Below are 72089 nucleotides of genomic sequence, written 5' to 3' on the forward strand. Positions count from 1 at the left end.
TTTTCTGTTTCAGAGTAAATAGTACATACCAGCACTATTTTAAAATAACAAACACTTGATAGAAGAATAAAAACTACATTTAAACACCAAAAAACTCTTAACCATCTCCGTGGAGATGTTGCCTGTGCAACGGCAAAGAGAATGACTGGGGTGGGCGGAGCCTAGGAGGGATCATGTGACCAGCTTTGCTGGGACTCTTTGCCATTTCCTGTTGGGGAAGAGAATATCCCACAAGTAAGGATGACGCCGTGGACCGGACACACCAATGTTGGAGAAACGAATCCTGGTTATTTAAGCAAAATAACAATGAGCTGCAACAATGATGCTCAATTCAATTTCAAAGTTTTAGGATTGGTGTAAAACGGCAATCCTGCGCAGGTTATAGCCGTGGAGAAACAGTACCTTAATTTGTTCAGGAGCTCCAAGTGTTTTTGTAATCCAGTGTAGCTGTTATACCGCCAGCATGAAACAGCTCTGGGAACCCTCTGTGTGTGATGGGAAGAAAGCTGCAGAGCTCCTCTCCCCTACACACTCTGGAATTCCACCCTCAGCTGTGTGATGTCCGTTTGTTGCTTCAGTGTTTCCTGGAGTACGGTGTCCTTAGTGAGCCACACTGAGCCGGAACTACTTTCTTCACACTATTGTGGCTCACTAAGGACACCGTACTCCAGGAAACACTGAAGCAACAAATATTTTCGTTGAATTTAGATTAATCCTTTCATATTCTGATATTACATTGCATTTAATTAGAATTCAGTAGTGATTAATTTATTGTAACAATATTTATATTTCCTTATCCCACTTTAATATAAATATATTTATATTAATATAAATTAATATTTGAAGTCATTCCTTAATAAAGTATAGGAGTATATAAAACTATATGAAAATTAGTTACAAGTCATTTCATATGAAATTTTGTCTTCTATATGCTTGCATCGATTCTGAGCTAGAAAACCTTTCCAGGCGTATATGTGGATTCAGACCTTCAAAAGTATTGTTAGTCCCATCATTTGTATATCATACAAGTGATAATTACTTACTTTCCTGAAGATTCTAATCTGAGCATATCTGAACTAAAGTACAGAATTGTTTCTCTGTCACCCCAGAGAGGTAACATGGTTATCTTGTTTGTAGAGATCTAATCTCATTAAGCGATGAAGTAAAGAATCTTTTGAAGATTAAACTTTAACAAATGTTCCCTTTGTATATTTTTTAGATATCCTGCCTGGGAGCTGTATTGGAGCATATTATTTATATATAATTGATGTTACATTTCATAAAAATATATTTCATATCTGAGTACATGACTTTAATACAGTTTGAGTGCATGAAATCATATACAGTTGTATGCAAAAGTTTAGGCACCCCTGACAATTTCCATGATTTTCAGTTATAAATAAATGGCTGTTTGGATCAGTAATTTCATTTTGATCTATCAAATAAATGAAGGACACAGTAAAAATTCAGTAGTGAAATGAGGTTTATTGGATTAACAGAAAATGTGCAATATGCATCAAAACAAAATTAGACAGGTGCATACATTTGGGCACCCTTGTTATATTGTTGATTTGAATGCCTGTAACTACCTAGCACTGATTAATTGGAAGACAAAATTGGTTTGGTGAGCCCGTTAAGCCTTAAACTTCATAGACAGGTGTATCCAATCATGAAAAAAGGTTTTAAGGTGGCCAATTGCAAGTTGTTCTCTATGACTCTCCTCTGAAGAGTGGCAACATGGGGGGCCTCAAAACAACTCTCAAATGACCTAAAAACAAAGATTGTTCAACATCATGGTTTAGAGGAAGGCTACAAAAAGCTATTGCAATTGCATAGATTTAAGATGTCTGTGTCTACTGTGAGGAACATAGTGAGCAATGCATGGTGAGGATATGGAAGACCACAGGCACAGTTCTTGTTAAGGCCAGAAGTGGCAGGCCAAGTAAAATATCGGAGAGGGCCAAAGGCAAAGGATGGTGAGAACGGTCAAAAACAGCCCACAAACCACCTCCAAAGACCTGTACTGGGAATCTTGTTGAGGGTCTCATGGATTCCACTCAATATCAGCAGATACTTGAGAATAATGTTGACTAATCAGTCACAAACTTCAGTTGAAGTTACCCCAGGGGCTGGATATTTCAAGAAGACGATGACCAAAAACACTGCTGGTTCAAATGGGTGGGGCCATTTGAGTGGCGTGACTTTTGCAAAGGGGTGTGGCTTTTTAAAATGGGTGTGGCTTTTTAAAAGGGGCGTGGTTTTTCCAAAGGGGCATGGTTTTTTAAAAGGGGAATGGCTTTCTAATAGGGGCGGGGTCTTGTGCACCCCATCCTAAAAATTCACCAGCCGCCACTGTGCATAGGTTCAAAAAGAGGAACCTGCAAAACTTTCAACACCAAGTCAAGGCTCCATGGGGGAGAAATTGGCTTAATTACAGGTTTAGTACAGGCCAAAGCCTGAACAAAACCATGAATATCAGGAAGGTTAGCAATCTTTTAGGACTGCAACTAACGATTAATTTCATAATCGATTAATCAGACGATTATTTTTCTGATTAATTGGATACAAAAATAATATTTTGTTCCTGTATTTAAAATAAAATCCACATACTGAGTATTACAAATATAAAACTTCAGACTAAAATTTTACATTAACACAACAGTTTGTCCAGTTTTTAAGTAGCAGAGCACATTTTTATAATGAAGCAAAAAAGAGGTAGAACTACAAAGAGGTAGACTGTCACTGTTTAAAACATTCTGTTATTCATTCTTTCAGAAACATTTAAATGCAAACATGACAACATGTCTGCATGCTCCTGGCTGATGCTGGCACTCTTTTTGCAAGCTATTTTGCTTGCAGTAGAGAAGAGGCGCTCAGATGGTGTTGAGGTGCCTGAGATGCTGTAACATATGCCTGCCTGATATCACTGTCCATTTAAGACTGCCTTCCCTGCTATTGACAATCATACTATTTGGGGAGTATCTGCATTCAACTTACCTGCCTAATTAATTAATTAATTAATCATTCATGCACCTGATTCCCTCAGCCTCTTTTTAAACCAGCTCAGGCCTAATGTGCATTGCATTAGCTTTAAAGTTTTGTTCCTGAACAATAGAGGTCTGTGACTGTTCCTGCATGGATTATACCAGCATATTCAAACTACAGCCTTTCCTTTTAGCTATGCTTAAAATCATCTAATCGCAAGTATCCATATAATTTCATTTTGTTTCCTGGACACTGCTACTTAACAAACTCTGAACTTTATTCTAAATTACAAGTATGCATTTGGTTGTAATCACTCTCTAATTACTACAGCAGCATCTTACTCAGAACTATATAACTATTCTCTGCTACTGTCCCGAATTTGGACACTTATATTTCTAACCATAATGAGGGCATACCAGTCTTCAAGACTCTTGTCCATGAACAAAGCCTTGACGTTGGCACACCTGTCCTCAGTTCTTCTGTCCTTAAACCTTGCCCTGGAGTGGGCATTCCTGTACCTGATCCTACTAAGGATATCCCCGAACCTTGCCCTAATATGGGTATTCCTGAATCTTGCCCTTGCATGGGCATTCCTTTACCTGATCCTACTGAAGATATTCCTGAACCTTGCCCTGATGCGGGTATTCATATACCTGATCCTAGTGATGACACTCTTGATTCTGAATCCAGTAAGGACACATTTGATATTGTACCAGAAGATGGCAAGAACTGGTCAAATCTTGCACTCTACACTCCTATCTCCTACTTTGAAGTAAGCCCTGATATTGGGTTAGAAGTGGCTATAGCTTTTTTTTAGAGTATATTTAATCTTCAGCCAAGAGGTTAAATCTGAGGGTACTCAAATCTCTGATCCAAAAGTGGATAATCTGGTTTACAATCAAGAATGCTGCATCCCTATTTCTGAAGCCTATTCATATGTCTAGGACTGGGTTCCTTTTCATTGGCTTTGTACATGGTCATCTGTCAAGAAGTACATTCGCCTATCAACCCTCAGGATGATTCCGTGGTTGGATGCTCATTGTATGTTATGTTCAAGCATTCTCATGATGACTACAAGAAAGATTACTTCAAGTTTTGCTCTCATCATTTTCGAGATCTTTTGATACCTGAAATCCATGGCCTTCACATTGTCATTTTGCTTTTTCAAGAGATCTCCAACCCTCCTTTCTTGATTTCGGATTGGACTCACTACCTCCATGCAGCTACTACCGGCTCTCCATGTCATTGTTGTTCTCTCTCCATTTGGATTGCATTGGGTGCCCGGAGGTCGCCTTTAAGGAGGGGGTTCTGTAACATATGCCTGCCTTATATCACTGTCCCTTTAAGACTGCATTCCTTGCTACTGACAATCATACTGTTTGGGGAGTATCTGCATTCAACTTACCTGCCTAATTAATTAATCATTCATGCACCTGATTCCCTCAGCCTCTTTTTAAACCATCTCAGACCTAATGTGCATTGCATTAGCTTTTAAGTTTTGTTCCTGAACAACAAAGGTCTGTGACGGTTCCTGCATGGATTTTACCAGCATATTCAAACTTCAGCCTTTCCTTTTAGCTATGCTTAAATTCATCTAATCGCAAGTATCCATATAATTCCATTTTGTTTCCTGGACACTGCTACTTAACAAACTCTGAACTTTATTCTAAATTACAAGTATGCATTTGGTTATAATCACTCTCTAATTACTACAACAGCATCTTACTCAGAACTTTATAACTATTCTCTGCTATAAGCTGTTATAGCTGAAATATCCTCCTCCAAATATGTTAATATATTCAGAACTCTGCATCTACTGTATTTATTCAGTTAAACAGCTTTCCTGTGATTCTCCAATATATGCTCAAACAGTATTTAATGCCTTAAACATGCAACTTGTCTATCACCTGTGCTGCTCTGCTTATTAATGACTTACAGCTATATATAATATTATATACTGTGAACCTGCAACAAACCTTTGCATCTACGAGTTAATCTTCTACTAGTTTGCTCTGAAGCCTGAACATCTTACATTGCTATATTTTTCACTATTGAATCCTTATTAACTATAAGTCCAAGTATCAATTTATGTTTCCATTGAATATCATCTATCCACGTCCAGAATACTCTTCCCCGGGTCAGGGGTCGGTATCTCCAATTCCCTACCACTGCCCCGAGGGTCTGTGTCCTGAGCGCATATACATCAGAACATGACAGATGCATAAGTAGGGTTTTGCCAAATTGGGATATTTATCTTTGTTATCTCCACCAATGCAAAGTGTTTTTCTCCTTGGCAAGGGGCCTCTCAATAAAGTAAGCCTGTACTTTATTCTAATATAAAAAAATCTTAAAATTCTACATGCAATGGTAAATAACCAGCTATAAGGTTAGGGAAAAATATCTTGTCTACTCCTAAAATAACAAATATTTACTGTACGTATAGAGGTTCAATCTTGTACAAATCAAAACTTATTAATAATGTAAAAAAAAAATTTTTAAAAGTCAAAAGTGCTTAGTACTATATATCAATAACAGGACAAAGCCTTACACATTTATCTATACAGTACATATAATCAGCAATAGCAAGCGATCTGCTAATAATTGTGCTAACAGATAATAGTGCACATCAATTCAAATAACTCCCATCAATCTAGGGCTAAGTGTAAATAATAAGCTTGGCTATGTCATGCAAAGCATAGTACTAAATCACCAGATTTTAATATAAACAATCCAAATAATTACACATATTATTTCTGGGTTGCACATAAGCCAGAAGTAGTTGTAAACTTAAAAATAAACTTACGCACATAGAGGGGCTTCCGGCAGGGGAGGAGCTAGCAGAGATCACGCTAGCTTCATGCTCTAGGAAAAAGAGCAGCTTTTCATCGACCCCAGGCGTTTTGGATTCCTTGATCCGAAAAATTTCGGATTTGGAGTATAGCTATTGCCCCCTAGAAGCTCAATATTCTGCCTAGAGGCTCTATCGGCAAGGGCACAGCATTGGATTCAATTAAGGATTTATCTCTCTGTAGCTACTCTAAGAGAGCCGGCAACGATTCAAGACCGGAACAAGAAATACCTACCCCGCATAAGCCTGTCAAGAGCAGATGTATGGATCGGATGTAACGGCTTAGCGTATGATCCAGAAGTCGGTAGATATCGACTGTTAAGCAATTTGTGGAGACCGGGAAGAAGCGGAGAGCAAGAGGTGGTGGAGCCGCGTCGAAAACAACAGAGGCGCTAGCAGCCGGCACACAACATAGCCGTGGCAAGCCCACCGGAGGAGCGTCGCTAGGAGCTGTAGGAGCCGCTTCCCGACAAAGACATATACTATCCCTGTTGGATGCAGCATACTGGCCGCTACACAAAGAGGCGACATATGGTGAAACGGCAGCCGAGAAAAGGGTGGGCGCTGACCCACTGCAGTTATCAGCTTTGAGGCTACACAGGAGCGGGCAGTGAGTAATATGACATTGGCTATACTGGAAGCTACAGGTAAGGCCAATATTACGGAGAGTGCACATAACTGCCTTATTTAATATAACTCTGCAAGCTCGAGGAGTCCTGTCTGTCATTCCAGTGAATATAGAGTGGCAGTGAATCGGACTAGTAGCGGGACTGATAAGTGCCCAGGGCTGCCTACTAAAGGTGTTATCAGTTTTCTTTTTCAAGGCTGGAGAATAACAAGTCGCACAAACAACCTGAATAAGCAGGCTGTATAAGCAGGCGAACAACTCTCCATAAAAACAAGGAAAAGAAAGCTCACTTTTGGACAGGTAACCACAAGACAAGTGAGTTATCCATATGTTTCAAGCCTTTGTGCGATACTAAGAGCACACAAAATCTGCGGAGTATAGAGGGGGGCTGCAGTTGAAATTTCCTGCCAGCTAGACTGTTGGGCTTTATTTCCTAGCAGGGTCTTTTGAGGGACTCCCCCCATAATATATCGGAATACGCCAGGTTGGCAAGGGCTGGACAAGTCTTAGCAGGAGCTGGGAATTCCACCTCTGACTGTGGAGCGCTGGAAGACACAGGCCCCATTCAAGTCAGCCAGGAGTAGGGATACTGGCTCATCCTGGCATACCTAGCCAATAAGTGAAGCTACATTGGACTTAGAGTCTGACTATTTCTTTACCAGTGGGCCAATATCTGGTCAGGCCCAGGCACCAAACCCTGTGGGTCTGGGCTGACTAGACAGACTTTATGGGATATTGTCTTTACTTGGACCGATTGTCACTTAATTATACATACTATACCTATATTAATTGTCAAACATTACAGAAGATATGATAAGGAGCTAGTGTGAATACAATTTAACCTTTTATAGGCTTTGCAGATGTGGAATATTTGTACTTGGTTGATTTCAGTATGTATCTACTTAGAGGTTTGAATACGTAATCCAGGTTCAAATAGGTACTGATAAAGCCCCCTCTACTGGTTGAATACTCACTGCACTTAAAAGGAGAAGAAGAGAGAAAAATCTATCTGTATTTAATGCCAGTGAATGGTATAGTTAAAGGTTAATTGGCCATAAGCTTCATAACTGATTTTAAGTTCTCAGTCGACTGTCACTTAGGATAAGTGCTTAGAAGTTGTAATATTACGGCCCGGTGGACACAGTATAACGTAATTCCCTAAGAGCTGCTTTTTTTTTTTTTTTTGCTGACTGTCAAAACTCAACAGTTAATTGAGGCTGCAGATAAAACTGTTGGGGGTTTAGAATAACGACGTCAGGTGGTCTTGAAATTATAGGTCCAGATTTTGGGTGGTGACGTGATAAAAAGCACTCACTAGAAGGTATTTTATTTGGGTTGATTACGTGGGGGTCTACTTGTATTTCTCTCCCCCTCTTCTCGAGTTTTGTTATCTCTCTTCACCTCTTTCCTCACTATTTACACACTCTATTCACTCTTTATATATCCTATACTATCACAGATTCACTTTTAGACACAATCGGTCTTACTTTTCATCACAGTGCACTGGATTTCAATTCTTCCCATTTTCTCACCCATGGACAAATATATGTCTCACTCTAAATCTAATTCACCAGCGATGCCACCCAGACAGAAGGACAAAAGGACCAAGCATAGTGAGCCGGAAGTATGTAGCGATATAAGTCTTAGTAGCATTGACACCGCAACACTACTTCACCAAATATCTGAATTATTAATGCCCCAGTTTGATGTCCTGAAACAAGAAATTAGTAATCTATCGACAGAAGTTAAGCAATTCTCCCCTAGACTTCTGGAGCTAGAATCGAGAGTCTCTGATGTGGAGGATAAACTCTCCACTCAGGAACAGAGAAATGAAAGACAAGACAAGATCTTACGTACACTACAAGCCAAGATTGAAGACCTGGAAGATAGGTCGCGGAGCAATAACCTTAGGGTTATTGGGCTTCCTGAAACTGCTGAATATTCTGACCTCCTAAAATTCGCCTCTACTATGCTCCCACAAATGGTTGGCAGCCATATAGAAAATCTAGTGATCCCAGTAGAAAGAGCACACAGATTAGGACCAGCCCGTGATAAATCTGACCCTGTCTATAAACCTAGACCAGTAATAATAAGGTTCTTAAACTTCCAAGATAAGTTTCATATCTTGCGATTGTACCGTAAGAATAATGGAATCAAGATAGGTCAAATGAGACTACTATTGTTCCAGGACTTCTCGATAGAAACGCAATCAAAGCGAAGAGAAATGGCGCCATACTGCTCCAGACTGATTAATGCCAATTTGAAGGCTAGACTAGTATATCCAGCAAAAATAGTGCTGGAGAAGGATGGCACCATACTCACATTTTTGAAGGTTGAGGAAATTAAAGCTTATTGTCAAAAGAATGGGTTACAGTAAGATCACTAGGTATCTAAAACAGAGATCTGTTTTCACTGGAAAGATGTTATTTTCAATATTGAGAATGTCGTTCCTTTTATGTTTACGGGTATTTATGTTTTTTTTTGTTTTTTTTTCTTCTCTCATTTTTTTGTTTATGGTCTTTGCTAGGCTGATAATTGGGCAGAGGCTACTCAGCAGGGTTAAAGAATGGGGTTTAGTGATGTTATTAGGCGCCTTAGGCGAGACTATGTAAAAATTGGATTGATGCCAGCTCTAATGATGAGAATGCTGTTTCTTTTAAGTTCATGGTGTTTTATTGTTTATTTTGCTTCTATACTTTCCTTGATTACCTTGCTTATCTTTTTTTTTTATATGCTGAACCAAATATCGAAATATGTTAACCGTTACTTTGATGGCCGGCCAGGACCCGAGGATCCCCGTTAGGAACAAGTCTATTTTTCCCTCCCCCCCCCCTTTTTTTTTTTTTTCTCTTCTTCCCCCCTTTCTCGCCACAACCTAACGAATGATCTGATAAATAAACAAAAATGAATAAACTTAATATATTATCCTGGAATATAGGAGGGATTTCCTCACCTATTAAACGGAAATTAATGATAAAACTCCTGGGCTCCCATAAACCAGATTTAGCTTTTATTCAAGAAACCCATCTCCCCCCGGTAGAGGCCGCCAAATTACAATCTAAATAGGTAGGAGAGGTTTTATTTACATCATACAGTCAAAGGAAAAGAGGATTAGCTATACTGCTCAAAAAGAATTTAGACTATCAAATTATAACAACATATAATGACCCCGATGGAAGGTATCAAATTCTAGAAATTGAAATAAACAAAAATGTATACATTTTTTGCAATCTCTATGGTCCCAATAAAACCGACAGGGATTTTTGGGAAACATTGGGTCTGAAACTTTTTCAGTTTGTGGGTAAAAATATAATAGTAGTGGGTGACTACAACATGACTTTCTCACACATCTTAGACAGGTTCAATAGTAGGTCGACGGATAAAAAGACTAGGGAAGTTAAGATTCTACACAAATTTTGCCAGAAACTAGCACTTAAGGATGTGTGGCGGCTTCAACACCCAGATCAGAGGGGATACACGTGCGAGTCCAGGTCATTCAGATCCTTCTCTCGGATAGACTTTTTTTTAGTTTCCAACCAATTGATGAAGTATGACATAAAATCAGATATTAAAGAAATCTCGGTATCGGACCACGCAATTATCTCACTAGAAATACAACAAAGGGCTCCCACACGGAGTACCAATGCGCGCTTTTATTTCCCACAATACCTTGATCAGAACATTAAATTCAGGTCGTGGCTACAAGAAAGATGGAGGGAGTTTTTTAACCACAACAAAGATTACCTGAACAAGCCTGAAATCCTCTGGGAAACTGCAAAGGCGGTCCTGAGGGGCGAAATAAAATCATACCTAATTAAGATGAAGAAAAAAAGGGATCAGAGAGAGGAACAACTCACTAACACACTTAAAAAAGCATACGCGCATTATATCCAGGACACTACGACACTTAATTGGAACAAGTATAGAAAGATTAGAGGGGAACGCGATCACTTTCTTAAACAAAAGATGGTAGAAGAGGATCAGAAGCAGAAAGCTTTCTTTGGGGGGAATCAAGGTATTTCAGCAAAAATATTAGCTAAAATTACAAAAATCAGACAACAGAAAATTTTTATCTCAACCATTGATTATCAGAACATGAGGCTCAATAAGAGTTCAGAAATTAGAGAAGCCTTCTTAGATTATTATCAAAAGTTATATTCCCCTAGCGTAGTAGACCAGGATGGGAAAGAGAAGTTTTGGCAGAAGATTAAGCTACCTCAGATCTCAAAACAAGACCTACAAATGCTGAACGAACCAATCACATTAAAAGACATATCAGATGCCATAATCAATCTTAAAGGGGGCAAATCTCCAGGTCCGGATGCCCTGCCAGCCGAATTTTACAAACTCTTGCGTGAACCAATCCTACCTCTTTTACAGGTGTTGTTCAATGACTACTTTATTGGAAATAAACCACAATCTCAACTGTTCACAGCATCGAACGTGGTCCTGATTTTAAAGAAGGGAAAGGATCCTAGCTCTCCCGCGTCATACAGACCTATTTCCCTCTTGAATCAGGACTACAAATTGATGACGGCTATTATTTCCAACCGACTCAAAAAGTGTCTTCACTACATTATACACCCAGATCAGTCAGGTTTTATGACAGGACGTAATCCAGTCAAGAATATACGAAGAGTACAGTTGATACTAGACTACTTCGCAAATAAAACTTATAAGACCGCGCATTCTAAACCTGATATGGCAATTCTCACAGTCGATGCCGAAAAGGCATTCGACTCGATTGGGTGGGATCATCTCTTCAGGTCACTAGATGGATTCGGTCTGCTAGGGGCATTCCAGCAGTTTGTACAGAGAATTTACAGTAACCCATTATCAGCTATTATAGTGAATGGCAAAACATCAGAAAGATTTCCCTTGGGGCGAGGGACACGACAGGGCTGCCTGCTCTCCCCACTACTCTTTAACCTGTCCTTAGAACCTTTGGCAATTTATTTAAGACAGGAGCTGAAAGGGATTAGAATAGGTTCACAGGATATGGTGTTATCACTTTTTGCAGATGATCTTTTATTATTCTTAAGTGATACGGTCCGGTCCATACCACAAGTTTTAGCTATACTCAAGTTGTTTGGATCTTTTTCGGGCTTTAAAATTAATAACGGCAAATCAGAATTACTATGGATATATAAACCAGCCCAGGCAATAAGTCATCCGTTCCAGGAAACTTCATGTATCCAATATTTGGGTATAAGCTTAAGTAGAAATCCTAGAGAATGGTATGGACTGAACTTCCCTAAATGTATCAAGGGAATACAAGAAAAAGTTCAAACCTGGTCCAACTTACCACTCAGCATTTCGGCTAGAATTATGCTTATAAAAGTTATTGTATTTCCTAAATTGCTATATTTTCTTCAAAATTTTCAACTGCTCTTATATAACAAAGATATTCTTTTGCTACAGAGGGCATTCAATAATTTTATCTGGCAAGGGAAAAAGCCACGAATAGCATTTGCAACTTTAACACTTCCGAAACTCTGTGGAGGTTTATCATGCCCAAACATTACAATTTATAACTATGCAGCTGTATGCAAGTATGCGTTAGATTGGATCACTGAGAAGGGATTCGTTACACTGTATGACCTGGAGTCGCACCTGGTCTCCCCCTTTGACCTAAAAGCTATTTTACATAACCCAGTGACAGAATTACCTGCTAACATAACACAATATGTTACCATTAAAGATATTGTGAGGACATGGCAGAAAGTGTGCACAGGAACTAAGACTAACTTCCGTAAGTCCGTTTTTCTCCCATTAACAGGAAATCCAAGTTTTTCGCCAGGGCTGAACATGTCGGTCTTTTCGAAGTGGGCGCAAGTGGGTTTACACTCCCTGGGCCAATTATGTCAGGAAAACAAGTTGGTAGTAAGGTCCTTTGAAGAGTTGAAAGGTAAATATAACATAGCAGGGCCATCCTTCTATGCTTACCTGCAAGTAAGTCATTGGATTTCGAATCTAAGAACTGAAACAGGAATGGATCAAGAAAGGGGAGAACTAGGTAAAGTAATTCAACTTTATACAGATGGATTCAACAAAATTTCACAAGTATACAAAACCTTAATTAGCTTACTGGGAAAATGGGGTAAGGTGGTACCATTAGTGGAGAAAGAGCGGATTACCACCAGTGTCAGGTTATCAATGAAAGCAACGATTCTAGTTACCTGGCGGAAATCCCATATTAAATTACTCAATATGGCATACTTTTCCCCCGCTCGAGTATCCAAATGGAGTGGTATTGTAACATCAGGGGAGTGTCCTAAGTGCAGACAAGACAAGGCAGATTTAATTCACTGCTTGTGGAAGTGCCCTAAAGTTAGGCAATTCTGGAATAAAGTTAATTATTGGTGTAATAAGGTTATGGGAGTCCAGGTTGAGTTCTCACAGCTCGAGGTTTTTTTTTTTATTTCAGTATACTAAAACCCGGAATTAACCACAAATTTCTGAATACAATGATATTAGTAGGGAGGAATGTGATTTTTACCAACTGGAAGAATAGGGGTGATCTTAAGTTGTCTGAATTTTGCAGGAAAGCTCAGTATCAAATAATATTGGACCAGCACAATATAAAAGTTAGCAATAACAAACAATTACGACAATTTTTCACTAAATGGAAACTGATGATCCTATCTCTCCCCCTAACTATCCAGAGGCAAATAGTGGCAGCCTTTAAGAAGTCCCAGTGGTTTCTTCAGCAGATACAGGCAGGATGGTTCCCAAGAACATGGTCATCTGAATAAGGTAATGGCGAGTCGGGGTGCTATTGTCCTCCCCTTCTTCTTTTTCCCCCTCTCTTTTTTTTTTTTTTTTTTTTTTTCTTCCCCCGGGTCCTGGCGCCTGAATGATTTGGCAACAATGTGAATATGGACTGAGAGCCAGTGAAGCACGATACACTTCACTGGACTGTACTTTGGTCTTGTAATTTGTAGTATTTTGATGGAATGTTGTTTTTGTGTAGGTAAACCACCTACAGAATGTGGAATCTGTAATTATGGAGATTTTCTTTAAAAATTAATAAAAAAAATAAAAAATAAATAAATAAAAATAAACTTATACTCTCCTGAAAAAGTGAAAAGTAAACATCTGTAGACATACATCTATCAATCTGTAGATATTTAGGCCAAGGACATAACCATTAAACACAATACCATGAGCAGGATTTCATTGGAGTGAAGCAGCTGGTGCTGTGTGCAAACCAACTAATCGCAGACCAACTAATCGATAATGAGATTAATTGTCAACTGTTTTCATTATCGATTATATTGATTAGTTGTTGCAGCTTTACAATCTTCATATGAAACAAAACTGAAAGAGCAAAAATTTGCCCCTTCAGAGAACTGGCAAATAAGCCCTTATCCAAACCATCTTACAAGAACTCCAAAATCCTAGGAATTTTAAAATTGCCAGGAAAAAAACTGATCTATACACCAAGAAATAAAGGCCTTCCAAACCTTATGATAAATCTTCCTAGTTACAGGCTTACAAGCCTGAATTAAGGTTTCAATCACAGAATAAGAGAAACCTCTATGGCTAAGGACTAACCATTCAATTTCCATGTCATCAAGTTCAGAGATTTGATATCCGGATGGAAAAATGGACCTTGAGACAGAAGGCCTGACCGTAGAGGGAGAGACCCAGGAGGGCAACTGGACATCTGAACCAGATCTGCATATCAAATCCTGCAAGGCCAAGCAGGGACAATCAGAATTACTGATAATTTCTCTAAGCTTATCTATCACCCTGGGAAGAAGAACCAGAGGAGGAAACAGATAAGTAAGCTGAAATGACCAAGAAGCTACTAGAGCATCCACAAACTGTGCCTGAGGATCCCTGGACCTCAAAAAGTACCTGGGAAGTTTGTTGTTCAAACAAATAGCCATATTATCTATCTCTGGGAAACCGCAAAGATCAACAATCTGATTGAACACATCCAGGTGATGAGAAGATGGATGTAGAGACTGAAAACTGAGAAAGTCTGCTTCCCAGTTGTTCACTCTTGGAATATGAATCAAAGAAATAATACAGGAACTGATTACTGCACAAGAGAGAATTTGCGCCACTTGTGTGAGTTCCCCCTGATGGTTGACATAAACTGCTGCTGTGACATTGTCTGTTTGGAAACATAGGGGAGACTCCCTTTTCAACAGAGGCCTAGACTGAAAATAGCACAGAGTTCCAGAAAATGTATTGGTAACCTCGCCTTTCCGAGGATCCCAAACTTCCTGTGCTCTCAGAGACCCCCAAACAGCTCCCTAGCCTAAAAGCACTGTATCTGTAGTGATCACAGTCCAGATATGAAGAGCAAAAGAAGCCCACTGATTATCCAGGCACAAAATCAGAGACTAACTTGTACTGTGATCTAGAAAAATCTTTTAAGATAGCTGAGTATTATCCAAGCACCACTGACAAATCATACAAAGCTGAAGAGGTCTCATGTGAAAACAAGCAAAAGGAATTAGATCTGACGCTGCACTCATGAGCCTCAAAACATCAATACAAATAGCAAAAGTTACCCTTGTCTGGGGAACCAAAAAACTCTTTGGTAAATTGATCCTCCAACCTTTGCAGATCCTTCGCATTGCAGCTATCTTTCGTCTGCCTGCCATCTAAGTTAACTTGATTGACAGAAATCTAAGATGTAATTCTCCAATGTCCGTTTCCCCCCCTCCCAACAGCGTCTTATGTCTCACAGGCTTGTTCATGAGACGTGCATGCATATCCCTCTTCCTGTTTGTATATTGGATACATCTCAACAATCATAACGATCGAGTGGACATACGCATGCTATCCACTATCCTCCTCACACTCTCACCTACATTTTTCCAGCACATTTCTCTACCTCTCACTCCATCTACCCAAATATTGAATAATTTAAAAATGATGCAGTATATCTGTAAAAAGCTAACCATAAAATATCACCTTAATATCCCTATTTAAAAAAGGAAGGTATTTTACCTAAAACATTCCTAAGTAGCAACATACCGTTAAAATTGACTTTAAGGGGCCGATTTAACAATGCCTGGCGGACATGATATGGACATGATCGCTGAATGTGGACAGCATGCACTGTCGGCATTCAGCATTGCACAAGCAGTTCTAGTGAACTGCTTGTGCAATGCCGCCCCCTGCAAATTCACGGCCAATTGGCCTCAGAGGCAGCATATGAGTTAAGGCGCAGCGGTCTTAAAGGGGCAATCTAGTCCAAAATAAACTTTCATGATTCATATAGAGAATGTAATTTAAATAATTTTCCAATTTACTTTTATCACCAATTTTGCTTTGTTCTCTTGGTATTCTTAGTTGAAAGCTAAACCTAGGAGGTTCATATGCTAATTTCTAAGCCCTTGAAGGCCGCGTCTTCTCTCAGGGCATTTTGACAGTTTCTCACCACTAGAGGGTGTTAGTTCATGTGTGTCATATAGATAACACTGTGCTCACCACGTGGAGTTCAAGTGAGCCAGCTCTAACTGGCTAAAATGGATGTCTGTCAAAAGAACTGAAATAAGGGGGCAGTTTGCAGAGGCTTAGATACAAGGTAATCAAAGAGGTAAAAATTGTATTTATGTAACAGTGATGGTTGTGCAAAATTAAAAAATAGGTAATAAAGGGATTATCTATCTTTTTATATAATAAAAAGTCTGGTGTATACTGTCCCTTTAAGACCGCTGCTTCTTGACTCCTGTTTCCGGCGTGCCTGAAGGCACACGCGGAAACAAGAGAAATAGGGGCCATTCGGCCCTAAGCATCCAATCAGAATGCTAGTACCAGGACTTGCAAGGAAGCATGCACCTGACATGTAGGAGCTACGGTCTAAATTTTGATAATGGAAGTAACTTGGAAAGTTTTTTTTTTAATTGTATGTTGAATTCTGAAGGTTTTATTTTGACTTGTATATATATTTAAAGTGTTTTCATAATTTAAATAAATGTGTTTTTAACTTTCGGCATGTTCTTTCTTTTTAGGAAGAATATTTTGTGTTCCAGATATTAATGTCCCATAGAAGACAGTAGCCTTGGATTTTTTATTTTACCAAAGTGTTTGTTATTTCACCTTTGCACTATGTAAAACATGTCTTGTTTTTTAAATGACTGCAATTTATATAGCTGCTATAATTGCACTGTACTAAATTTTTATTTCTTATTTATTTAAGTTTTATTTCTAATACTGCGGCTACACCGTAACAAATGTGTTATTAACACAAAACAGTGTTACAGTACGGTCTCAATAGTAGTAGTAAAACAGTGTTACAGTACGGTGAAAACTTACAGCCGCTATACAAATACAATATTTAAATAAAAAAAAACATCAGTTAAAAAATGAATGCTGAAAAAATGCACTTTAGTAAAATATAAAAAAGCCTACTGTCTTCCATGGGATATTAATATCACATTCACAAAACTGTTTTCCGAAACAAAAAAGTTGCACACTTAAAAATTACATTACAAAGTACAGTTACACTCATAAAAACACGGTCTAATAAAAATTACATCAAAAAATTATTACACAAAAAAGTTATATGGGCTCAAAGATTGGAGATCTTGGTTGTTAGATAAAAAAAGGCAGGGAAATTACTTTAACATTGAGACAAATACATATACATTGCTAAAGATGTATTTGTATGTATATATATATATATATATACTGTATATATATGTGTGTGTGTGTATACATATAAAAATATTAATATATATGTACACATATATAGACATATATATATATATATAAGTGCATTATAGCCCTTTGACATTAAGCAGATAAAAACATGATAAAACATATTTATGCAATATTCATATTTAATAAAGATTTTAACTATGTATTTACTGTAAATATTTCACATTAGCTAAGGCGACTATACTATGTTGTTTGCGCGATGGGTGTTTTGTTTTCTTCTCCTTTGACTTCTATGGGGAATGCGAAAATGTGATGGTGTATGCGCAATCTCGGGTGTTTGGTTTTTTTTACTTGTTTTTCTCCATTGATCTCTATGGGGGAATACATGCACACGCATGCAATAACTTAAGTTAGGTTTTTGGCGCTATTCTGGTGAACGCTAGTGCAAAATAAAAACATTTGGAACTTGTAATACCAACGCAACCCGACAAGTGCAAAAATGAAAATCCAAGCGGAGTTTTCACTTACGCAAAAAAAAAATACTGCACTACTTGTACTCTAGCCCATTGTGTACACATGTACAAACAATATACCCACAGCCCCCCAGCTCCTATAGGTTTATTATTCATGTACTAGTTTCACTATTGTATTGTAACAAAAGGGGTTGAGTTTCAGGTTGACGCATGTAAATTTTATTTCCATACAATACTGTGTAAAGGTATAATTTACATTATGTCTTCAATGCAGATGGCAATGCTGCTATTAAAGTTCCGCAAGTGTTGGAGAAGCATCACCTACCACAAGTACAGTAAAATGCCACATGGCAAGACTGCCCATAAACACTGATTTCAGCCCTTTATAAAATTTCACAGGCAATTTTGATTGCAAGATGGATCCCTTTTTAAAATATCACTATTATCAAAATGCTTTTAACAATGAGGCCTTAGAAATAAACATTAATAAGAGACAGCTCCACGCCATTTCTGACTGTCTTTATCTCACTTTTTTTCTGACTGTCCTGATCTCACTTTTCCTGCAGATCCCTTTAGCTGTACAGTATATCAAGTACTCAACACATATATACTGCTGAAGGACTAAGCAATAGCAATGAATAGAGTTTAATGAATCAATATCATGTATGAATTTGCACCACTAATGTGTCATTTGGACACTCCAGCATGCCTTGCACATTATAATATAATAGAATAGAATGTTTCCAACTAGTCTTGGAATACTTGCAAAGATGTCCAAAAGGCCATCTCAGGGCTTTATCTAGTGCCTTTAGGTGTTGAATTTAAAAAGGCAAAATGGACAGATAGGATCGCCCTGATTGTGGGTAGTTGGAATCCTGACAAGCAGCAACAAGCCGAAGAACAAGTCTCAGTAGTTAAACTATGGTCAGTAAGACCAATTTGTTATACCCCGGGACTGAGTGACTATAGCCATTCTAAAACCGGTATCGGGTAAGGAGTCAGTTTGATGCCGAAACAAGGAGTGGGCTCAGTGGCGTAATACCTGCATGATCTATGTTAAAGATTCCCCTTTTACAACAGTATACCTCTTGAGACTGTTCACCTTTATACATTTATTAGAGTCCTGACTACAAACCAGAATATACTTTTTACCCTCTTACTAGTTAATTTTATCTTAATATTACTATTGGGAAATACTTTTGGTTATTCTGAACTACTTGTAGATGCAAATGACTATCCTTATATGTACTACATAGAATTTCATTACGAGGCTGTTACTTTATTCTATGAACTGTTATGGTTAGTACATTTGCTTTTATATATTGTCCCGGTGTATACTGAAGTCATCTTTTCATCATACTATACTATTTATGATGCCATTTTAGTTTGAAGCTATAGATATAGCAAATATGAATGACAGTATGTTTACTTAAATAGCGAAGAGAAAAAACTTGGGTCTCAAATAAAGTTAAAAAATCCAATTCTTTATTATACAAACACGGATAAAATCCATAGACCACCAGAACAGAAAACAGAGAACACGCTAGTCTTACTAGTTTCGTTGTGGTGCAGTAATCATAGACCTCTTTACATCGTATTATTTAGGACCTTGGTTTTGCATACGAGTGTATGAGACCTTTTTCTGGGAATTACGCCATTATTAGTATGTTTACTTAGTTAGAGCTATATTGTACCATCTGCCTCTAAGTCAGTAAGACTGCCTAACACCTAGGTTGAAATGGATGAGACACCTCTATCCCTAACTCTCAAAGATATACACTAAATATAGACGTTGGGGCATATGTATCAAGCTCCGTATGGAGCTTGATGCCCCGTGTTTCTGGCGAGCCTGCAGGCGGACACACATCGCAGGCGGACACACATCGCCACAATACAACCCGATCGAGTACGATCAGGTTGATTGACACCCCCCTGCTGACGGCCCATTGGCCACGAGTCTGCAGGGGGCGGCGTTACACCAGCAGCTCTTGTGAGCTGCTGGTGCAATGCTGAATACGGCGAGCGTATTGCTCGCCGTATTCAGCAAAGTCTGTCGGACCTGATCCACACTGTCGGATCAGGTCCGCCAGACTTTGATAACTAGAGGCCATTGACTGTAATGTTAAAACTAGGTGAAGAGGTAGGCTGATATGTCTTTTACAACCTAGTGTAGGACGTAAGGAAGTACTGCCATAATTCTTGAGGAATTGTCTACCTTAACTGTAGTTCTAGGCTAAATTTTAATTCAGATAGTTGATGTTTTGAACCTAGCAGATAATAGACATATTAGTATGATAGTCATAGAATATAATAAGCCATGTGCTGGAACTTTCAGTCTTTGCCACAGGATATAGGGCCCATGCTCATGTTGCGGCCTTACATTATCCTTAACATCCATATAATGATGCTTAGTTCTGAAGATAAGAAATATGTGACTGGATATAGACTTATTCCGGTTTGGATTCAACATATCCATATTGTGATAGTTTATTATACATTTACTCCCGGTTACTACTTCTTCACTCCTTTAAGAGCTACCTGGTGTTCATAGTAGGAGTCAGGTCAGTTAATTATGAGTTCATGTTCCTTATCTAGATCTTTAAGTGACATTGCAACCTGTGCTATCTCCTCCATCAAGTTGTATATGTATTGTTGTTTCTGATTATATTCATTATATAATTCTTCATACCTATAGTATGATCACTGATATTTTCACATTATAGATATTTTAATTTGTGTTATTATTTGAATTGAGGCTCCAAAGTGAAATGCCTAGATATTTTATGAGTGTATCATTATATATCATTTCCCCCACTAGATGGTAATATTTATCCATTTAAAGGCCCATGAGAGGCCTATAGCTGGAGTGGAGGCTTTATCCACTAGATCTTCTGATGTTAACAGAATATTGAGAGGCTGATATCACATACACATACAAAATAGTAAAAACTGAGGTTCATTAAATGTGACCCATGAGAGTTACCTTTGTACCTAGTTACCCTCTGTTAGGATAATTATTCACTTTGTCACAATGAGGTCCAAAAGTGGCCTCCTATGTATTTTGGAGGGCTTCAACGTTTTCCTTTGCTCCTTTCCTGTTTTGTTGACAGCAATGTATTTCTTTTGCACTTTCTCTAATTAATGTGAAGGATACTAAGTGTATAAAACTACCATGTAACTACATTTAATTGTTATATGCTGTATATGTGCCTTGTTTAAACCTGGTCTGGAAAAGGTTTTGAAAAGTCTATGAGAACTTTTTGGACCCATAATAAAAATAGGGGTTTTATCAGGGAGCCTAAAATGTGATCGTAGGAGCAGGAATACAAGCTATTTTGATCTTGTTGAAACTAAAAGTGTCCATTTTGCCCAGAAAAAGGGTTGAAAAGGCATCATCCAATAGATTGTAATCAACTTCTATAATGATAATCTTTCAAATACGTCATAGAGTTAGTTTTCTTAGAATGCCCCTTTAAGAATAGAGAAAACCAAACAAAAGAAGTTTAACATTAAATAAGAACAAAATATTAATCTGCTTTTATTAAATGTTATGATTGCCAAACCCATTCTGGAGTATTATTCACACATTGACTTTGTAATCTGGAAGTGCTGTTGAGTGCAGGAAAGTGCTTACAAAAAGTCATGTAGAATAAATGAGTAATGTAAATAGGGTATGGAGCCATCCTTTTTTTTATCTATTATATTAAGGAGCCATTATTGTTTGACATCAGTGGGGCTCATTTCTTTAGCTGAATGTACATTAAGGTATTTAATATTAATCATTTGTGCATTTGCTGGCTTCACAATGACCCTTGAGGCTTAGTCATGGAAATGCCGTTAAGTAGTTATTGATTTTGGAAGAGTTATATGAGTATAGGAGGAAAGCATTTTGGTCACCAGAATCACAGTGCAAAAGGTGCTTTGGATGGTGAACAATACAGATCCAATCTCCAACAAAATATGGATAACACATCAGGGAAAAACCGGTGCGGCACAACCCACTTTGATGATGGGTAAGTCTCATGTTTGATACAGTTTTATTACTGCTTGCTTGCTTTTGAATTACATTATGTCAGGTTACTCCATCTGCTACACACTGGGATATATTCACTAGGTTCTCTCTGCAGCCTCTCCTGTTATGTTATGGAATCTTTATCTAAAGAATGGGAAAGTGTTTTAGTGAAAAAGTTCTACAGAAAAAACATAGGGAACACATCTTTAATGTCACTTATTATATTCATTATATATGGTTTGTTGGATAAGGGGACATATAAGTGCATTAGAACAGTTTCTGGTTGCGCCATTGATTGTAATGGGGTTAAAAATATAGTCAGATCCGGTGGGGCAATGCACTTCTGCTCCAGAGCTGAACATATAAAAGACTAACTTGTTCTAACTCTAGCTGAGTACAAATGCATTAGAGAAATGTTACATTTAGCTGTTTTTTTTTGTTGTATCTAGAATTGGCTGTGCTAAAATGTTTTCATAGCATTTAAAAAAATGCATTATATGTAATGTATAACTTTATACAGCTTTACCGTAACCATTTTAATGCAAAAATATTTTAAGATGAATAATCGCTTCCCTTTCATATTTACATTTAATTCCAACTACTCAAACTATTGAAAGTGTTTAAACCACAATCTCTAGGCCACTGATTCTCAACCCGGCTGTCAGACGACCTCAGGGTGTCATGGCCCTCAGCTTAGGGTGACTTAGGGCTGAGGGTTAAAAGCAATTATGCCCCAATATCTTCAGACAACATTGCCCATATTACATCATTTCCACCCAGACTCCCCTACAGATGATATTTTAAACAATTTGAGAGCTATGAAGCAGTATGTCTCAGCTTTCCTTTATGATTACTGCAGTGAGCTACCAGTTTTTAGCTGATGGGTAAATCACAATCCTTTAGAAAAACATATCAAATGATTTATCTAGAATATTCCCCATAGACTTTAATGGTATTTTTCTGTTGATAACAATTTGTTTTTCTAAAGGATTTTAATCAACCCAATGAAAATAAAAAGGGACAGAAAAGTTCCCACATTATATGAATGCATATATTGTCATTAGTAATTCACTGTGTTTAAAGAGGCATTAAACTCAGCAAATGTCTATCATGGTGTGTTGTGCTAGTTGGATCAGTGTCAGTTTCTGCTTGGGAATAGCAGTACTGTGCAGGGCCGGAGCGGTACTTTAACCATGTTTAACCCCTTAGCGGGAGTTAAACACATAGCTTTGTAACATTTCTAATGGTAGCATTACATGCTGTAATAATGTTAGAACATGCCATTTTATCAATATAATACCCCTTAACTTTTTTCCATGCAAAAATAATTGTTAGCGTATTTAAATAGTATTCTTTCACGTGCATGATAGAAATTTGTTGAGTTTAATGCCCCTTTAAACAGAGTTTTACTAATGACAATGAGGCCTATTTATCAAAGGTCTGTCGGACCTGATCGACAGTGCGGATCAGGTCCGACAGACCTCGCTGAATGCGGAGAGCAATAAGCTCTCCGTATTCAGCATTGCACCAGCAGCTCTTGTGAGCTGCTGGTGCAACGCCGCCCCCTGCAGATTTGCGGCCAATCGGCCACCAGCGGGGGGTGTCAATCAACCCGATCGTACTCAATCGGGTTGAATTGTGGCGATCTCTGTCCGCCTGCTCAGAGCAGGCGAACAGGGTTATGGAGCAGCTTCATATCTGCTGTTTCTGGTGAGCCTGCAGGCTCACCAGAAATACAGGCCCTCAAGCTCCATTCGGAGCTCGATAAATGGGCCTCAATTACTTAATCAATATGCAGTTAATGCACCGCTCTATACCTTCACAGTACTGCTATTCCCGAAGGTAAACTGGCGCTTATCCAATCAGCAGTGGTATTTGTACGACCCACCTGTGAGACTAGCACTTCTGATTGGATCAGCAGCAGTTTCCATTTGGGATGTGCAGTGCTCCACCCCTTTACGATGGTTAAACAAATTCTTTCTTTTTAGCATCACTCGTGATAAAATTACATGGTCTAATAAATTAGAGCATTTCATTTTATCACTGTAATTGCCTTTAAAGGGACATTAAACCCAAATTTTTTATTTCATGATTCAGATAGAAAATACTATTTAACACAACTTTCTAAATTACTTCTTTTATCTAATTTTCTTCTTTCTCTTGATATTATTTCCTGAAAAGCATATCTAGATAGGCTCAGTAGCTTCTGATTGATGGCTGCACATATTTGCCTCATGTGATTGGCTCACCCATGTGCTTTGCTATTTCTTTAAAGGGACAGTTTCGTCCAAAATAAACTTTCATGACTTAGATAGAGAATGTAATTTTAAACCATTTTCCAATTTACTTTTATCACCAATTTTGTTTTGTTCTCTTGGTATTCTTAGTTGAAAGCTAAACCTAGGAGGTTCATATGCTACTTTCTAAGCCCTTGAAGGCCGCCTCTTCTCTCAGGGCATTTTGACAGTTTTTCACCACTAGAGGGTGTTAGTTCATGTGTGTCATATAGATAACCCTGTACTCACGCACATGGAGTTCAGGTGAGCCAGCTCTGATTGGCTAAAATTGATGTCTGTAAAAAAAACTGAAATAAGGGGGCAGTTTGCAGAGGCTTAGATACAAGGTAATCACAAAGGTAAAAAATGTATTTATATAACTGTGTTGGCTGTGCAAAGCTAGGGAATGGGTAATTAAGGGATTATCTATCTTTTTAAACAATAAAAATTCTGGTGTAGACAGTCCCTTTAACAAAGGATATCTAAATAATGAAGCCAATTAGATAATAGAAGTAAATTTGAATGCTGTTTAAAATGGTATTCTCTGTCTGAATCATAAAAGAAAAATGTTGGGTTTAATCTCCCTTTAATGTCTACTTTAAAGCTGTCTATCTTCATATTGAAAATAAATAGGAAGTGCATGACTGTACACAGCTGCTCTGAAAACTGAATGACCCAGACAGTTCGGGATTCCATTTGTGTGTCTGGGTTTGAAGCTGAGTCAGATCTGAACATTAAAAAAAGTCTGGGTTTGGTAGGAAACGGACACAGACAAAAAATTATGACATTGTGCATTTGCAACATATTGCACATGCCTACAGTTATTTATCTCTTGCGTGCGAGTGTGTCTGTAAGTGTTTTTGTGTGTTTGTTTGTCAGTGTCTTTCTGTGTGTGAAAAAGTGTGTATTGGTGTGTGTGTGTGAGAGAGAGTGTGTGTGTTAGTGTGTGAGAGAGAGAGTGTGTGTGTGTGTGAAAACGTGTTTATTGGTGTGTGTGTGTGTGAGAGAGAGAGAGTGTGTGTGAGAGCGTAAGTGTCTTTGTGTGTGTGAGAAAGTGTGTGAGTGAGAGCATGTGTGTGTGTTAGTGTGTGAGAGAGTGTGTGTGTTTGTGTGTTAGTGTGTGAGAGAGAGTGTGTGTGTGAGTCTGTTTGGGAAAAAGCACTTATTGGTGTGTGTGTGTGTGTGAGAGAGAGAGAGAGAGAGAGAGAGTGAGAGAAAGAGAGAGAGAGTGTGTGTGTGAAAGAGTTAGTGTCTTTGTGTGTGTGAGAAAGTGTGTGAGTGAGAGCATGTGTGTGTGTGTGTGTATAATAGAAAAATGCTCCTATTCAAATTTGAAATGCATCCATGTGGATTCCAATTTTGGCTAAAATGCCCATTAAATGGCCGTTAAAATAAGTTCTAGGCAAGCAACTTTATAGGGCAGGTTTACCCAGAGTGTTGTGTTTGCTTGTGAGATTTATCAGTGTGACCTGCTTTACCCTAACTGGGGAAGGTACAGAAGAACAGAATCTGCTAATCAGCACTTACAAGTCTACCAGTGGCGCTCCCCTTCTAACATAGCTACCATGGGATATACCAAGAAGGGCATCTCTTAACCATGCGCATAGAACCTGCACCTCACAGGAGCTCAAGTATTTTTGTCAATAACTAATCAATATCAAAATGTGATTTACAAGGTAGTGCTGATAACATTTGTCTTACATGTTACTTTATGATGACTGCGCTTCTGTTTTTATTGCATCTATCAGGCAAGAACTTACGCCGCTGGAGTGCTCAATGATGAATATTATAAAGGTTTTTCATTCTTATGCTGGAGAACGATGCAAACTTACAAAAAAAGATTTGAAAAAAATGATCAACACACAGATGTCTACATTTGTTAAGGTAAATGATGAATGCATGAAATGGCTGCTTTAATCTGTTTATTGCGCGGATGTCCTGGATGAGTGTCCTGGTAATATGACTAAAGTGAAGTTGGGATCTGAAACAGGTATCATGTGTAAGTTCTAAATATGTACATTGTATGTGTTCATTAGCTATATGTACATTGTATGTGTTCATTAGCTATATGTACATTGTATGTGTTTATTAGCTATATGTACATTGTATGTGTTCATTAGCTATATGTACATTGTATGTGTTCATTAGCAATATGTACATTGTATGTGTTTATTAGCTATATGTACATTGTATGTGTTCATTAGCTATATGTACATTGTATGTGTTCATTAGCTATCTGTACATTGTATGTGTTCATTAGCTATATGTACATTGTATGTGTTCATTAGCTATATGTACATTGTATGTGTTCATTAGCTATATGTACATTGTATGTGTTCATTAGCTATATGTACATTGTATGTGTTCATTAGCTATATGTACATAGTATGTGTTCATTAGCTATATGTACATTGTATGTGTTCATTAGCTATATGTACATTGTATGTGTTTATTAGCTATATGTACATTGTATGTGTTCATTAGCTATATGTACATTGTATGTGTTCATTAGCTATCTGTACATTGTATGTGTTCATTAGCTATATGTACATTGTATGTGTTCATTAGCTATATGTACATTGTATGTGTTCATTAGCTATATGTACATTGTATATGTTCATTAGCTATATGTACATTGTATATGTTCATTAGCTATATGTACATTGTATGTGTTCATTAGCTATATGCACATTGTATGTGTTCATTAGCTATATGTACATTGTATGTGTTCATTAGCTATATGCACATTGTATGTGTTCATTAGCTATATGTACATTGTGTGTGTTCATTAGCTATATGTACATTGTATGTGTTCATTAGCTATATGTACATTGTATGTGTTCATTAGCTATATGCACATTGTATGTGTTCATTAGCTATATGTACATTGTGTGTGTTCATTAGCTATATGTACATTGTATGTGTTCATTAGCTATATGTACATAGTATGTGTTCATTAGCTATATGTACATTTTAGGTGTCCATTAGCTACACATTGTATGTGTTCATTAGCTATATGTACATTGAATGTGTTCATTAGCTATATGTACATTGTATGTGTTCATTAGCTATATGTACATAGTATGTGTTCATTAGCTATATGTACATTTTAGGTGTCCATTAGCTACACATTGTATGTGTTCATTAGCTATATGTACATTGAATGTGTTCATTAGCTATATGTACATTGTATGTGTTCATTAGCTATATGTACATTGTATGTGTTCATTAGCTATATGTACATTTTAGGTGTCCATTAGCTACACATTGTATGTGTTCATTAGCTATATGTACATTGTATGTGTTCATTAGCTATATGTACATTGTAAGTGTTCATTAGCTATATGTACATAGTATGTGTTCATTAGCTATATGTACATTGTATGTGTTCATTAGCTATATGTACATAGTATGTGTTCATTAGCTATATGTACATTGTATGTGTTCATTAGCTATATGTACATTGTATATGTTCATTAGCTATATGTACATTGTATGTGTTCATTAGCTATATGTACATTGTATGTGTTCATTAGCTATATGTACATTGTATGTGTTCATTAGCTATATGTACATTGTAAGTGTTCATTAGCTATATGTACATTGTATGTGTTCATTAGCTATATGTACATTGTATATGTTCATTAGCTATATGTACATTGTATGTGTTCATTAGCTATATGTACATTGTATGTGTTCATTAGCTATATGTACATTGTAAGTGTTCATTAGCTATATGTACATTGTATGTGTTCATTAGCTATATGTACATTGTAAGTGTTCATTAGCTATATGTACATTGTATGTGTTCATTAGCTATATGTACATTGTATGTGTTCATTAGCTATATGTACATTGTATGTGTTCATTAGCTATATGTACATTGTAAGTGTTCATTAGCTATATGTACATTGTATGTGTTCATTAGCTATATGTACATTGTATGTGTTCATTAGCTATATGTACATTTTAGGTGTTCATTAGCTATATGTACATTGTATGTGTTCATTAGCTATATGTACATTGTATGTGTTTATTAGCTATATGTACATTGTATGTGTTCATTAGCTATATGTACATTGTATGTGTTCATTAGCTATCTGTACATTGTATGTGTTCATTAGCTATATGTACATTGTATGTGTTCATTAGCTATATGTACATTGTATGTGTTCATTAGCTATATGTACATAGTATGTGTTCATTAGCTATATGTACATTGTATGTGTTTATTAGCTATATGTACATTGTATGTGTTCATTAGCTATATGTACATTGTAAGTGTTCATTAGCTATATGTACATTGTATGTGTTCATTAGCTATATGTACATTGTATGTGTTCATTAGCTATATGTACATTGTATGTGTTCATTAGCTATATGTACATTGTAAGTGTTCATTAGCTATATGTACATTGTATGTGTTCATTAGCTATATGTACATTGTATGTGTTCATTAGCTATATGTACATTGTATGTGTTCATTAGCTATATGTACATTGTATGTGTTCATTAGCTATATGTACATTTTAGGTGTTCATTAGCTATATGTACATTGTAAGTGTTCATTAGCTATATGTACATTTTAGGTGTTCATTAGCTATATGTACATTGTATGTGCTCATTAGCTATATGTACATTGTATGTGTTCATTATCTATATGTACATTGTAAGTGTTCATTAGCTATATGTACACATTGTATATAAACTAGACATTTTCTACTGTCAATGTTATGATTGTATTAGGTGTTTGTACTGAGAACGGCCTGGTGTATGACCAGGGTTGCCAGCTGTTCTCCAGAAAAAGACTGGACAAACTGTAGATGCCTGGGAATAAGTGGCAGATTGGTCACACAATGACCAAAATCCAAAGCTCTACCTTAGGTCCCACCCTTGACCCCAACATATATGCGTTTTACAACTAAGCAGTGAATGTATATCCCTAGATATATGGAAAAGAAAGAAGAAGGCTCCACAATAGTGCAAGATCAATGGCGTTGAAAGATCACACGCACAACAGGTTCTACTTACTAGAAGTAAGGCACTTGAGAAGTGCCTCAGGTGCAGTCTGGACTCTTATAAGCTGCCCAGATAGCTATCCTCTCGCTGCTCCAGTGAGGCCTGTAATTCAGGATCCGATATCAGTGTACAAAGGTAAATTGTCGAACAGTCTTGTACTATTACCCAATTCTCAAATTCTCAAGGAGAGCAGGGTTGAATAAAGATCTTGTGATGATAAAGTTGTAAAAACAACTCCAGTTTATTTAAAAACAAAGTAAAAACACAACGTGTTTCCCGGTTCACAGACCGTTTCATCAGGTGATGCGGGAAACACGTTGTGTCGAGCAAAATAAACATTTTATTTTAAAAAGCCAGCTATTTTTCCTTTCCTGATCGTTGTTTTTTTGTGAAATCACCTGCTGTTTTTTGTGTGTGATATCACCTGTGGAGCTGTTTGCCTGATATCACTTTATACAGACAGAACCCCTTTTTGGGAAGATTGCGAAATCACCTGTGGAGCCGCTTGTCTGATATTACTCTGTGAGTATACTGCACAAATATTTTAAGGTGCTCAGACATACTATGCCAATGTGATATTCTTTGAACACAGATACTGACAGAATTCTTCTGGGAAAATTATGAAACATAGAGAAAAATCTTTTGGAGATCCCTTAGAACCAGCGCCTCTATCTGTCAATATACATTCGCCTAGATTTAGAGTTTTGACGGTAAAGACCCGCGTAGCTAACGGCACTTTTTTTCCAAACGCACCCTTAAGACAATGCTGGTATTTAGATTTGTCTGAGGGGCTGCGTTAGGCTTCAAAAAGGGTGCGTTGAGCCTAATGTACCGCCACTTCAACCCTCAATACCAGCGTTGCTTACGGTAGCGGTAAGCAGCTAAAACGTGCTCGTGCACGATATCCCGATAGGAAACAATGGGGCAGTTTGGGCTGGAAAAAAAACTAACACCTGCAAAAAAAGCAGCATTCAGCTCCCAACGCAGCCCCATTGTTTCCTATGGGCAAACAGTTTCTAAGTCTGCACCTAACACCCTAACATGAACCCCGAGTCTAAAAACCCCTAACCTTACACTTATTAACCCCTAATCTGCCGCCCCCGCTATCGCTGACACCTGCATTATATTATTAACCCCTAATCTGCCACTCCAGACACCGCCGCAACCTACATTATTCCTATGTACCCCTAATCTGCTGCCCCTAACATCGCCGACCCCAATATTATATTTATTAACCCCTAATCTGCCCCCCCACACGTCGCCGTTACCTTACCTACACTTATTAACCCCAAATCTGCTGACCGGACCTCGCCGCTATGCTAATAAATGTATTAACCCCTAAACTGCCGCACTCCCGCCTCGCAAACCCTATAATAAATAGTATTAACCCCTAATCTGCCCTCCCTAGCATCGCTGACACCTAACTTCAAGTATTAACCCCTAATCTGCCGACCGGACCTCGCCGCTACTATAATAAATGTATTAACCCCTAAAGCTAAGTCTAACCCTAACCCTAACACCCCCCTAAATTAAATATAATTTTAATCCAACAAAATAAATTAAATATTATTAACTAAAGTATTCCTATTTAAATCTAAATACTTACCTGTAAAATAAACCCTAATATAGCTACAATATAGCGAATAATTATATTGTAGCTATTTTAGGATTTATATTTATTTTACAGGCAACTTTGTATTTATTTTAACTAGGTACAATAGCTATTAAATAGTTATTTACTATTTAATAGCTACCTAGTTAAAATAATTACAAAATTACCTGTAAAATAAATCCTAACCTAAGTTACAATTAAACCCAACACTACAATATCAATAAATAAATTAAATCAATTAGCTACAAGTACCTACAATTACCTACAATTAAATAAACTAAACTAAATTACAAAAAAAAAAAAACACTAAATTACAAAAAATAAAAAAAGATTGCAAGAATTTTAAGCTAATTACACATACTGTAAGCCCCCTAATAAAATAACAAAGCCCCCCAAAATAAAACATTTCCCTACCCTAATCTAAATTTAAAAAGTTAACAGCTCTATTACCAGCCCTTAAAAGGGCATTTTGCGGGGCATGCCCCAAAGAAATCAGCTCTTTTGCCTGTAAAAAAAAACACAATACCACCCCCAACATTACAACCCACCACCCACATACCCCTACTCTAACCCAAACCCCCCTTAAATAAACCTAACACAACTTCCCCTGAAGATCTCCCTACCTTGATTCGTGTTAACCCAGCCGGGCACCGATGGACCAAAAGAGGACATCCAGAGCAGCAGAAGTCTTCATCCTATCCGGGCAGAAGAGGACATCCGGACCGGTAGACATCTTCATCCAAGCGGCATCTTCTATCTTCATCCATCCGGAGCGGAGCCATCTTCTTCCAGCCGTCGCGGATCCATCCTTCTTCCACGACGCCTACTCGCCGAATGAAGGTTCCTTTAAATGACGTCATCCAAGATGGCGTCCCTCGAATTCCGATTGGCTGATAGGATTCTATCAGCCAATCGGAATTAAGGTAGGAAAAATCTGATTGGCTGATTGAATCAGCCAATCAGATTCAAGTTCAATCGGATTGGCTGATCCAGTCAGCCAATCAGATTGAGCTTGCATTCTATTGGCTGATCGGAACAGCCAATAGAATGCAAGCTCAATCTGATTAGGGGTTAATACTTGAAGTTAGGTGGCGGCAATGTTAGGGAGGGCAGATTAGGAGTTAATACTATTTATTATAGGGTTTGTGAGGCGGGAGTGCGGTGGTTTAGGGGTTAATACATTTATTAGAGTAGCGGCGAGGTCCGGTTGGCAGATTTGGGGTTAATAAGTGTAGGTAAGGTAGCGGCGACGTTGGGGGGGGGGGGCAGATTAGAGATTAATAAATATAATATAGGGATCGGCGATGTTAGGGGCAGCAGATTAGGGGTTCATAGGGATAATGTAGGTGGCGGCGGTGTGCGGTCGGCAGATTAGGGGTTAAAAATATTTACTATAGTGGCGTCGATGTGGGGGGGCCTCGGTTTAGGGGTACATAGGTAGTTTATGGGTGTTAGTGTACTTTATAGCACAGTAGTTAAGAGCTTTATAAACCGGCGTTAGCCCAGAAAGCTCTTAACTACTGACTTTTTTCTGCGGCTGAAGTCTTGTCGGTAGAGGCTCTACCGCTCACTTCAGCCAAGACTCTAAATACCGGCGTTAGGAAGATCCCATTAAAAAGATAGGATACGCAATTCACATAAGGGTATCTGCGGTATGGAAAAGTCGCGGCTTGAAAGTGAGCGTTAGACCCTTTCCTGCCTGACTCTAAATACCAGCGGCCGGCCAAAACCAGCGTTAGGACCCCTTAACGCTGCTTTTGACGGCTAACGCAGAACTCTAAATCTAGGCCATTGTTTGTACAGCTTTGAGAGAGACTGTTTGGAAGGCAGCGGTTCTAACTAAAGGGAAGTAACTATCCTATTGTATACTCTTTTTTTTTTTGGTTCTATTTATCATTGCACCAGCAGTTCTTGTGAACTGCTGGTGCAATGCCACACCCTGCAGATTTGCGGCCAATCGGCCGCTAGCAGAAGGTGTCAATTAACCCGATCGTATTCGATTAGTTTGATTTCTGTCCGCCGCCTCAGAGCAGGCGGACAAGTTATGGAGCAGCGGTCTTTAGCCTGAAGGCTAGCCAGAAACAAGGGGCATCAAGCTCCATTCGGAGCTTGATAAATATGCCCCTCTATCTAAATCATGAAAGAAAAAAATTGGGTTAATATCCCTTTAAGTATTTGGAAAAAATGCATACATTACATTAGTGCTCACAAATAAATCATAACTTACAATTCACAAAAAAAGAATGAATAAATGAGATATAGGAGTATATTTATTAATGTGCAAGTCGACATGATACGTATTCGATCGGGTTGGTTTCTGTCCGCGGCCTCAGAGCAGGCGGACAAGTTATGGAGCAGCAGTCCCATAGAATTAAAAACACTCCGTAAAACATTAAAAATCCCCTTAATAAAATTGTATTTTATAGAAAAATGTAAATTCATATTGAATTTAGGCAGGAAAAAGCATATTTAAGGCACACAGTAGAAATTATAATAAAACCACACTGCACATTCAAAAATAAGATTTACCACCTTTGTTAGTGGGCTGGACAGGGGTGGTGCATGTATGTAGCTGAAAGTTCTCTGCAAGGTCTGGTGTATTCTACAGATCTTGCTGTCTCACCTTACAAACTGAAAGGAGGAGAGATTGTATTAAAATACACAAAACACTTCTTACCCAAATGTAAAAGCAATTTGAAAGTGATGCAGCATAGTTGTAAAAAGCTGACTAGAAAACGTCACCTGAACATCTCTATTTAAAAAATACATTTTACCTCAAAATTATCTCAGTAGCCATATCCAATTGTAAAGCCACTATAGGCAGCCAATCAGGATGCTAGTTCCAGGACTTGCAAGGAAAAGTGCATCTGGCATCTGTAGGCACAGTCATGTTAATTCCCTATTCAGTTTAAGGAAATTTACTTTTAAATCTTGAGAGATCACAACAAAGCAAAACATGACCTCAGTACTGCTGATACTGATTGGCTATTTGTTTTTTTCCCAACCTGCAGCTAGACAGTAGCTGAAGTATAATTGTTCACAGACCACTTACTCTGTTGAGCAGATCATTTTTTCAGGTAAAATTTCTTCCTTTTTTACATAGAGATGTTCAGATGATATTTTCTTGTCAGCTTTTTATAGTTATGCTGTATCACTTTCAAGTGATTTAGCATATGGGTATTATGTCCCTTTAATAGAAAAAACACATGCACACAAGAATAAAGGCAATTGTAAAATAAAATACACTAAAAACAGGTCATCTGATTTGTATTGGCTGTAGGATTTGATTTTTAAAGTGCTCTTCCTGCTCCCTGCTAATTTTGCTCTCCAAGTGACGGTTCCCTTTCAAGCAAAACTTTACTTTCTAAGGGAGGCATCTTGCAACTCACAGAGGCATTTCCTCCGAATATCAGCATGGTTTTTCATGTTTGATATAGTGAATTTTAAGTAATGAGGCCCTATGGGGCCTTCAGGCTCGCCGGAAAGAAAGGTTGAGAAGCAGCGCTCTTAACTCCTCCGCTACCTTTGAGGTGGCGGATAGCAATCATCCCGATCAGATACGATTCGGCCGCTAGCAGGGGGTGGCATTGCAAAAGCATTTCACTAGGAATGCTTGTGCAATATTAAATGCAGACAGCGGATCATGTCCTTCCGACATTTAGTAAATCGGCCCCTTGGTCCCATCCCCTTTCCAAGCTGTCCAATTTTACAGATACAAATATACAAATATTTCAAAATCTGCAGGGGCGGTATTGCACAAGCATTTCACATGAAATGCTTGTGCAATGATAAATGACGACAGCGTATGCTGTCGACATTTATCGATGTCGGACAGACATGATAAATCGGCCAGAAAATTTGTATCCTGAGTGAATGTACTATATGTATGCGCAAAAGTAAATTCCTGGGGGTAGATTTATCATATTTCGGACGGACATGATCCGCTGTAGCGGATCATGTCCGCCCGACATCCCTAAATGCAGACAGCATACCCTGTCGGCATTTAACATTGCACAAGCATATCTGGTGAAATGCTTGTGCAATGTTGCCCCCTGCATATTCACAGCCAATTGTCCGGTAGTAGGGGGTGTCAATCATCCCGATTGCTGTCTGCCACCTCTGATGAGTTAAAGAGCAGTGGTCTTATGACCGATGCTTCTTAACTTAAAGTGAATGTAAAGTTTGTGGAATGAGTGCCAGGTTTTTAAAAATCCTATTAAACCAGGGGCACTTTCATTCATCAAACTTTACATTTCACTCGTTTTGTTAAAATACTTACCTTTTCTTCTTGAAAGCCGCTCCAGCGCTTCTCCAACCCGTTGCAAGCCTCTTCATACGTCAGCAATGACGATTCCGGCATCATCCAATCACGGCTTCCCCCCCCGGGGGAATCATTGCCTAAAGCAACGCCATGATTGGAGTAAGGCCGGGATCGTCATTTCTGACGTAGGAAGAGGCTTGCGACGGGCGGGGGAAGCGCTGGAGCGGCTTTCACAAAGAAAAGGTAAGTATTTTAACAAAACCAGTGAAATGTAAAGTTTGATGAATTAAAGTGACAGCATTTACTAGAAGAATTTTACTACTACATACTTCATATCATATCATATTATGAGCTACTCTGACTGCTGATAAAGGGTGACAGCCCCGGTACGAGGGCAGGGGAAAACAGCAGCCCAGTGCAGCCTGCACAAAGACAAAAAGGAAAGGTGGTCAGAGCCACGTGGTCTGATCTGAGGCCTAATGTGGGCGTGTAGCTGAGATCACCTGCTGGACCAGAGGTGTAAAACCAGTGTTTCTCAATTCCATTGTTTAGGGAAAACTGACAGGCCACCTTTTCAGGATATTTGAACTAGAGCACAGATTAAATAATCATCTGGACAGTAACCATGGTTACTAACCTGCTCTCACCAAAGGTAATCCTGAAAATGTGCCCTGAGGGCTGGAATTGAGAAAGACTTGTCTGATATGTGGTCTGATGTGGCCAAAAGGGACTTGAGGGCCACAAGCTCTAATGTGGACATGTGGCTGAAAATGCCTGGCGGACTATAGTGTCTGATCTAAGGTCTTGTAATGACTCCATCCGCTAACTTCCTGGACACCCACACAAGCTAGCCGCTAGGCATAACTTCATGCTTGGTAACAAATCAGAAGTTTAGTTAAAAACCTGCAGTAAAGAACCTCTTCAATATTAATATCACTTTCCGGTCTTTGAAAAAGAAGGCTGCAAAATAGCACTAGAGTTTATCATTATAACCGGGCAGCTGATATCTAACTGTGCTTTTTGTGCAATTAAATATTTATAGTTGTTTATAAAGACAGAGCAACTCATGCGTATTACTCACATTTATACAGTGTCTCTCAGCAGTTTTACTGATACTGGGAAAATATGATGAAAACAATTGTTGAAAGTGGTTGGCTTGTTAAAGGACCACTAAACACAGTAGAATAGCATAATCAATGAATACATAATTAAAATACTATGTAAAAGCACTTAGGGGCCGATTTATCATGTGTCTGACATGTCCGCCAGACATCGATAAATCATGAAAGCATACGCCGTTAGCATTTATCATTGCACAAGCATTCCTTGTGAAATGCTTGTGCAATGCTGCCTCCTGATTGGCCGCTAGCAGGGGGTGTCAATCAACCTGATCGTATGCGATCGGGCTGATTGCTGTCCGCCACCTCTGAGGTGGCGGACGAGTTAAGGAGCAGAGGTCTTAAGACCGCTGCTTCTTAACTTATGTTTCCGGCTTGTGCGGAAACAGCTGCATATAGCAGCATTCGGGCCGTGAAAAAAAATGGACCCCATTGTCTGAACTTCAGATGAGTAGTAGATTTCTTTCTGACACATTTTAAAGCTAGCTCTGTTATCTTTCCACTGCAGCATGTGAAACGCAAATACGTATGTACTGGTACAAAACCCTTTATCCAAACTGCTTCAGATTGAAAAAGGTTTGGATTTTGGAATGTTTGTATATTTGCATCTGTAAAATGGGACAGCTTGTAGATGGGATGGGACCAAGGGGCCAATTTACTAAATGTCAGAAGGAATTGATCCGCTGTAGCGGATCATGTCCGCCCGACATCGCTAAAGGTTGACAGCATATGCTGTCAGCATTTAACATTGCACAAGCATTTCTAGTGAAATGCTTGTGCAATGCCACCCCCTGCAGGTTCAAAGCAGGAGGTGTCAATCATCCCAATCGTATCCGATCTGGAGGATTGCTATCCGCCGCCTCAGAGGTGGTGGAGAGTTAAGGAGAAGCGGTCTTACGACCGCTGCTTCTTAACTCTTTGTTTCCAGCAATCTGGAAACTACAGGGGTAGATTGCAGCATCCGCTGCTTAATAAATCAACCCCAAGTGTAAACAACAGTATCATATCATTTCGGTAATATTTACATGTCATTATACGGCATACACCTACAACCTAAAAGTAATTTAGTACTATATTCAGAAAGATTCAGAAAATAATAGCTGTTGTTAATAAATATACACCAGCATTTGCATTTTGGAACACAAAAGCCAAACCAAAGATGCAGTCAGAGAAGATTATGGGGCCTATTTATCATGATGCGAGCGGACATGATCCAATATTGCGAATCATGTCCGCTGCACATCGATAAATGCCGACTTTGCACCAGCAGTTCTTGCTGCTTCATAACTTGTGTTTCTGGCGAGCCTGAATGCTCGCCAGAAACATCTATACGGAACTTGATAAATAGGCCCCCATGACTTACAGGCAGGGATTTTTTTTTAAATGTTTTAATAATTTTATTTAAAAAAAATGAAAAAGTCTGGATTTTTGAAAGTGTGCTTATAAAAATATTGTGCATATTTAGATAATGGAAACAAATTGGAAAGCTGTTTAAATTGTGTCTTCTATCTGAATCATGGAAGTTTAAAGTTGACTTTAATGTTCTTTTAAAGTAAGGTTTACAAATCAGAAGTTGTTGTGTTGCTTTTAAAGGGACATTAAATTCATATACGTACGTGTATAAAAGACTAACGGCGAAATTGCAAGTTTTGCGTTATGAGGGGTGCGGTGCTACCGTGCAATTTATTGTCAACGCTCACTTACATACAGCACTGGTATTACAGGTTTTTAAAAGACAAGAAGTGAGCGTAGAACAAAATTTTGCTCCACACTTCACTCCAATACCAGCGCTGCTTAAGTCAGCGGTGAGCTGGTCTACGTGCTCATGCACGATTTCCCCATAGGAATCAACAGGGAGAGCCGGCTGAGAAAAAGTCTAACACCTGAAAAAAAGCAGCGTAAAACGCAGCCCCATTGATTCCTATGGGGAAATAAAATTTATGTTCACACCTAACACCCTAACATGAACCCTGAGTCGAAACACCCCTAATCTTACACTTATTAACACCTAATCTGCCGCCCCGACATCGCGACACCTACAAATATAATTTAAATAAATCTAAATAAAATTACTATCATTAACTAAATTATTCATATTTAAAAATAAATACTTACCTATAAAATAAACCCTAAACTAGCTACAATGTAACTAATAGTTACATTGTATCTAGCTTAGGGTTCATTTTTATTTTACAGGCAAGTTTGTATTTATTTTAACTAGGTAGAATAGTTATTAAATAGTTATTAACTATTTAATAACTACCTAGCTAAAATAAAGACAAATTTACCTGTAAAATAAAACCTAACCTATGTTACACTAACACCTAACACTACACTACAATTAAATAAATTAACTAAATTAAATACAATTAAATAAATTAAATTAGCTAAATCACACAAAAAAACACTAAATTACAGAAATCAGCTCTTTTACCTGTAAAAAAAAGTACAACCAACCCCCCCCAACAGTAAAAACCACCACCCACACAACCAACCCCCCAAATAAAATACTAACTAATAAAACCTAAGCTCCCCATTGCCCTGAAAAGGGCATTTGGATGGGCATTGCCCTTAAAAGGGCAGTTAGCTCTTTTGCGGCACAAAGCCCCTAACCTAAAAATAAAACCCACCCAATACACCGTTAAAAAAACCTAACACTAACCCCCTGAAGATCGACTTACTGTTCTGAAGACCGGACATCCATCCTCAAGGAAGCGGCAGAAGTCTTCATCCAACTGGGTCAAAGTCCTCAACAAAGCCGGGAGAAGTCTTCATCCAAGCCGGGCGAAGAGGTCCTCCAATCGGGCAGAAGTCTTCATCCAGACAGAATCTTCTATCTTCATCTATCCAACGCGGAGCGGCTCCATCTTCAAGACATCCGACGCGGAGCATCCTCTTCATCCTGAGTCTTCTTACTGAATGACGGTTCCTTTAAATTATGTCATCCAAGATGGCGTCCCTTAGATTCTGATTGGCTGATAGAAATCTATCAGCCAATCGGAATTAAGGTAGAAAAAATCCTATTGGCTGATGCAATCACTTTTCACCTCCTTTCACCTCCCTATAGCGCTGATATTACAGGTTTTGAAAAAGCAGGCTTTCACAGGCGAAATGGTTGTGTTGAGCTCCATACCGCACCGAAAACAAGCGCTGCTTTGACATGCTCGTGCATTATTTGCCCATAGACATCAATGGGGAGAGCCGGCAAAAAAAAGCCTAACACCTGCGATCGCGGAAACAAAAGCTCCATAACGCAGCCCCATTGATGTCTATGGGGAAAAAGAAAATAATGTTTAAACCTAAAACCCTAACATAAACCCCAAGTCTAAACATCACTAATCTGCTGCCCCCAACATCGCCGCCACCTACATACAGTTATTAACCCCTAATCTGCCGCCCCCAACATCGCCGCCACCTACATAATGTTATTTACCCCTAATCTGCTGCCACCAACATCGCCGCAACCTACATAATGTTATTAACCCCTAATCTGCCACCCCCAACATCGCCGCCACCTACATAATGTTATTAACCCCTAATCTGCTGCCCCAACATTGCCGCCACCTACATAAAACTATTAACTCCTAATCTGCCACTCCCAATGTCGCCGCCACTATACTAAAGTTATTAACCCCTAAACCTCTGGCCTCCCACATCACTACCGCTAAATAAATCCATTAACCCCTAAACCTAACCTTAACATAACCCTAACCCTAACGTAACCCTTAGCCTAACCCTAACACCCACTAACTTTAACATAATAAAATTATAGCTAAATTAAATTTACAACTATTAACTAAATAAACCTATTAACACCAAAACCGCAAGCCCCCCCCCCCCCACATCGCAACAAGCTAAATTAAACTATTAACCCCTAAACCTAACTCTAAACCTAACCCTAACACCCCCTAAATTTAACATAATTAAAATAGAGATAAACTAAAGTTACAATTATTAACTAAATAATACCTATTTAAAACTAAATACTTAATTACCTGTGAAATAAAGCCTAAGCTAGCTACAATATAACTAATAGTTATATTGTATCTAGCTTAGGCTTTATTTTTATTTCAGAGGTAAGTTTGTATTTATTTTAACTAGGTAGACTAGATAGTAAATAGTTATTAACTATTTACTAACTAACTAGTTAAAATAAATACAAACTTACCTGTGAAATAAAACCCTGCCTTACACTAAAACCTAAAATTACGAAAAAAATTAAACACTAAAATTACTAAAAATAAAAATAACTAAATTACATAAAAAAACAAACACTAAATTACTAAAAATAAGAAACAAATGATCAAAAATAAAAAAGAGTTACACCTAATCTAATAGCCCTATCAAAATAAAAAAGCCCCCTCAAAATAAAAAAAAACCTAGCCTACAATAAACTACCAATGGGCCTTAAAAGGGCCTTTTGTGGGGCATCGCCCCAAAGAAATCAGCTCTTTTACCTGTAAAAAAAATACAAACACCCAATATCCCCACAACCAACCCCCCCAAACAAAATAACTATCTAAAAAAAGTCATCCAAGATGGCGTCCCTTGCATTCCTATTGGCTGAAAGATTTCAATCAGCCAATAGGATTAGAGCTGCTAAAATCCTATTGGCTGATCCAATCAGCCAATAGGATTTGAGCAGCTCTCATCCTATTGAATGTTCCAATCAACCAATAGGATTGAGCTCTCATCCTATTGGCTGATTGTAACAGCCAATAGAATGAGAGCTGCTCAAATCCTATTGGCTGATCCAATCAGCCAATAGGATTTGAGCAGCTCTAATCCTATTGGCTAATTGAAATCTTTCTTGGATGATGTCACTTGCATTGAAGTTCCAGTTTACGTCGGCGGCCGTATGAAGAGGATGCTCCACATGTCTTCAGGATGAACCCGCTCCATGCCGGATGGATTAAGATAGAAGATGCTGTCTGGATGAAGACTTCGCTGGCTGGATGAAGATCGAATAGGCCGCCTGGATGAAGACTTCTTGCCGGCTGGGTGGATCCTTCAAGCGGGACTTCAATAACTGTAAGTGGATCGTCAGGGGTTAGTGTTAGGTTTATTTAAGTTTTTTTGGGTGGGTTTTATTTTTAGTTTAGGGTATGGGCATGTAAAAGAGCTAAATGCCCTTTTAAGGGCAATTCCCATACAAATGCCCTTTTCAGGGCAATGGGGAGCTTAGTTTTTTTTATATAGTTATTTTATTTGGGGGGGTTTACTGTTGCGGGTGTTTGTATTTTTTTACAGGTAAAAGAGCTGATTTCTTTGGGGCAATGCCCCACAAAAGGCCCTTTTAAGGGCCATTGGTAGTTTATTGTAGGCTAGGTTTTTTTTATTTGGGGGCGGGGGGCTTTTTTATTTTTATAGGGCTATTAGATTAGGTGTAATTCTTTTTTATTTTTGATAATTTGTTTCTTATTTTTCGTAATTTAGTGTTTTTTTTTTTGTAATCTAGTTATTTTATTTTATTTTGTAATTAGATACTTTTCATAATTTTTAGAGTAGTGTTAGGATTTTTTTAATGTTTAGTTTACTTTAATTTAATTGGTAGTTAGTTTAATTGTAGTTTAATAATTATCTTAGTTTAATTGTTAGTTTAAAATGTATTTATTTAATTTGACAGGTAAGTTTTAATTTAATTTAAGATAGGGAAATTGTAATTTTAATACAAAGTTAGGGGGTCGTTAGGTTTAGGGGCTAATAGTTTATCATAGCGGTGCTGTGGGTGGACGGCAAATTAGGAGTTAATAGTATTTTTAAAAGTGTTTGCGATGCGGGAGGGTGGCAGTTTAGGGGTTAATAGGTTTATTATAGTGAGCGGCGGAATAGAGATAATACATTTGAATAGTGGTGGCGATGTCTGGAGCAGCAGATTAGGGGTTAATAAATTTATTATAATGTTTGCCATGCGGGAGGGTCTCGGTTTAGGGGTTAATAGGTAGTTTATGGGTATTAGTGTACTTTTTAACATTTTAGTTATGAGTTTTATGGTACAGCTTTTTAGCGTAAAACTCATAACTGCTGACTTTAGATGGCAGTACAGATCTTGTCAGTATAGGTTGTACCGCTCACTTTTTGGCCTTCCAGGCAAACTCGGAATACCGGTGCTATGGGAGTCCCATTGAAAAAGGACTTTTTTAAAAGCGCGGTACTGACGTTGCGTGACAGGCTAAAAGGTGTGCGGTACACCTATAACTACAAGACTTGTAATAGCAGTGTTAGGGAAAAAGCAGCATTATGGGCCAAACTTGTAATCTAGCTGATTGTGTTTAAAGTTAGATTTTTGACTTTCATGTAACTTTAAGTTCCTACTGAGCCTGAGCAGGACACAGCTGGTGTTCGGTGGCTGTATGCAAATGCCACTATTGATGAGTTGCAGCTCCGAAGCAGGACTTTGCAAGGATAAATACATAGTTAACAGGGTTGTAACTATAGTTTTTGCAGGGTTCACCACTACTAACAGGCCCATCTTTTAAAAGGGGACCTCAGCCACTGCCCCCTTGTGTGAGCGCACAGCTACTTTTTAGGGAATGCACAGCTTAATTAGTGTGCACAGCTTCCCCACTTGGCAGCTTGAGTAGAAAATCTGGGGCAACTTACAAAAAGGACTTTTTAATTTATTTTTTTGTAATATTACTTTTATTAGTTAATTATTAAATTAACTTTTACGTATGCCCCTCCACTTGCTATAAATCAGCACTGCACAGGCTTCTCTAGATAGATTGGAAGGAGTAGGTGGGCAGAGCAGGGTAGCGATGCCGGCTTTTGGAGCAGTCAGTGTCATCTATGCTCCTGATGTCCTAAATCGCTGCCATGAGCTGAGCTGTATATTTTCTTCCACTGATCATGGAAATGCAGCTTGTGCAGGTAAAGGATCAGATCACATTCCAGCTATTATAGCTTTCTAGTGCTGTTATCTCTGCAAAGGAGGGTGAGTGAGACCAGACACTCAATGATAGCAGTTTGTTAACCCTCTCTCTCCTCAAGTTGCTCTATAGCAGTTAGCATCTATAGCTGCTGTTTTGTAATTTGTAATCCATAAAGATACCTAAAATGATTTGTAATAGTAGATATTGCTTACTAAATTATCACACTTTCAATGACATGTTCCTAAGAAGCTATTTTACTATGAATATGTTTTTGTGTGTGTTTACGTATGTGTGTATATGTATGCATTTGTGTGTGTGCATGTGCTTGTGTGTGTATATATGGGTATGTTATGTGTTCATGTGTTTGTGTGTATATGTGTGTGCATGTGTATATATATGCGTTTGTGTGTGGATATGTGCCTGTATGTGGATATGTGTGTGTGTATAAATAATATGTAAATACTTACTAACTGACATAAGATATTGTTGTTTACACTTGGTTCCATCCCCTCTCCAAACTCTCCCATTTTAAAGATGCAAATATTCCAAAATCCAAACAAGCTATACTTTTGAAAGGGTGCTGTTCAATTGAGGGGCGCCTTGCCACAAAGTTTGCCCTGCGGCCCAGTAAGTTCTAGATACGCTGCTGATAGTTAATAAAGAGCATTGATGTAATAATAACGAATAAGAACATACTGAAATAGTAACCACACCATCTAATCTGCTATTTTAATATGTTTAATAATTTCACAGAGCATCCAGGATCCCAAGACATTGGATCGCATATTTACAGATTTGGACACAAACAATGACCAGGAAATAGATTTTAGTGAATATGCTGCACTGGTAGCCATGGTGACCTCTGCATGCCATACTTCGATCCATGAAGAGAAATGACTACGATGGAATCAATTTAGAAATCCTAGCTGTAGCCCTTCCCTTTAAAGCCTCATGAACCAGTGTGAGGATTAACACTCACCATCAAAGAAGAGGAGTAATACTTTATGCCTGCGTTTGCCTTGACATGTAATTGTCCCTTAAACTGGGGTTGTATATATATTATGCTCAAGTAGATGGACAATTCAGAGCACAGCATTGAGGGCTATGTGCATTATACTCAAGTAGATATAATATTAAGCGCACAGTTTTGAAGGCAATGTTATATACCGCTAATGCAGCTCTTCCTTATCATAATTCTTTCTTTTAATGACCTTGCAAATGGGTGAATAACTGAATCTGAGCAGTGTATTTGTCTGCAAATGTTAATGTATCCATGACATGTTTTATTACTTTATTTTTAAAATTTCACACTAATCATCTTCCAAGAAATATGAAAAGGTAAAATGTGCTCTATCCCTCAAATGTTTTCTTTCGTGATTCAGATAGAGCATGCAATTTTAAGCAACTTTCTAATTTACTCCTATTATCAATTTTTCTTCGTTCCCTTGCTATCTTTATTTGAAAAAGAAGACATCTAAGCTTTTTTTTACGTTCAGCACTCTGGACAGCACTTTATTGGTGGATGAATTTATCCACCAATCAGCAAGGACAACCCAGGTTGTTCACCAAAAATGGGCCGGCATCTAAACTTACATTTTTGCATTTCAAATAAAGATACCAAGAGAATGAAGAAAATTTGATAATAGGAGTAAATTAGAAAGTTTCTTAAAATTCCATGCTCTATCTGAATCACGAAAGAAAAATTTTGGGTTCAGTGTCCCTTTAAGTAAACCTTGTGTTTTAAATACTCTAACTTGAGTATTAAAATTCATAGTGTAGAAAAATAATGAGATTTTTATAACCTGTATTAGATGTGAAATAAAATTGACATATTTTAATTTGATTTATCTCTAAAACAATGCAAAGTACCGACTTAAGGCAACCAGGTCCTATCAGAGAATTGTTATTTTTCATTTGCAGCATGTATAAAGATAGAAAGTGTTTTTTCCTGTTTACTTCATCTTTATTATGCATTTTTTACGTTTTATTATTATTTATGTCAAAGTATATTTTTTTATTAATCTAGATCTGTCATTTCTAACCAGTGTGTCAGTACTTCTTTGATTAAGGTATCACAGAAGGTTGAAGGTGAAAACAAAATTACAAAAGTCACATAATATCACAATGGACTAAGTGATCTAAAGCTTTCAGCCCAGATGAAATTATGCTATACTTCTCTAAGAGGCGTTCCCTATATTTTGCATGCGAAGGAGAGACAAGCCCAGTGCAATATAGCACTACATTACATGATAATTTTGTTACATTTACACTTTGTGCTTTGTATTTTATATTACTTTACACTTCAGATTGGGTCCTTTAAGTGTTTATTACATTCAAGCTTTGTATTTTAATGCAATTCTATATACAACAGTAACTATTTTGAAAGTTTGTGTGTAACTTTAACAAATTAGGATCATACTTTGTATATTTCTGTGTATCTTTTACAAATTACTTTGCACTTTATATTTATTCTATATAAAATAAAACTGACAGTTTAAAAAAGTGGGAGGGACAGGGGAGTTCCCAGGGTCTCTATGAATCTCTATCACAATTCTCATGATATATTCTAAGCATTTTACACCTTCAGACTTAACTGATTTATCTCGCCATTTGTATGCAGGTGAAATTTGCTAAAAACTCAAAATACACTTATTTTACTGACAGAAACGTAATGCATACTAAACTAGAGGAAAATGTAAGTTAAATTGTAGTGAAAACATTTTGGTTTGACTTGTATTTGCTGCAAACTTAGAATTTATATCAGTGCCAGGTGCTCTCCTGAAAACTTCACTCTCCCCTGTGCAATTCTGTATCCAAGAAAGCTTCATTACTTTCTATGAAAGGCATCACTCATGGCTCTCTGGGGCTTCGGGGTTCTGCCCTTTTTTGTTTATTATAGAATTTAGAGAGTACAGTCCCTATATAGTCTGCACTATAATTTCTCTCCAAAATGGAGAATCTTTTATGGTCAAGCCATTAGAATTGGTTAGGAACAGATATAACGTACTATTGCCTTTTTGTAGGTTTTTAGTTCTGTTCATTTTATATTTATACTGTTCAGTCACATTGGTGATATTCTTTAGTTGCCAAGGATATATTAAACAATTGGTCGTTGTCACAAAAATGACTCATTATTAAAAAAAGGTGGTAGTTCTTTTTTTAATACATATAAGTTATCTTTTTGTCTTTAATTATCATAATCAAGGTTTTACATTTTAACAGTGACATCCAAGTTTATGAAGGTGGCCTTCAAGGGCTTAGAAATTTACATATGAGCCTACCTAGGTTTAACTTTCAAATAATAAAACCAAGAGAACAAAACAAATTTGATGATAAAAGGGAATTGGAAAGTTGTTTAAAATTGCTTGCCCTATCTGAATCATGAAAGTTTAATTTTGACTAGACTGTCCCTTTAATGTGCATTAGTTTAATTTTGACTAGACTGTCCCTTTAATGTGCATTACTGATGTTGCCTATCTTGGTGTTACAACATACTGACTCTGTGTCGATTTACTGCCTATAGGACACACCTCCTTGTGGTGTATGGCTAACAAATGGTGTAAAATGTTGATGGGGGAGTGGCTGAAATAGTAGAGCATTTGCTCTGTATCGTAAGGCTCGGAGATACGTTATTTTCTAGGTACAATACTTTTGCTCTGTATCATGAGAAAGCTGTTAATCTGGCAAAACAGGTAAAGGGAAAGGCGTGAAGGCTAGTGGGAGCCTTATTTTAATACATGCGGCTAGTGTAGCGTTACATAATTATTCATTATTACTGTATATATTTTAGATCTATTTGTTGGTCCTTGTACAAGTAATATATAGTTAGCGGTTATACCATTAAACAACTGATTGATCCGGGGGACCAGCACGGTCAGTGCGCTGACTCGGGCATGCCATATACCTTTAGTAATAACGCACCTCAGCTGTATACTTAAAGGGACATGAAACCCAACATTTTTCTTCCATGATTCAGATAGAGAATACAATTTTAAATAACGTTCCAATTTACTTATATTATTTAATTTGCTTCCTTCTTTTGTTATCCTTTGCTGAACGGTTTATCTAGGCAAGCTCAGGAGCAGCAGAGAACCTAGGTTCTAGCTGTTGATTGGTGGCTGCATATATATATATATATATATAGGTATGTGGAAAAAGCGCAATCCAAGGGATCCTTAAACAGGCACTTTTATTTAGTGAACGTTTTCGGACATAATATAGTCCGTCCTTAGACCAAAAGTGTTACAAATTACTTACCAAACACCCCTTAAGTACAGCAAAACACCAAGTGAACTGGCCGGGCAGCCACGCTCTCCCGGGTAGCTCCGCTCCAGAAGGTGACGTCATCATCCCGGGCAACGTGAGTCCGGTCAGCAAAAAACTAAATGTGCACACTAAATTAAAATAAAAACAAAAACAACAATGGCCAAAAGTAAGTAAAGCAAAGGCACAGACAAAGGAGGTTTAAATAAAAAACGAGCAAAAATTTGCTGTATGCATGTATCACACAAGCTACACTCGGTTGCCATAGCAACCTATACAAACAAAAGGGCATGTAAGTCATGCGGTACCACAAGCAGCCAATCGGAAAAGCCTTATACAGAGACACAAAGGCATTGTATACAAAAGGCATAAATGCTAAATAAAGCGAGTAGAGCCAATATAGCAAATAAAGAAAATCTTTTGAGGTGATCCATATTTCATATGTTACACAATGCGGACATAGTTAGCCATAAAAGCAAAATGGCACAAAAAACAATATAGCTGTCTCTGCATTGTGCAAAACCTGTCAAATGGACAGCTCACATAACAATTAGAATAAACATAAGAACGTCACAGAAGGTGAGTATGCCACCAATCCAAAAGTATTTCAAAGTATGAAAACAATAGCAAAACATCATATGAAAAATGCAAACAAACTGGTTCAAGTGGCGCACACAACATCAGTGACAGGACATAATAAGAATCTATTCAGAAAAATAATAGTCAGATGTATCAAAAAATAAATAATAAAGAATAAAAATAGTAATAATTATAATAACCATAATAAGCATCAATAAGCAAATGAATCAGGACTCTCACTATATCTAGATAAAAGGACTCTCATCTAATATTATATAGTTTTGAGGTGCTACGCCCTCTGAAGGAAGACAGCTGAGACCAGACTGCTAAGGTTAATAAAGTAGAAGATTTGCATTCATCATTTTATAGAAAAGCCTGCCAGTCCAGATGAGTGTTCAGGCCCTTTGGTACTAGTGTCTGCAGATGATACGTCCACCTGGCCTCCCTCTGTAGGAGTGCTCTGGCCCGGTCTCCCCCCCTAGAGAGAGGGGGAATATGGTCGAAGATCGTGTATTTTAAATCTGACACCTTATGCTGTAAAAGCTGGAAATGTCTGGCGACAGGTTGTTCAGAACCTCCATTCTTTAGTGCCAACCTAATGGCTGAGCGATTGTTTGCCATCCGGGTGCGCAAGTCATCAACAGTCTTTCCGACATAGTATAGGCCACATGTACAGTGAAGCAAATAAACAATATGTGTAGTAGTACACGTTAGCCTATATCTATGTTTGTAAATCTTCCTCTTGTAGGGGTGCGTGAATGAGGAGCCGGTAATCAGCCCTCCACAGGTTGTACAACCAAGGCAGCGATAGACACCAGGTTTATTAGTATCAAGCCATGTAGTCTTCTTATACGATTTTTGCGGATCGGTCAAGACTAAATGGTCCCTGAGGGATCTAGCCCTCCTATAGCCTATTCTTGGTGGAGGTGAATTCAGGAGGGGCAAAGTGTTGTCACTATTGATGATTTCCCAATGTTTTCTAATTGCTGAAGCCATTCCATTTTTGTCACCCATATAGGTAGTGACAAAAGTCATTCTGTTCTCTTCTGAACTTGATGTTGATGTGTACGATTTAGAAATATTTGAATGTAACACTAATTGATATGGTAACACTAGCTTCAAAGTGAAACCAAGTAGTATAGTGTCATTTAGTTTGCAAAGGTTAATTTTGTATGGAGAATGTACAAACAAGATATAACTTTGGTCTCCATTCAATCTATTATTTATAGATGATGGAACTTTAAAGATAAATGAACTGAGTAGTAAGAAAAACTAACATAAGGTGGAATTACTTTCTCTTTTCCTTAGAATATACTTGAGAGTTGCTTTAACAGTTAAGCTGCAGTGAGTGAGTTAAACAGGCAAGAGAAGTAAGACAGTCTTATATGTTTTATGCAAAGCTGCAGTGAGTGAGTTAATCAGGCATGAGAAGTAAGACAGTCTTATATGTTTTATGCAGTCCACAATTCAGTAGCAGTTTAGACAACCTTATATGTTTTATGCAATCCACAATTAAGTAGCAGTTTCTTAAATGCTAAGTCGGTTCAATAAAACATTGTGTACTCACAGAATCTCTTGTGAAGCTCACCGCAGTGACTAGAGTCTCTGAATGTTGGTATCTGATCTGGAGGGGAGGAGACTTCCTGTTCCGTGTGCACAGATGAGTCTTTGCAGAGCTTGTGATGTCACAGGACCGAGTGGAGAGCTTAAACTGATATTATGCAATTCACAAGAAATATAAGGTAAAATTAAATATGTACATCTGCAGAGTATCTTTGATAAGTAGACAATGGTGAGTCTGGAGGAAGGCAGTTGGAGGGTGTTGATAAGGTAGATGAATATTTAGTTGCAGTCACTGGCTGTGCAGGAATGTGCAAACAGAAAGTTCCTAATTAAAAGGAATTGATTCCAGTGACTGTAGTTCCTATTTGCAAACACAAAAGACCAAGAGGTTAAACAAATGCAGAGAGAAGGCAGTAGTTCTGCTGTAGCAAGGCTCAGTGTTACTAGTGAAAATAACAAAATACTAAGCAACGTTTGTAACCTGAGCAGGTGTTTAAATGAGAGGAGGAAGAATCCTATTGGTTGAATTCCTTAAAGGTACAGCATAACCACAATCCCTGACATGACTCCCCCCTCAAGCAAGCTGATCCTCAGCTTGAGGCCTGGGACGGTCCGGAAATCTCCTGTGAAATTGTGGCACCAACCTAGGAGCGTAAATATTAGAAGCAGGCTCCCAATTATCTTCTTCTTCTGAATAATTCTTCCACCTCACAAGGTATTGTAACATTCCTCTAGAATAACGTGAATCAAGAAGTTCCTTAACCTCATACACATCCGAGTCTTGCATGCTGAGTGAGGATGGGAGTATAGGAGCTTTAGATCTCGTTGGAGTATAAGGCTTAAGGAGGGAAACATGAAAAGTAGCGTGTATTTTCATACAAGGTGGCAATTTAAGTGTAACCGCATTCTGATTAACAACTTTCACAATTGTGAATGGTCCACAATATTTTTGAGTCAATTTCCTACTGGGTACTTGTATCCTTAAGTTTTTGGTTGATAACCAAACTTGGTCTCCAATTTGATAGCGAGGTGGTTCCCGTCGTCTTAAATCATAGTAGTACTTCTGTGAATTTTGTGCCTTTATAATCTTGTCTTTAATAAAATTGAAATTATCCTGTAGTGAATTATTGAATTCATCCACCAGGGGAGAATCTGAAGGAGTAGAGGAAACTTGAGTGAAAGAAGGATGATATCCATAATTCGCGAAAAATGGAGTAAGTTTAGTTGAAGAATTAGTTAGATTATTGTACGCAAATTCTGCAAACGGTAGAAACGTTATCCAGTTATGTTGTTGATAGGAACAGAAACAACGTAGGTATTCATCTTTAACTGAGTCAGACAATCCCAGTCTGAACTGATTTCTTAGGGAAACCAAACTCCAGGCAGAATCTGATGCATATAATTTAAATTCGGTAATGTAGTCTTCTACTGTTTTTTTCTTCTTCTTATTTGGCTTAGTATTATGTAAGATTTAGAAATATTTGAATGTAACACTAATTGATATGGTAACACTAGCTTCAAAGTGAAACCAAGTAGTATAGTGTCATTTAGTTTGCAAAGGTTAATTTTGTATGGAGAATGTACAAACAAGATATAACTTTGGTCTCCATTCAATCTATTATTTATAGATGATGGAACTTTAAAGATAAGGGAGGAGACTTCCTGTTCTGTGTGCACAGATGAGTCTTTGCAGAGCTTGTGATGTCACAGGACCGAGTGGAGAGCTTAAACTGATATTATGCAATTCACAAGAAATATAAGGTAAAATTAAATATGTACATCTGCAGAGTATCTTTGATAAGTAGACAATGGTGAGTCTGGAGGAAGGTAGTTGGAGGGTGTTGATAAGGTAGATGAATATTTAGTTGCAGTCACTGGCTGTGCAGGAATGTGCAAACAGAAAGTTCCTAATTAAAAGGAATTGATTCCAGTGACTGTAGTTCCTATTTGCAAACACAAAAGACCAAGAGGTTAAACAAATGCAGAGAGAAGGCAGTAGTTCTGCTGTAGCAAGGCTCAGTGTTACTAGTGAAAATAACAAAATACTAAGGAACGTTTGTAACCTGAGCAGGTGTTTAAATGAGAGGAGGAAGAATCCTATTGGTTGAATTCCTTAAAGGTACAGCATAACCACAATCCCTGACATGATGTGGCATCATTCAATATAGAAAGACACTGCTCACAGAGTAGTTTAGGATATTGTTGGGCTTCAAATTGGCTTTTCATCTCTGATAGTTGAACCATCTTTTTATCCTCCTCTGAGTTGTTCCTGGCTACCCTCTGCTGCTGCGACTTGGGTAAAGATTTTTTCAAAGCAGGCGGGTGACAACTTGTGAAATGCAATAGAGCATTATGATCGGTCTCCTTGAGTAACAGAATTGATTGTATCTTGCCATCCCCCTTGTATAGGCGCACATCCAAGAAATCAATTTGGTTCTGGTCATATTGCATCTTGAATTTTAGTGCCTCATTGGAGGAATTGAGCTGGTTAAACCATTGCCCTAAATCATCCGCAGTCCCACTCCAAATCAAGAAGAGGTAATCTATGTACCGTCTAAAGACCTTAATATGCTCATTTCTAAACAGGTCTGTCTCAAATTCTTCAAAGGTAGCCATATAAAGGTTCGCGTAAGATGGGGCCACATTGGACCCCATCGCCGTTCCCATCAATTGGAGGTAGAACTTACTTTCGAACCTAAAGTAGTTCGTACTGAGACAGAGGTCTAGAAGATGTAATAGATACTCGGCTGGTGGTCCTACGTATGGATATCTAGCCAACTGTCTAGATATAGCATGGATACCCTGTTGATGAGGAATGACAGTATATAAGGATGTTACGTCCAAAGTAACAAGCAAATCTGTCGATAGAACACCCTCCATGGTGGTTAGCAGCGATAGTAGAGAAGCTGAATCTTTTAGATATGAGGGCATGTTGGTAACCATAGGCTGCAGAAAATAATCCACAAAAGTGGCAATGGGTTGTAGTAGTGAGCCTATCGCGGAGACAATTGGCCTCCCAGGTGGTTTTTGTAAACGTTTATGAATTTTTCCACTTTTTGCTTAGAGTTTGAACACTGATGATTTGCATTCTCAACTCCTTGGATATCTTTTTATATCCCTTTCCTGTTTTATACAGTTCAACTACCTTTTCCCACAGATCCTTTGACAATTCTTTTGCTTTCCCCATGACTCAGAATCCAGAATCGTCAGTGCAGCACTGGATGAAAGATGCAAGGGTCTGTCAGGAGTCCAGAAACTCATTGACCCTTTTATACACACACACTAATTACAAGCAAACAGATCACAGGTGAGGATGGTTACCTTTAATAGCCATTCAAACCCCTTTGTGTCAAATTGTGTGCATGTTATCAGGTCAAAATCACCAGGGTATGTAAACTTTTTATTTGGGTCATTTGGGTAGTTGCTGTTGTCATTATGATTTAAAAAGAGTAAACACAGTTGATTGATAATAAATGGCTTCAGCCAAACACTAACCATGAGTGAAAGAAAAGTTTTTGTGTTATCATTCATATTCTCTGAAAAATGACCAAGAAATCATAAATTCTGCCAGGGTATGTAAACTTATTAGCACAACTGTATATGGAAATTGGTCATTTGAACCCATGAAAATATCAGTTTAACCCTAACAATTAGTTTGTGGATAGAATAATAAGTGTACTTAAAGTGATAGTAAATACTAGCGTTTGTGAAACGCTGGATTTACCAGTGAAAGTACCCTTTGTTGCACTGGTAAATCCTAGCGTTTTACAAACTCTAGGATTTACTATAACTTTAATACCACAATCCAGCTATGAGAATATATTGATAATAGTTATTCATATTCAGGACAAACTATAACTAACACAAAGATCTCTCTGCATAGTTGTTTGGGTGAATACAATAATTACCATGTGGACCTAAGGGTAATATAGCAAAATAATTCACTTTTTTTGTGTGGGCAATGTGCCAAAATCAAAAACATTTAAATACATCAAAACAATTACTTCCAGTAACTAGATACAATATTTTAACCACTGATGTCACTGACTGTGAAGCAATAATCACATTTTTATTACTATAACCAAGGTTACTTGTATAGAGTACCTAAAAGCAATTTTTTTAAGATCAAGTTAGCAGGAATCTGTATATTAAAGGAAAACTCTCATGCTACCAAATACATTTGAAATGAATGACTAATGTTTAAAGAAATTTCTTAGAACATTAGAATCCTCCACAATTTGCTTTCTTGAATAAAAAAAAGTAAGTTGAATAATCAGCATAACTATACTTCCCCTAGTATTAACTCTTATTTATAGATCTCTTAAAGAAATATTGTTATTTCCATGTGAATAGGCACCACACCTAAAGATCAGAATTAGAATAATATGATAAAATGGTATATGCAAGGGATTAATATTACACCCAGTAAACAATTCACATATATAGTAAATACAATAAAGGTGTACCGCTCATATCAAGAAAATTGTATTAATACCACATTTGAATTCTTATATGTGCTACGGGTAAAGTCAGAAATTGGGTAATCCTAGAATTACCCAGTGGCTGTGGGTAAAGCCCAAATTAAGACTATATTTTGGGCTTTACTCGGGTAATCCTAGGATTACCCAAACACTTCTGGATAAAGCTAATAAAATCATACATAAGGCTTTACTTGGGTAATGCTAGGAAAACACACCAACAGTAAATTAAACATTTTTATTTTGGATTACAGAAACACTTATGTTTTGTACAATGTTTTTGTTACAACAACAGGAAATTAAACATTTTTACAACAACAACATGAAACATATTTATTCATGAAACATTTTTATTTTTCAAAATTAAACATTTTTATTTTTCAAATTAAACATTTTTATTTTTCATATATGGATTTCTCATATGTTTTCTATCATGTTTTTTTACAACAAAAGGAAATTAAACATTTTTGTGTTACTGTGTTTTTGGGCAGACCGGACTGTCGCACATGCATTCTGTCCGAGAAACTTTAAAAGCAGGGATGCTTCCGGGCTTCAGCCAAGATGGCTGCTTTACTTTGAGGCTGCAAGGACAAGCAGATAAACCCATTGATTATCAGCGACTCAGGGTGTCATCGACTCATAATAATATTACATTCTAAACATTTGGACCTCACCAAGAAATCTATTGTGAGTAGTTCGCCCGACTTCTAGCCCTTAGCACTGGAATGGGAGGTCTTCAGTGGTGGCACACAAGTGCCTGCGGCCCTTACCTAACCCCCCCCCCCCCGGTTTAGCAGTACGTATTGACTGCAATCTCAACTATCATATCTACAGCCCATCTTGAGACACAAATGGAATCTGCAAGAAAACTCTGTATCTATTTGTACTAGAAGAAGATGGTATTGCAAAAAATATAGGCAGAGGTGTTCGGCTTCATTCCAAGATGGCGTCTGCTACTTACCTTCTCCCCCAAGAAGTAGAGGATCTATTGATTGATCATTTTGAGCGACTCTCTGCACTCATTGCGAGAGAATGGGAAAGCCTGCGGAGAGTTTTACATCCACCTCCAGAAGTGGAAAATCTACAATCTAGCCAACAGGGACTTACCGCTAACATGCAGCAGGCTCTGGATGAGTCCAAGGAGGCCTCTGGAGGAGACTTTAGGATTGAGCAGGAGCCTGATCTGAGGGTATGTTGTAATGCTGCAGTATGCTCAGAGATGACTAGAATGGCGTCTGAGTCACCCACTCCCTATGAGACCCACTTGTTTTCATGGAGGTCTGACATGAAACAAGGGACAAGATCGGACCCTGGTGATGCGGTAACGGAATGGGAGCGAGAGAATCAGTAGGAGATCGTATGTGAGACCCAACAGGATGCTACATTTGCTAGTGCCAAGACAGAACTGGAGAATCAATGGGCGATCTTTAGTGAAACCCAAGGGGATACTGCATCTGTTGACCCTAAAACAACATGTGAGCGAGAGAATCAGCGGGCTATTCCTAGTGAGAATCAGCAGGGTATTATCCTTACTGCCTAGAATTCTAAATGTTTGACCATGTGCAAAAATTTAATATATTCAAATGCAGAGAGGTTTTTTATAGGTCCTCACACCAAAGGGTTAAAATTAATTCCCATATACTTCGATTAAATTAAATTAGTGGTGAATACAAACGTGAAACAAACCACATATGATTAAAATATATATTGTATTTTATAATGCTTAAAAACATGAAATAAACAATTTGAAAATACTCTTTCTAAAATTATGAATCTAACATTTATTTATTTAATACAATTGATAGTGACTGACCCTAACTTATAAAACACATCTAAATTAATAACACATCTAAATTAATACCACATAAATTGATAAAAGGACAAATATGATCACAAAATAAAGTGTAAGTTTTAAGGACTCAGATGGAAACTTTGTAATTAGTCCCAAAAGGAAAGTCCCAAACGATGTCCTTCCCAAGCTTTCCACAAAAGCACAATGCACGATGATAAGCAAGAAAAATCTTCTGATTCCTCCCAGCTGGTCCTGAGCAGCATCTAGGTGGGAGACAGAAGCGTCCACTTGAAATTGGTGTATATAGTTTATACCACAAACAAATATCAGTACTTACACATAGGTACTGAAAGATCAGCGCCGCGCCCGATTCTCATCAAACACAGGTGTCCCAGTGTGTACAGGATCCACACAGGCTCTTCTCACAGCCTTAACACCAGCTCACTACAGAGAGTAGCCCAGAGTGATGTAAAAATCAAGGCGCCAAACAGGATGAGGTCAGTACTGTATCCCCTTTCTAAAAATTTATTTTCCAAAATTTCTGATATACATATATATATATGACATAAGAAATCAACCTCTTCTTGACAATTTTTTCTTATTCTTTTAAACTGATTCTTTGGAATATTTGTTTTCCATGTATTATGATGGCAACTAGTGGCGTGGATGTAGCTGTTAGCATCCACTTCTTTAAAATTAGTTTTACTAATAAAATTGCCATCTTTTACCTTAATTTCCAAATCTAAGAATATAATTTTTTCTTTACTTATTTCATATGTAAACTTTAAGTTTTTCTCATTATTGTTCATCCTGGAAAAAACCATTCTAAATCTTCAACTGACCCTCGCCAAACAATTATAATATCATCTATATAACGTTTAAAGAGGACCAGATTTGCCCCCAGATCTGTAGAATCTAAAAAGATCCTTTCCCATAAACCCATAAATAGGTTTGCATAACTGGGGGCAAATCTGGTCCCCATTGCCGTTCCACATTTTTGCAAATAAAATTTGCTTTCATAGTAGAAATAATTAGGATTAAGGATAAATTTTATCCCATCTAAAATAAACTGTTTCTGTACTGCTTCAAGTTTGGAATCTGAGTCTAAAAAGAACTTCACTGCCTCTAAACCGTCATCATGCCTAATGCTGGTGTATAGGGCAGAGACGTCACAGGTGGCTAAAAGCATATTATCCTCCCATGTCAGATCTTTAAAAATTCTTAAGACATCTGTAGAGTCTTTAAGGAAACTAGGTAAATTCCTTACATAACCTTGTAAATAAAAATCTATGTATTCAGACAAATTAGAGGTGATAGATTCAATGCCTGATATGATAGGCCTCCCTGGTGGGTCTAGTACTGACTTGTGTATTTTTGGTAAACAATATAATAGAGGGATGCGTGGAGTGTTTTGTATTAGATAATCAGCTTCTTTTTCATTTAAAATATTAATATCTTTAGCCTTATCGATTAAATTTCTTATTTCAGATTTAAACTTCTCTGTAGGATCCCTTAATAGTACTTCATATGTATCACTGTCTTGGAGTAACTTATTACCCATATTTACATAATTTGCCTTATCCATTAGAACAATTCCACCACCCTTATCCGCAGGTTTCACCACTATTTCATTATTATTTTCCAATTCCTTAATTTCAGCTAGTTGTTTTTTAGATAGATTCCATTTAATTTTACCTAGTTTGTTAACATTAATATTTTGAATATCTCTAGTTACTAACTTTTCAAATGTTTCTAAATGGCATCCCTTAATATGTTTAGGATAGAAATTTGACTTCCTTTTTAGATTTGTGTGAATGTATCTATCCTCATTTGGTTCTATAGTTACTGGTCTCTCAAAAGGACTTCTCAAAAACCATTTTTTTACAGTAAGATTTTTTATATATTTATGTGCATCAATAAAAACTTCGAATTTATTCATTCTTTTGGAAGGTGCAAAAGATAAACCTTTGTTTAAAACCTCTATCTGCTTCTCTGTCAATTCAATCTTGCTGAGGTTATAAATTCCACTTTTTTTATTATTACTCATTCCTTCTTTACTTTCCTTATGTTTGTTTGTTAAAACCTTTGATTTTTTACTCGTCTGTAAACCTCTTCCTCTATTCCCCCTTCTTCTGAAGCTCTTCTTTTCCTTTGATTGCTTTCCCCCCTGTGTGGTGAATGACCTCTTTGCTGATTGCCTTCGCCTAAAAAATGAGTGTTGGAAGCACTTTCTCTATTTTGTTCCTGTCCCTGCTTTTTATGGGTAGTGGTCACTTCTTCTACTTCATTATACAAGGGGTTAAAACGATTCCTCATTGGGATCTTATAAGGGGAATCCCTACCCTGTTCATAAGCTACATTCGCTTTTAGTTGTTGTTGCTTATAATGATTTTGATTTTGAGAATTCTGAAATCTATTGTTAGAGTTTTGTTCAACTCTTCTCCATCTATTGTCTAGTTGTGAATTGTAATTTTGATTTTGATATACATTTGGATTAAAGTACGAATCTGACCTATATGGGAGATATCCCCTATTCCAATTAGTGTTTCTATCATTCTGTTTCCAATGCATTTGTCTTTCTTGGGCTGTAAACCTCCTTTGTTGATTGTATCGAAATCTATTTGTGTTCTGATTGTTATAATATGGCCTATCTGTATGTTGGGTATTCTGATAAAATCTGTCCTTAGTGTGTTCATATTTTACCTCACTCTGACTGGGGCCAGCATTTTGATTTTGTATATTGTTAGTGTTCCCTTCATTTTGGACCTTATTGTACCTCCAAGAGTGTGTGATGTATAATTCATTATTTGGTTCTTTTTGAAATGCTTTATAATCTTCCCTATCCCTCTGCAATTTTTTAACTTTCATTTGAATTAGTTCCTCCTTAATATTCTTAAGGGCCACTTTCATTTGGGCTTCTTTCTCTTCATACTCCCTATGGTTCTTAAAGGGGTTTAATTTTATTTCTAGAGTCTTGATTTTATCATTTAATTCTTCCAATTTTTTTTGTCTATATTCTTTAATTAGTGCAATTAGTTTTATGGAGGCTTCTTCTAGAATTTCTCTCCATCTTGCTTTAAATTCGCAATCTTCTGTTTTAAAAGCACATTCCTTTTTAATACGTAATCCCCTAGGAACTTTCTTTTCATTTGTATAAATTTCAAAAAAAGCACAATCTAATTTATATTTCATTTCCAATTGTAAATATTTTTCTAGTTCAGCCAATAAATTCTGTACAGTTTCATTTGGAACATTTCCATTCCTAACTCTTTCTTTGATACTAGATACAATATCCTCATAAAAATTTGACCTGAGGTTGAAAATACTACCTTCCCCCTCCATAATGCAGCTGAAGTCTTCAAATGGGAATAACACTAGAAGAAAATAAAACAATTAGAGACCAGCGCAAAATGAATTGAATACAAACACCTATATATAAGGAAGATTCCCAATATTACTTCCAAAAGGACAAACATTTAAATATAATACAAAATATAAGTGCGCAAAGTGGATGCTAAAGTAAACAATTAAAAAGGGGGTTTTAAAATAAACTCAGAATTCTAAATGTTTGACCATGTGCAAAAATGTAATATATTCAAATGCAGAGAGGTTTTTTATAGGTCCTCACACCAAAGGGTTAAAATTAATTCCCATATACTTCGATTAAATTAAATTAGTAGTGAATACAAACGTGAAACAAACCACATATGATTAAAATATATATTGTATTTTATAATGCTTAAAAACATGAAATAAACAATTTGAAAATACTCTTTCTAAAATTATGAATCTAACATTTATTTATTTAATACAATTGATAGTGACCGGCCCTAACTTATAAAACACATCTAAATTAATAATACATCTAAATTAATACCACATAAATTGATAAAAGGACAAATATGATCACAAAATAAAGTGTAAGTTTTAAGGACTCAGATGGAAACTTTGTAATTAGTCCCAAAAGGAAAGTCCCAAACGATGTCCTTCCCAAGCTTTCCACAAAAGCACAATGCACGATGATAAGCAAGAAAAATCTTCTGATTCCTCCCAGCTGGTCCTGAGCAGCGTCTAGGTGGGAGACAGAAGCGTCCACTTGAAATTGGTGTATATAGTTTATACAACAAACAAATATCAGTACTTACACATAGGTACTGAAAGATCAGCGCCGCGCCCGATTCTCATCAAACACAGGTGTCCCAGTGTGTATAGGATCCCCACAGGCTCTTCTCACAGCCTTAACACCAGCTCACTACAGAGAGTAGCCCAGAGTGATGTAAAAATCAAGGCGCCAAACAGGATACACCTGTGAAAGGTGGATAAAAACTACAAAAAAGCTGCAAAAAGTTTTTTTAAAATTCAAATTCAAATTCATAGAGTGACCAATGTTCAATATTAATATAGTTCAACTGAGCAACCCGTTTCAATTCCCTTTTCAAGCTCAGTTTGTGAGTCTCAGATGCCGGCTTTTTATACCCTCAGGAAATCTTCAAATTCTTAAAGGCATAGCCATTCCATTTGCTTTTGTCTCAGAAGTGCACAATTTCTTATTTCTGCATCTACAGTCTTACTTGATACCTCTCTATAATGATTGTCCTTATATATAAACTTATATTCACGACTAAAACCCCCAAAAAATTAAAGTTAAAAAGGAGCATATTACAAGAAACCTTTTTCAAAAAATTGAAGAAATAGAGAAATAAATAAAGAAAGAAATAACAGAGCAACTGTATATCTTATAAGTACTAAGTAAAAACAGTATCTAAAAATTAAATGATAGATAATAATTCATTAATTCAAAAAAATATAAAAATTCATTAATTCAAAAAAATATATATTAATTCAAAAAAGAGTATAAAAAAAAAGAGTATAAAATCAATGGGGTTTTTAGATGTACAGACACCAACATTATTTATCTGATAGAATGTTCGTTTGGGGCCCAATACATTGGTGAGTCCGAAAGGACTGCAAAAGATAGAATAAGAGAGCATTTAAATTCAATCGAAAATATGAATAATATAAGGAATCAGGACTTACTAGTTCCTAAACATTTTAAAACATGCAAAGGAGGAACCCTAAATCATTTTAAATATACTATCATAGATAAAGTGAGGCCAAACTGGAGAGGGGGCAATGTGAGGGATGAGCTTTTAAAATTAGAGGCCAAATGGATTTTTTACTTAAAAACTCTACACCCAGATGGATTGAATTTAGATTTCGATTTGGGTGTTTTTATGAAATATTTTTTACAAGTTTTATGAATCTCTATAATAATAATGAATTTTATAGCTTTTCAAGAAAGACTTTTAGTATTTTTAAATATATTATTACTGAAATTTTGATTTTTGAATGGATTGTTTATGTGCATTAATTTTTAATTTTTAATTTTTATTACTCTAATCTTTATTATTTAAAAAAAAATGTAAATAAATGTGGTTTTAAATATATTTTTTTGAATTAATGAATTATTATCTATCATTTAATTTTTAGATACTGTTTTTACTTAGTACTTATAAGATATACAGTTGTTCTGTTATTTATTTCTTTATTTATTTCTCTATTTCTTCAATTTTTGGAAAAAGGTTTCTTGTAATGTGCTCTTTTTTAACTTTAATTTTTTGGGGTTTTTAGTCGTGAATATAAGTTTATATATAAGGACAATCATTATAGAGAGGTATCAAGTAAGACTGTAGATGCAGAAATAAGAAATTGTGCACTTCTGAGACAAAAACAAATGGAATGGCTATGCCTTTAAGAATTTGAAGATTTCCTGAGGGTATAAAAAGCCGGCATCTGAGACTCACAAACTGAGCTTGAAAAAGGAATTGAAACGCGTTGCTCAGTTGAACTATATTAATATTGAACATTGGTCACTCTATGAATTTGAATTTATGAATTTGAATTTGAATTTTAAAACAACTTTTTGCAGCTTTTTTGTAGTTTTTATCCACCTTTCACAGGTGTATCCTATTTGGCGCCTTGATTTTTACATCACTCTGGGCTACTCTCTGTAGTGAGCTGGTGTTAAGGCTGTGAGAAGAGCCTGTGTGGATCCTGTACACACTGGGACACCTGTGTTTGATGAGAATCGGGCGCGGCGCTGATCTTTCAGTACCTATGTGTAAGTACTGATATTTGTTTGTGGTATAAACTATATACACCAATTTCAAGTGGACGCTTCTGTCTCCCACCTAGACGCTGCTCAGGACCAGCTGGGAGGAATCAGAAGATTTTTCTTGCTTATCATCGTGCATTGTGCTTTTGTGGAAAGCTTGGGAAGGACATCGTTTGGGACTTTCCTTTTGGGACTAATTACAAAGTTTCCATCTGAGTCCTTAAAACTTACACTTTATTTTGTGATCATATTTGTCCTTTTATCAATTTATGTGGTATTAATTTAGATGTGTTATTAATTTAGATGTGTTTTATAAGTTAGGGCCGGTCACTATCAATTGTATTAAATAAATAAATGTTAGATTCATAATTTTAGAAAGAGTATTTTCAAATTGTTTATTTCATGTTTTAAGCATTATAAAATACAATATATATTTTAATCATATGTGGTTTGTTTCACGTTTGTATTCACCACTAATTTAATTTAATCGAAGTATATTTGAATTAATTTTAACCCTTTGGTGTGAGGACCTATAAAAAATCTCTCTGCATTTGAATATATTAAATTTTTGCACATGGTCAAACATTTAGAATTCTGAGTTTATTTTAAAACCCCCTTTTTAATTGTTTACTTTAGCATCCACTTTGCGCACTTATATTTTGTATTATATTTAAATTTTTGTCCTTTTGGAAGTAATATTGGGAATCTTCCTTATATATAGGTGTTTGTATTCAATTCATTTTGCGCTGGTCTCTAATTGTTTTATTATCCTTACTGCCGCAAAGCAAACATCCTTTCCAGATGTGAAAAGTGACCTGCTTCTCATTACACTGCCGCTGCTACAGAGATCACTGGCTTCGAACGCTAAAAGAAGAGGTGGATTGCTCTCAGGTCAGTGTCTACTTCATGGCACACTATTAGGTAATTTCAAGTCCGGCAAGTCCGGGAGTTGCAACTGCTGCACTCCCCAGAAACGATGGCCCTGCTCTCAGCTGAATTGGCAGAGAGAGGTGTATACACAGTCCGGTTTTGCTAACAGACAGGGCATCGGATGAAATCATTTGAGACAACTGATCTGCCTGTTATAACTTTCTATCTCCTTGGGGGTTCTTATACTATGAGTCACCCTATATTTATCAAAATGGGGGTTCTTTTACTGAGGATGCCTACCAATGATGGCCAGCAAGCCTGAAGTTTGTGGAGTAATCCCTCATTCTCATAAGCATGGACATTCCCATATCTACAGATCACCAAATATATTAAGGGTTTATTGACTTTGTAAGATAGCTTTTGTAGTACAGTATCCAGATCCTCTTATTATTGTTATGTTTTTGGGGGGTTTTACGTTGTTTTTTTATTTTTTTTTATTTTTGGGGATTATTGACCTTTAATTGTACCACTATTATTTTCTAGCATTCTGCAGCACCCATGTTCAGTTTCTTATGCTGCATTCCTGACTACTTTTACTATACAAGCCATAACTGTTATTGCCCATTTGATGTTGGTCCTTATATGTTGTTCTCATTTTTACTTATTCAGTGCTATCTATATTGCTTCTTGTGCTAATTATATCACAGGTGACAGGCACTATAGATGGAAATTTTGTATGTCAGGCACGTGTGCCATGGGGTATATCCTGTATGTAATCCTCTACTCACCCTAAATGTCATCAGCCCTCTACTATATCAGTCCCCTGTAACTCCAATGCGAATGATTGCTGCCATTTTGGGAAGTTCACTGTAATACTGTGTCACAGTAGACCTATTACTACCTGTGACAGACCCCTCTGTCAACCTCCCTACGGATTATGGATTCGGGCATTATGTTAAGTCACCCTGTGCCCATTATAGGTACAGGGTGCAAATCCAACAGTACTGGTGGGGTTAACTTCAGTTTTGAGTAACTGTTAGTTTTGAGTAAAGGTATTGTCTAAGACAGTTGTTGTTAGAAGTTGTTGTTGTTGTTGCACCAGTTTTAAGCAGTGGCTAGAAGCAAAATAAATAGCTGATTTAGACTTAAACTTGGACTGAATTATTTAGATGACATATTTAAGATGAGGATGTCTCTGCCTAACTAAAAGATATTGCGGATCCTACTGCCTCTCCGCTACACTACCCCTTACTATATTGCTTTTATCTCTCACTGTCTAAAGGTTTACAATGTTTTCTTGTTTTTATTGGCTGTTACGTTATACTTTACTTTGGGTCCAAGAGTGGCCCTTTTGTTCTATATTTCCCGTTTTACCCTTGAAGTTCCCCATTGTACAAAGGGTCTTTTCAGAGGTCCAAGAGAGGCCTCTACTTATCGTTAGGGGAATATATATCACGCTATAGTTCACCAAAGTCTTGAGGGGATATAATGCTTTAGAAAAAATGAGGTTTCTCTCCTAATGGTATATCTGGGCAATGCTTATCATGTATCTACGACACAGCATTATCTACAATATTGTACTTTTCTATTGTCACTTCTGGCTCCTGAATGCCCACGTCATGGATCTTTTTTGTATTTTTTGTATTTTTTTTTATTTATGTAATTTTGATGTACCAGTGGTGCTCTGTATCTATTATAACCTCAATAAAAAACTTAAAAAAAAAAAAAAACTTTAAAAGCACGTTGTGGGGGTGGGACCCATGATTAAGTTTGCAGAGGTGGTTGTGGCGCAATGAGGCACTGATTAGAACAGAACTCTCTGGAGCGAATCTGCCCTTGGCCTTTAATGCATGATCTGATTGGTCCATGTCTCTGTGAGGTAACTGGATGCACAATCAATCAGATAAGACCATGCATTAACGGCCGAGGGCAGATACGCACCAGAGAGTTTTGTTCTAATCAGAGCCTCGAGCGCCGCAACCGCCTCTCAGAACCTAACCATGGATCCCACCCCCCACAACGTGCTTTTAAAGGTTCTCAGACAGACCGGACTGTTATCTGACAGACATTTTTCTATCATATTATTATTTATCGCACACGCATTCTGTCCAAGAACCTTTAAAAGCACGTTGTGGGGGGTTAAATTCCAAGTGGCGGTTAGGTTCCCAGAGGTGGTTCTGTTCTAATCAGAGCCTTGGGCACCGCAACCGCCTCTGGGAACCTAAACATGGGTCCCACAACGTACTTTTAAAGTTTCTCGGACAGAATGCGTGTGTGACAGATACTCCGGTCTGTCCAAGAACACAATAACACAAAAATGTCCTGTTGTAAAAAAACATGGTAGAAAACATATGAAAAATCCACATATGTTTAATTTTGAAAAATAAAAATGTTTAATTTTGAAAAATAAAAATGTTCAATTTTGAAAAATAAAAATGTTCAATTTTGAAAAATAAAAATGTTTAATTTTGAAAAATAAAAATGTTCAATTTTAAAAAATAAAAATGTTTAATTTTGAAAAATAAAAATGTTTCATGAATAAAAATGTTTCATGTTGTTGTTGTAAAAATGTTTAATTTCCAGTTGTTGTAACAAAAACATTGTACAAAACATAAGTGTTTCTGTAATCCAAAATAAAAATGCTTAATTTACTGTTGGTGTGTTGCCACTGGGTAATCCTAGGATTATTATCCGTATTTCTGGCTTTACCCATAACTTATATATAATTCAACACTGAAGGGAATTGTTTAATTGTTTATTGAATGACCAGGTTTACTTAATGACAACAAAAATTGACAGACATAAAAACATCAGCCAAAATATTGCAAGCATAAACGTTTTTACTATACCCACTCTAATTTAATTTTGAAATAAAATTTTACCATTTATGAAGTATGACAATCATGCACAATACAAGGGAGGGATGAAATGAGTGCTTATATCTCTTTTCTCAGTGTCTTTAACTGAAATTCTAAATATTTCCACCTCTTAGCCAATAGCCGTGCTAGCCATATGGCACAGTGTCGAGTTTGAAACGCTAGGATTTACAATCACTTTAAAGGGACATTAAACACTAAATAAAGCTAAATATAATAATACGTTTAAAGAAAAGATTAGTCTGAGAAAAACATGTAGATCTGTTTTTTAAAGTTCCATTATTTGTTTAAATAGTGACAAAATAAGTGTAAAGTTTTAGTGTCTATAAAACAATGGGAGCTGCCATGTTGTAACTTAAGTTACTTTCTCTGCTGTGGCCAATTAGGGACAGTAATAAATAGGTCACTATAGTGTTTAGCCAATCGCTGTGTGGAATATAACAGTGTTCTGCACTTCCATTTCTAACATGAACTGAAATGCTCACAATTTCAGAATGGAATTACAGGAAAAGGGGACAAAATAAATAATGAAAGTATATTGTTGAGTTTTTCTTATATATACATTTTATAATTTTTTATGTTACCATCTCAAAGTGTTTAATGTCCATTTAAAGTGCTGATCTACACATTGATTGAAAGAGGTTGTCAGACTAATGTGAGACCCATTATCCCCCTCAGAGAGCCAGGAATAGTCAGAGGGGTGTACAGGAGTACAACTGGCAGTGAGAGTAAATCTCCTTCTGAAAGTTTGTCACTAGCCTACCTCACATGTCGCTAGGATTCATCCTGCAGCCTTGGCCTTGTCTATGTACTCACTGATTCTGATTTAGATACTGCGTCAGTGCCTACTACATGGAATGGTCTCTGATAGGTGAGAACAGTAGAGTAGTCCACAGACTATTAGCATTAACATGTACACGTGGTTCACATAGCATGGAGAAATAGTTACATACACCAGATAGCACAACATACAGTTTGAGTTTTTTTTGACACTTTTTAAAAGGAAAATCTAAAAAAAATACAAAATGGGTTACTGTCATTTTCTATTTACTGGTTTAAATGGAACGGCTCTGCAGTGCAATAGCAATCTTCTCAAGTAGGCAAGGAACTCTCAGGGTAAAGGTCAGTTAGTCACGGAGGGGCTGATTTATCATGGCCCAAATGGGGCCAAATCCCCCTGTTTCCGCACGAGCCTTCAGGCTCGCCGGAAACAGGAGTTTAGAAGCAGCGGTCTTAAGACCGATGCTCCTTAACTCATCTGCTGCCTCTGAGGCTGCGGACATCAATCCGCCCGATCTCATACCATTGGGTTGATTGACATCCCCTTCATGGGGCGGCATTGCACAAGCAGTTCACCAGAACTTCTTGTGCAATGATAAATGCCGCTCAGGCTTAACAGAGCTGGTGCAAATTTCATTATTTTAAACCCCTATTTGCTGGGCTTAATTCAATTCAGCTTAAAATAGCTAGTTAAATAAAAAATAATAATAATAGTGTTTAAAGAGATGGTACAAAACTACTGTAACACTCTTTTACATTTCAAAACACATATTTTTAAAGACACAGTATCCAATTGTTTCTGATTCCTTTTTTGGGTCATTAGTATTACATTGTGGGAACATATTTTTTTGCCTTTTATACTGTACTTCTGTGCTGCTATTTAATTTTAGATATTCGCTTGTCCTTACTATTCAAAATCATTATGAAGCAAAATGGTGCAGCTAAAGTTTAAGGACCGAACACTGATTCTTTAAGAGGGTAATCTACTAACAATTGAATCCCTTCTTGTATATGTTTGCTATGTATGGATGTGTTGAATGGTGTGCTTCCTACCTAGCTTTGTAACCTCTGTGCTAGTCTATTGCTAGACATAGTGGCCCCTATTTAAGAAAGGTCTTGCGGACCTGATCCGACAGTGCGGATCAGGTCCGCAAGACCTTGCTGAATACAGAGAGCAATACGCTCTCTGTATTCAGCATTGCACCTGCTGGTGCAACACGGCCCCTGCAGACTCGCGGACAATTGGCCGCCAGCAGGGGTGTGTCAATCAACCCGATCGCCAGAAACACGGGGCCACAAGCTCCCTACGGAGCTTGTTAAATGGGCCCCAGTGTAACGTCTATTTCCAGGATTAAATTCAGGTCTCCAGTATGCTGCTGTTTTCGCTGCCATTTTAGCCTCTAAGCCACCGTGCGGATCAGGTCCGACAGACCTCGCTGAATACGGCGAGCAATATGCTCGCCGTATTCAGCATTGCATTAGCAGCTCACAAGAGCTGCTGGTGCAAAGCCGCCCCCTGCAAGACTCGCAGACAATCGCCCGCCAGCAGGGAGGTGTCAATCAACCAAATCGTACTCGATCGGGTTGATTTCCGGAGATGTCTGTCCACCTGCTCAGAGCAGGCGGACAGGTTATGGAGCAGCGGTCTTTGTGACCGCTGCCTCATAACTGCTGTTTCTGGCGAGCCTGCAGGCTCGCCAGAAACACGGGGCATGCCCCTTGGAGTCCTGTTGTCGCAGCTGCTTGCTCTGCAGCTCCACCTGCTTGCCAGATGCATGTAATTACAACAATCAGCTTGCTATAAAAGGCAGTCTCTCAGTTTAATCTGGGCTCTTGGATTGTGAGTCTAACTCTTGTATTGGTGCATCTGATCCTGTGTTTACTGTTTCTGTCTGCCAGTCATACCTCCCAACATTTCAAAATCCAAAAGAGGGACCCCCCCCCACACACACACACTAAGCAAAAGTGTGATATGTTGTGGGCAGGACCAGGGATGGGGTCTGGGGAGTGGGCTTAGCAAGTGGCAGAACATAACACTCATTAAAGGGTCATGAAACCCAAATTTTCTCTTTCATGATTTACAAAGAGCATGTAATTTTAAACATCTTTCTAATTCATTTCTATTATCTAATTTGCTTCATTCTCTTGATATCCTATGCTGAAAAGCATATCTAGATAGGTTCAGTAGTTGCTGATTGGTGGCTGCACACAGATGCCTTGTGTGATTGGCTCACCCATGTGCATTGCTATTTCTTCAACAAAGGATATCTAAAGAATTAAGCAAATTACACAATAGAAGTAAATGGGAATATTGCTTAAAATTGTATTCTCTACCTGAATCATGAAAGAAAATTTTTGGGTTTAGTGTCCCTTTAAGTTTTTTTTTAAAAAGTATAAGCACTTTGATAAGTGACTTTTGTTACTAGGTAGATGCTTTCTGGTTGCCTGGGTAACCATGCCAAGCCTCCTCCCCCTGTCTGAAGGACAGCTAATTTTTTTTGTACAGTGTTTTTCTTATGTTTGTACATGATACTCCTGAGGTTTAGCAGGTATGCTCTGTGTAAAAAAAGGCATTTGGAGGAGTATATAAATCCAGCAAAAACCTTAGCCCTGTATACAACTTTCAAATAATTTACTTATGCCGCCAAATGGTTCAGAGACCACTACAGATCACTCTGCATAAAATTAAACTATTTAGCTGAGAAGACAGCAGACACATTGCCCTGGCTGCTGCTGCACCCGCCCCCACACCCCCGCTGCCCCCCTCTACACACAGTAATCTGACTTTTTTCTACTTATAGTTTTTTTTTTTTTAATGCATGGGGCAATGTGGGACAGATGTCAATCTTCCCTGGACAGCGGGACAGACCCCTAAAATCGGGACTGTCCCGTGAAAATCAGGACAGTTGGGGGGTATGCGGTATTGTGATCTCACCTAGTGACCTGGCTATCCTTCCAGTTTCTCTTCTTGCACTGCAATTTCTCAGACTGTCTAGCTGGTATTAGACCCTGGTTTTCTATTCAGTTGCTTCTCCTGGAACTGCCTTAGGTACTTCAGTCAGCTTAGACTGATTTGTGACTTTAACCTTTCGCCTCTTAAAGGGACTCCTTCTGTGCCTACTTAATCTATGCAGGAACCTGTAAGTATGTTATCCTGTTTTGGATTAACCTGTTTACAGTTCATCTGATCACCTTGTCTGCAGCCTGCATTATAAGTGTAATCCTGAGACTGCCTTAGTCAAATTATTATTTCTCTGCAAATTGTTTCATCCTGCATCATTTGTGCTAGCATATTCAAAAGTCCTATCTGTACTACAAATTCTATCCTGTTTGCCTGTTCTGGACTTTTGGCTAGATTACGAGTTTTGCGGTAAAGTAAAAAAGCGTTAACAGGTCAACAATCAGCCAATAGAATGCAAGCTCAATCCTATTGGCTGATTGGATCAGCCAATAGGATTTTTTCTACCTTAATTCCGATTGGCTGATAGAATTCTATCAGCCAATCGGAATCTAAGGGACGCCATCTTGGATAACTTCACTTAAAGAGATATTCATTACAAAGAAGCCGTCGTTTGAGGAGGATGCTCCGCGTCGGATGTCTTGAAGATGCACCCGCTCCGCGCCGGAAGGATGAAGATAGAAGATGCCGTCTGGATGAAGACTTCTGCCCGTCTGGAGGACCACTTCTGCCCATCTGGAGGACCACTTCTGCCGGCTTCGTTGAGGGCATCTTGCCGCTTGGATGAAGACTTCTCCTGGTAAGTGAATCTTCGGGGGTTAGTGTTAGGATTTTTTTAAGGGTGTATTGGGTGGGTTTATTTTTTAGATTAGGGTTTGGGTCTGCAAAAGAGCTAAATGCCCTTTTAAAGGCAATGCCCATCCAAATGCCCTTTTCAGGGCAATGGGGAGCTTAGGTTTTTTTAGTTAGTTATTTTATTTGGGGAGTTGATTGTGTGGGTGGTGGGTTTTACTGTTGGGAGGGTTGTTTGTATTTTTTTTACAGGTAAAAGAGCTGATTACTTTGGGGCAATGCCCCGCAAAAGGCCCTAAGGGCTATTGATAGTTTAGTTTAGGCTAGGGTTTTTTGTTTTGGTTTTTTATTTTGGGGGGGGGGCTTTTTTTTATTTTGATAGGGCTATTAGATTAGGTGTAATTAGTTTAAAGATCTTGTAATTTGTTTTTTAATTTCTGTAATTTAGTGGGGTTTTTTTGTAATTTAGCTAATTTAATTTATTTAATTGTATTTAATTTAGTTAATTTATTTAATTGTATTTCATTTAGTTAATTTATTTAATTGTAGTGTAGTGTTGGGTGTTATTGTAACTTAGGTTAGGTTTTATTTTACAGGTCAATTTGTATTTATTTTAGCTAGGTAGTTAGTAAATAGTTAATAACTCAGGCTGTGACAATGGATGTCAGCGAGATAAACGTTTATCTCGCTGACCTCCATTGTCACAGCCTGAGATCCCAGGTTTTAATTTGTATTTGAACTAATACCAATAAATTCACATGTTTTACTCCCGGCTGGTGCTCCTTTACTTTTGAGCTCTGTTTATACTGACCAATCTTAGTGTAGCACAGCCGGTGGGAGAATATCACTAAACCCCCCAAGGTCGTTTTGAGTTGAGCGGAAGCAGGACCTATCAGGAGTGCCCGAGCTTCTAACATCTAAGTGGCAGAGAGGATTGACCCGCGGATACACACGACCCAAGGTTGTCAGAGCGGAGTGTTATAATCGGATGAGGAGAAAGCATCTCTGCAGATATCCAGTTTTCCGGGTTACCACAGAGGCACTAGCAGGTCACTCGCAGCAGCGCACAGCTTTAAAGCTCAGGAAGGATGAGCAGTATTAAATATTCGCACAACAGACATTCTGAGTTTTGGGGAACCCCAAACACGGGAAACCGAGTGAGTCCTGATCCTCCTGCATTCAACCCACAGGTGTGTGCCTTGTTCCTGCGTTAAGATGGTAAGCGTTGTTACTTTGGTTTATAGTAACTTACTTGTATAACGAGTGACTGTTCCTGCACCTGCCCAGCCGCTACTCTCATCAGTGAACCGTTGTCTGAATACATGTACAGTTTCTAAACCACCCGTTTTGGTCATATCACACACAACACACAAGTGAGAGAGCCCTCTTGTTGTGTCATCTGGGAAATCCCATAGGAGTGACCCATCTATGGGCTTAAATATCCCTGCCACTTCCTCATTACCCCAGTCATTCTTTGCCTTTCGCCATAGGAGGTGGCAGAGAAGTGTCAGAAGATTCTGAGAGTCCTGAAAAAGAATATCTGCCCTTCAAGATAGGACTGGAGTTTTAAGTAGTCATGTCAACCGCTCAGTGAGAGTATTGATAAAAGTTAGAGTCTGGAGATGCAGGGAAAGTTTTTCTGCGAAACCATCCAGACTACTGCTAACAGCTCCTAAGCAATCAGTGTTGACAAGTTTCACTGCCTGCTTTCTTTCACTCAAGTCTATGTCAGGAGCGCTGCTATAAGACTGTCACACTTGAGAGGCTGTGTTCTGTTCCACAGCATGGATCCTGGAGGTAAGATTGTTTCAATTTTTACACATAAAACACTATAACAGGGTCACAGTGTGGCTCCTTTATACCTTGATAGGATCCAGGGTTAATATCCTCTGAAGGGGGTTTATTAAACAGTTGGGGTTAATTAATCAGTGTATTAATTATTTACATGCTGCTTTGGCTGATTGTTTTCCTTTCATTTTTGAAAAGTGTTGTACATCTCCTTTTACTTGCTGTACTTGTAATAACAGGAGAAGTACTGTCTTGCACTCCGGGTGTGGTCTATGTTCATTTCCTCCATTCCGGGTGAGACTTGAACCTGACTAGGAGGTGGTGAGTGCCCCAGCCATTGAGAGTATAAAGGTGCAGTTTTCAATAATAAAAAACTTTTTTATTTGTGTCCTTCTGTGGGTATAACCTGAGCTATGGAGGACTCTGACATGTTAGAAGGTACTCCTTCTGTACTAAATCATACCTGTTTATATTGTGAGGAGGCCCACTCAATTATGTTCCACA

The 72089-nt window shown here is 37.7% G+C and overlaps 1 protein-coding gene across 1 annotated transcript; it reads left to right on the forward strand.

Annotated features, from left to right (window-relative positions):
- Positions 1 to 21468: 21468 nt before the first annotated feature.
- Positions 21469 to 44377, forward strand: LOC128652011 (protein S100-A1-like). The gene is made up of 3 exons (XM_053704962.1): positions 21469 to 21573; positions 25597 to 25732; positions 43484 to 44377. The coding sequence occupies exons 1-3, from the start codon at positions 21521 to 21523 to the stop codon at positions 43625 to 43627; spliced, it is 333 nt and encodes a 110-aa protein (XP_053560937.1). The 5' UTR covers positions 21469 to 21520; the 3' UTR covers positions 43628 to 44377.
- The last annotated feature ends 27712 nt before the right edge of the window (positions 44378 to 72089 follow it).

This window comes from Bombina bombina, chromosome 3 (assembly GCF_027579735.1).
Source record: "Bombina bombina isolate aBomBom1 chromosome 3, aBomBom1.pri, whole genome shotgun sequence".
Classification (NCBI taxonomy): Eukaryota; Metazoa; Chordata; class Amphibia; order Anura; family Bombinatoridae; genus Bombina; species Bombina bombina.

Excerpts from the sequence above, each read along its gene's own strand:
- LOC128652011 (XM_053704962.1), top strand. The coding sequence starts at position 21,521 with ATGGATAACACATCAGGGAAAAACCGGTGCGGCACAACCCACTTTGAT. Across the intron at positions 21,574-25,596 it reads ACAACCCACTTTGATGATGG|GCAAGAACTTACGCCGCTGG; the intron begins GTAAGTCTCATG and ends TGCATCTATCAG. Across the intron at positions 25,733-43,483 it reads AGATGTCTACATTTGTTAAG|AGCATCCAGGATCCCAAGAC; the intron begins GTAAATGATGAA and ends ATAATTTCACAG.